This window comes from Schistocerca cancellata, chromosome 5 (genome assembly GCF_023864275.1).
Source record: "Schistocerca cancellata isolate TAMUIC-IGC-003103 chromosome 5, iqSchCanc2.1, whole genome shotgun sequence".
In the NCBI taxonomy this organism is placed as follows: domain Eukaryota; kingdom Metazoa; phylum Arthropoda; class Insecta; order Orthoptera; family Acrididae; genus Schistocerca; species Schistocerca cancellata.
The window spans coordinates 77,055,808-77,127,896 of NC_064630.1; the positions used below are offsets into that span (position 1 = coordinate 77,055,808).

Here is a 72,089-nt window from a genome sequence, read left to right on the forward strand (position 1 = left end):
TTTTGAAATCAGCTAAACTATTTTCAGTTTTATTAGTGAATATTAGTTTCATTGTATTATAAAGATGAGTAGAAAATTAATTCGACCAATTATAACTACTGAGCCACAGCAACACATGGCCAGGTCAGCTAATGTGTGTGGGATATGTCTCCCCCCTTCTTTTCTGCTTTCCTCTTAGTTCTTCACTGCACTTATCATCCTCTCAACCTGTCTTTAGTTATCGCTCTGTCCTCCAATTATCCCTGGAAAGCACCTGGCATGGTGCTTACTAAAATATGTCCTTTGATCTCCTTCCTCATTCTTCTTGGCCGCACACCAGAAGGGGCCTCTCATCCTGCAGTACGGAGAGTCATGCTTCCCTTCCGGAAGCTATAAATACACACGCACAGAGTGAGGAGTGAGTGAGAGAGAGAGAGAGAGAGAGAGAGAGAGAGAGAGAGGGAGGTGGGGGGGGGGGAGGGTTCTGGTTCTGTCAGAAGTATAGAAGTAGGGATGGGATGGGGGAAGTTTCTGTCAGAAGGATTTGATGTAGTGTCTGCAAACAACATTTTTTTAATGCACATTTGTGCTTCAGAGTGATTAGAAGGATAAATATGTTTTGTTTATTTCTATATTTTAAAGTCATTTTAATAGAACCTCCAAATACATAATACTGAAATTTACAAAATACATTGTGTAAGATACTGACACGACCACAAATGTGTGGTAATGTTTACTGTCCAATTACAAATGAAATAATAATATCAGACAAAGCACTTGTGCAAGAAGAATTTATAAATTGCTGTATACATCAACATACCTGCTCTTCTGTATGACACTAAGTATACCTGCACAATAGAAGTCATCAAATGACCACCTCATTCATTTACTATTTGTCTTTTATGGCAACATTGTAAATAAACTGACTCAAACTCCAATTTGTTACCTGCATTTGCTGATGAGCTATCTCCAATGAAATGACACCCTCCTCCAGCCCTAATCAGCTTTGATTGGCACTTCCTACAATAACATTGGGTAGATCTGGAGAATAGAAGCTTTCGAAATGTGGTACTACAGAAGAATGCTGAAGATTAGATGGGTAGATCACATAACTAATGAGGAGGTATTGAATAGAATTGGGGAGAAGAGGAGCTTGTGGCACAACTTGACTAGAAGAAGGGATCGGTTGGTAGGACATGTTCTGAGACATCAAGGGATCACCAATTTAGTATTGGATGGCAGCGTGGAGGGTAAAAATCGTAGGGGGAGACCAAGAGATGAATACACTAAGCAGATTCAGAAGGATGTAGGTTGCAGTAGTTACTGGGAGATGAAGAAGCTTGCACAGGATAGAGTAGCATGGAGAGCTGCATCAAACCAGTCTCAGGATTGAAGACCACAACAACAACAGATTTGGAGGGAATGCGTTAGTCATAAACTAAGATTTATTCAACATTTAACCAGCTTTGTTGATCAAACATAATTACAGTTGGATGATAGGCCTCTTTCTAACTCAGTATTATAGAAAAAGTAAGCAACTCCTTTTTTATTATTTTTATTATAAAATGAAAACAATACGTTTCCCATACAAAAGTTTGGAATGTCAACACCAAAATTACTATGTTACTAAAGTTTGTCCTTTATTTAATAAATATTCATTCACCCATGCTAAAAAATACTCAACTTTCTTTTTTAAAAGAAAGAGTTGTTCCTTTGTTATGTCATGGCCATCATACAGAGACTCCTTAAAGCATTTGCTAAATTCACCAGTTTTTCTCTTCGAACCTGAAATCAAATAAAAATAGTAAAGCATGTTAGAATTAGCTAAATGGAATTACAAGAATGACCATACCAACCTGATTTTTTCACTTTATAGGCAAGAGTGTACAGTTGATGGATATCACTCAAGCCAGCCTGTACATAGAAATAAGGTCTGCTTTCCTCAGGTCCACGGAGCACTTTCATTACGTCATCATAAATAGTTTCTTCAGTATGTCCAAAGCACTGTAATGCACACATGAAATAATACAGTGACAGCATAATCCACTGTAGACAATATGAATTAATGACAACTATTAAGGTTCTCCTTGAAGATCCTATAACATCAATGACATCGGAGATAGAGTGCTGGCTAATTTGAACATGCTTGTGGAAAGAAATCAGCTGTGACCATGCTGAATGATCTGTCATGCAAATTGAATCCCATTCTTCACAAATACAAAGCCTATGTCTTAAACTGTTGCACTGCATCACCTGGAGGATACCATAATCTTGTCATTTCTGTTGCCCCTGTACAATGAGACACAAGGTTTTCCACTCAGCAGCCCTTGAGTGATACAGCTAACTCCAAACAACTGAAACTTACCTGATGAACTCAAATTCTGCAGCTTCCAATACATCTAAATTTTAAAGAATATATAGCTCAAAATGTAAACCACACAAGGCACAGGCAAGATATGGTCAAAGAACAGAAGTGGAAGCTATGAAAGTGGCATGTGGAGCACAGTAAGGTAGGAGGACAGATTAGAGGGAGAGCACTGGGAAAATAATGTGAGGAGGTAAGCCATCCCTGGCTGAAACTGAGGTCCATGAAGGATAGGGAGATGAGGAGGAAAAGGAGGGGAGGGGGTTGGGAGAAGAGTCTGCAATTGCTACAATGCTTATTATATACAAATTTTTAAGAGCTTTTTGAATATGTACATAATTTCAAGTGAAAATACTATACAACAAAGAAACAGAACTGCGATGAAGTAGTCAGTTTCATAATTAACCATGACAGTGGTTGTGCTTGGTATGCTAGACATGGCAAAAGCAAGAGTGATAGTACTTTTTTTAATTATAACAAAAAGATGTTATCTTTTACTTAGCTTAAATGTGACACACAAAAGGGAACACAGCAATAATAAAAAAATAGTCTGCTTTGAAACCATGATAAGAATCCTTCAGAATTGTAAATAAACTAAGAAACATCTACTGCTTTTTTATGTCATCCACTGTACCTTCTTTGGGTTCAGCAAATCATGAGCCGAAACAGATCAATTTGTCTTTTGACTGGTATCATAAAAGCTTTACTCCATAAATGAGTTACATGCTGCCATATTTTAAAATGCAAAAGTAAACTACCCAGAACTCAAACCTAACTGTTACATTCAGTACAACATTCATCGACTTTTAAGCACTTTGATACTCTCACTTGACACAGAGTTTTCAATGATTCCTTTCTCTTTCCACAGTTTTCCCCTCTTTTTGTTTAGGTCTTCACCATCTGCCTAACTCTCCGCAGTTTCTCTCTCTTTCTATTTAACTCTTCACCATTTTTTCTTATCTTTCATTTGTAATGAAGAACTGGTTCTCTCAAACACTTACATAACTTTTCTCCTCTTTTCTGACTGTACCTTCTTTGAACATCACAAATGGATTAAGCACACAGAGGTCACCCACGCCATTATTCCTTCCTCATCTGCATTGACTTAAAAACTAATTTCACATTTTGTCTTATGTTGTTTACAGAAATCTGATTATTTTTAAATTGTCAGTACAGACCCTCTTCCGTAATACATAACTGAACAGTAAAAAAGAAACCAGCAGACAAAATACAAAAAAAATCTCAATTAAATGTAACATAAGACTGAGGGGTGTGTTCAGGAATGAATATGTTAACAAAGAACAGTACCATATAACACTATGTGGTACAAACAACTGGACATCGTTTTATTTATGAAAGCCTGTCCACTATACTCTAAAATTGAAGGCACACGGACTGGCACTTATTTACATATCCGTACATTTCTTTAAAGACCACAGCACTTATATGGATCTCTTTACTTACAGAAAGAATATCCTGAACTACAGCGTCAAGTGCTATTTCTGTCGACTTGTAACTAAAGTTTGCACGTAGAACACCAGAGAGCCGTTCCAGTAGACAAACAGCCTGGAGAGGCTGTTCTTTATGATCTCCGTTGAAGTACCTTGCTACATAACAATATGCTGCCAGAACGTTTATAATGTTCCATTTCACATCAGGAGCTGGAGGATGTTTCTGGAAAAAAAAAAAAAAAAAAAATGTAAATATAAAACACCTGGAGCTATAGGCAAATCGAAGAGTTTTTAGTGTTATAAAATAAAACAAACTTATGAAACAATAACCTAAGTCCTACAATTAGCTTGCTGCCAATGTGAGGCTCAGTGTTGTGTTTAATAGCCAGAGAGGATGAGTATCTAATAACCATCAGTGTGAGGTCGTACTCATGCAGTTTTGATAGTCATACTTCTGAATCAAGTTGCTGGAAAATTTGACCATCCGCTGCTGACAGAGAGGTTTGTAACTACAATGTATAAGCAAAGATGCACTCATTGCTGTGTGTAGGAAATGAGTCTTTTACTCAAAGCAAGCTTGCACATGTCAATCCAACATAAGGCACTGATGACTGTATTATCCATTAGAAAGATGATGTACTTAACAAGTTCCAAGTTCGTTCCCTGTAGCCATGCAATAAACAATAAATTGTATCTAACCTTTTAATATGTTAGCATAAGAAGATTGCTGAACTGTAAGAAGACTAATTTGGGGATGTCACAGAATGAAGAAGCATTGACTCTTGGATCACTTCCTTACCTGGAAAACATCACACAAATGTTGTGCCCCACCAAAACTATTGTCACAACATAAAAGTCTTCTTATTCTTGATATTTAAAAGTAAACTGAAAGAATATCATTTTCAAAGCATTGATGAGATCCAAAAAATTGTATGTGATAATTTAATGCCTTTAATGGAATGCATTTCAGTATACATCCTCTGAAAGAAAACATCTTTCAGACCAATTTGTCAAAATAGTAAGGGACTACTTTGAAGGGCACAGTACTAAAATACTGTACAATAAACAATAAAAGGAAGATTAGGGTCTAATGTCCCACTGATGGAAACGTCATTTGTAATGGTCCAAAGGATCAAATTGGGAAAGTATGGCAAAGGAAATTGGCTGTGCACATTTCAAAGTAACTATGCCATCATTTGCCCTAAGTGGTTTTGGAAAACTATAGAAAATATGAAATTGGTTGGCCAGGTGGGGATTCAAACTGCCGTCTTCCTGAAATGGGTCCAGTGTTCAGACAATAAAATGTTTATGGCATAATTTCAGTCCCTTTATCTAAAGCTTATTGGCAGATTAAAACTAAATGCCAGACCAGGATCTGAACCCAGAACAACAACAAGGCTCTGGCTAAGGTGTTTCTCTGTAGTATTCTTTCTTCCCTGAGTAAGGTATGAAGGAGTGCTTTTGTAGGGTTTGGAGAGGAGGAGAGAGATTTCCTGCAAAAGGCAAGGTTCTGTACTCAAGTTCCTGATCAAAATACAGTTTTACCTGGCAGGAAGTTTCAAAAACAGTACACAATCCTCTGCAGAGTAAAAGATTCATTGCGGGTTCCTTCTATTTATCTGTTCATAAATACGTTTCTTTATACATTTATTTTCCAAGGTAGGAGATGAGGTACTGGCAGAATTAAAGCTGTGAGGATGGGGTGTGCGTCATGCTTGGGTAGCTCAGTTGGTAGAGCACTTGCCCGCGAAAGGCAAAGGTCCAGAGTTCGAGTCTCAGTCCGGCACACAGTTCTAATCTGCCAGGAAGTTTCGTATCAGGGCACACTCCGCTGTAGAGTGAAAATTTCATTCTATTTCATTTTTATTCTGTCAAAGAAAGAAAGGAGAGACATATAATGTATTCTATACATTCTGCAAGAGGAGAGACACAATCACTATATATTGTTGATTGCCAAAAGTAAATGAGGTATTACCTAAACTTTCAACAGGTGTGGCAGCATATTATTCCTATCAACTAAAGCTGAACCATTTTGCAACTGTTACAGGCAGTTGAAAGAGTACTAGGCCCAGGTGCAAAGTATAAGTGCATATCTGAGCAGAGAAGCAATGACTAAAAATAAAATGAAATGATATCTGCTACGTATTATGACCCAGTAACACTAAGTCTACATGGATAAATTTAATAAAAATCTTTCTTAATTAATACTCTGGCCAATATAAAAATTTTGCCCTGCAGATTAAATGACTTTGTAGTGCTCCTTCTCACAAATATAAAGTTTTGCTGTCCTGTGACTTGCCACTCATTTGGCACTCTGACATAAGTTTTGATGATCAGAAGGAGTTGAAAAGAATGGATACTGTTCTTCAACTGGCTGACATTTACAATGTGTTCTTTAGTTGTGGAAATGTGAAGAACTGAATCACACATAATAGTGAAGCAGAAAGGAACAGTGGGCCTATTCTGAAACCAACATATTCACATCTCTTTGGGATTTGAAATTGTAAAAGGCTGCTCTGTAGTAAGATAAGTAAATACAATATTTTCGTTAGGAGAGAACTATTCCACAGTAACGATGTAGGAATAGAGAACACAACTGTGAAGAAAGCAAAGAAATATTTTGTGTAAGCAATCGCTGACTGCTGTAAGGTAGTCTAAGAGTTTCATTACATGTATAACAACTGCACTTGCTGCCCCCACCACCACCACACTGTTGAGTGGCATTTTCAAGTGTATAATTCAGTACTAAGCTATCATTGGCACATAGACATTTTGGCTTCATTACTGTGTTGCAGTGCTTTATTTTAAGATTTTTAGATAAGCACTCTTTGTTGTAGGTATTCTTAGATACAATGTAAGCTTTGTCCACCTAGTGTGCCCTTTCTTCCATAAACAATATTTCTAAGCCATTTTCCTGGACTGTTTCCACGAAATATTGGAACTTTTTCATATGTTTTATCGGATGAACATAAGTTCTAAAAAACTTTGGAAGTTAGATAAAGGCTACTGGAAGTTAGGGAAGTTAGCTAATAGTGGTAGAAAGCAAAACAGAATTTGTGACCAGGTAAGTGCAGAAATATCAATATAAATTAAATAGGGTAATGTTTAATAATGAACTAGACAATGTTATGGCAGATGAACTACAATGAATAGCACAGTAAATAAAATATCATAGCTGAGATAGAGACAAAGCAACAACTTACCATGGTAGTACAAGTATATGCCCACTAGCTGTGTAATGACCAAGAGAGTAAAAGAATGTATAATGAGATAAAATGAATTATTCAGTACATTAAGGGAGAGAGAAGAGAGAGAGAGAGAGAGAGAGAGAGAGAGAGAGAGAGAGAGAGAGAGAGAGAGAGAGAGAGAGCGAGAGAGAGACTGAATTTTGATTGTGAGAAAAAAAAAAAAAAGAGAAGAAGAAAAGTAGTAAGCAAATGCGAACTAGGTGAAAAGAAATGTAAGAATGATGAAAAAAAGTTTGTATTTTGGAAAATACATGGGGGAATCAGAAGATTTCAAATGGGTTATATATTGGTACGACAGATTTAGAAAGAAGGTTTTAAACTGCAAAACATTTCCATGAGCAGATGTGGACTCTACCATAATTTACTGGTTATGAGGTGCAGACTAAAGATGAAGAAATTGCATAAAGGTAAGAAATTAAGGAGATGGCACCTGGGCATGTTGAGACAAACAGAAATTGCTAAGAGTTTCAAAGAGAGCATCAGGCAACAACTGTAGCTTCGAGAGATGAAGCGGTGAAGCCAGCAGAGGGAAAAAGCAAAGCTCAGTAAAAAAAACCTTGAATAACATAGGAAATATAAAATTTTATTGATATTAAAAGAAAGTATAAAAATGCAGCAAATGGAAGAGGCAGAAGAGACAGCTAATAAAGAAACTAACAGGAAGTGCAAATCGGCAAAGTAAGAATGGATAGTGGATAAATGCAAAGCTGTAGATGCATGCATGATTATAGCAAAAGCAAATGTCACTTATTAGAAAATTAAAAACTTTTGGGGAAAAAACCAGCTTTGTAAACATAAGGAGCCTGTACTAAGTAAAAGAGAAATGACTGAAAGGTACATGAAATACATAGAAGGACTACATAAAGAGATAGAAAAAGCTTGATAAAACATTATGGAAAGAGAAGAGGAAATGTATAAAGATAGTTGAGTGATGCAACACTGAATTTGACAAAATACTTGGAGACTTAAGAGAAACATGGCACTTGGGATAGACACAATTTCCTCAGTATTATTAAGACCCTTGGGAGAACCGACACAACAAAACAATTCCACCAGGTAATGTGAGACAGTTGAAATAGCTTCAGGTTTCAAGAAAAATGTAATAATCCCCGTACCAAAGAGGTTGGGTGCTGACATGTGCGAGTATTTCTGAACTATCTGTTTAATTAGTCACACTCATAAAAAACCTTAATAATAATTATCTATAAAAGGATGAAATGACTGACAGAATACAACCTGGGGGAAAGAGCTTTATGGCAGAACTTGACTAAGACTGTCGATTGATAGAACACATCCCGAGGCATCAAGGGATAGTTCATTTGAAAATAGAGAGAAGTGTGGAGGTTAAAACTGTTGAGAGATATCAAGATTTGAATAATGTGAACAGGTTCAAAAGGACGTAGGATGCAATAGTTACATGGATATAAAAAAATTTACGCAGTGTAGACTAGCACACACAGCAATATCAAATTGTTTTTGGACCGACAACTGCGAAAATAATTAGTGTTCACACTTTTATTTTATAAATTATTCTTGCTGCTCATGTAACTAACTTATTATGTAACTTATATATAATTTGAGTAACATAGTAATTAATGGATTCAGCCTTTGTATTAAGCAAATGTGCAATTCAGAACCTGCAGCACCAGAACTGATTTATAATGGGCCAAAGAGATTGTGTTTGCAAAATATATTGTTGCAATAAAATCATGGTGTAATGTTATTCAACACCTTTGTTACAAATTGAAGTTAAAAAGAAATGACCAGTAAAAAGTATAAACTGAATTACCACAAAATATTCAGAAAGAGAAGTATCTATAATTCACCGATAAATGTGAAAAATGAGGGATGCCAGTCTTTAGTGGGGGGCAAGTTTTTATGTATGGCTCCTCTTCAGTACAGCATGCTTCATCTAGTTCCTGCACAAGAGCTTTCTCTTTTCTGTAACAAACAAACAGATTACCTGGAGTTTCCATTGTTTGATTTTGACAGATAAATAGATTATGTATATAAACATGTATACCATATTTGAAAAAAAAAAAAAAATATTCAGGAAACATTTGAAAGTTAAAAAAGGTGATGTTAGAGTCATCATAAGTTTTGTACAAATATGAAGAGTAAACAGAATTACAATCATTTAATTTTAATTATGTTTATCATGATACATGACACACATAATTGAAGTAGCAATTGAGGAAAAATGGCTACTAAAGTTAACAATGAACATATTTCATTTAAAAAGAACATGACAGGGAGGAAATTCAGATGTAGGCTTTATTGTTAACAAGAAAATTAAAAACAAAATTACAGTACAGAATATAGGACTCGTTTGAGAAAAAAAAATCATTCAAACCTACTCACCAATGTGATCACATTCTGATACAGAGGCAGAAATTCCTACAGAGACTTAAAGAAACTGATAAATGACAAAGAAACTCACTTCAAGATGAAAACAGAATATTTTAATTCAAAAGTTCAGTAAAAACAAGAACGATTCTTCAGAGGGAAACTGGGTATGACAACACAGAATGTAACAATTATGTAAGCATTATAGGAACAAATTCAATGCTTAGTGTAGTTAAAGAAAGCAATCATATACACACTATTAATCATGAAAATAAAATTTCGGAAGTGTACATTCCTGGTAGAGTCACCCAAGATTCAGTCCTCCTACATATAGCTCACAAAAAAGCCCATGAAAGTAAAATTAGAGAGATTTAACCTCATAAAGACGCTTACAAACAATTGTGCTTCCTGTGGACGATACATGACAGGAAAAGGAAAATGGGAGGGGTGGGTGGGGGAGAGTGACAATGGTACACGAAGTTACTCTCTGCCATGCACCATAAGGTGACTTGGGCATCACAGATGTAGATGTAGCTGTAGAAATTAAATTCCAGAAGTAGTGCCACATGAAATTTTTACAGCCATTCAAGGTTTGAGCAACGGAAAGGCACCAGGAGGTCACAGTGTTTCAACAAAAAGGTTAATGCTAGATGCAAAGCAATACAAAAGTAACTGACAAAACTAACTTACAGAACTTCTGCAGAGGAAGAGAACTATATGCAAAACATTTGTTTTTAATCAATGAAAGGAACAAGCTGGTTTTGGAACTGGGTACAGACAAAAGTCATGGACAAAATTGCAAAACAGAGCAATATGTGTGAATTAATATTTTTTTACATCAGTTCAAATATTTTGAGAAAGCTTTTGAATGAATTTCGATAATAACTGAAGTAAAAGCCCTTCAAAAACTATACATTCACTCAACCTATATTATTACTGAATGTTGAAAAATGTTTTGATCACCAAAATAATTTTATTTATCAACACAATGCATTTTGGGAGAACCCTTCAGATCTGAGGCATGAAACATCGCGCAATGCAAGACAATACATTTTCAAGAACACAGTGAACCTGGGAAACTGCCTTTTAAAATAAATATTTCCATAACACTAACAGAACCCAAGTGACATCTGGACAATTCAAAATGGCTCAAGATAAGAATTTTACCAGTAGGAGGAATTAGTGACAGTGATGCCTCTGACAACAGGCATAATTGTTATACAAAATACACTTATTAAAAAGTACAAACACACACACACACACACACACACACACACGAAACTAGCTCAATAATTGCTGAAGTATTGACCGGTGTTATGTCTCCTGTCTAAATTCTGAAGACAAACTAATCATCACTGTATTACTGGAGTCAAAAAATGTGGAAAGATCACATCTTCTATGTGTTGCATTCATTATTTGAAATTTGTCACTAAATCAAGTTGTAGCAGGAAGCCATACAACAAATACTGGTAACAAGTGTAAACTGTGCATAAAAAGAGTAGTGAAAGGCATTCGGTGCTCAGTGTGTAACTTTTGGTTCCATGAGAAGTGCTCAAAGGTATCTGTAAAATTTGTAACAAATGATTTCGTGTGGACATGTCAGGAGTGCATTACGGAAACGTGCCAACGAGATATTAATAAAGTTTTACGGGACAAAGACGCGTTAATAAAAGGACTCCAAAGTGAACTAGACACTTTAAAAACGAAATATAACGCGCTGAGTGAAAAATGTGCAAATCTAGAGACGCAAATGTGTCCGAAAACCAGCAGCCTTGTGAGCATTTCGGATGTAAACAAAGACACATGGCGCCGACCTAAAAACAGTGTTCCATGGAATGTTGTGCGAAACAAAATTAAAAGTGCGAACATATTAAGTGTTACAAACAAATTCGGTGCTCTCGAGTGTCAGGAAAAACGCAGTGCAATGAACAATGACAAAAATGCTTTCCCACCCCTAGATGTGAGCACACAACAAACTCACGGTACCGTTACTACAGTTCTCGTGACGAAAAATCAACCAAAAAGACCGATAATAAGTACAAACAATACCGTTAGTATAAATCTATCTACGAAAAATGACCCAAAAAGACCCTTAAAAAGTGTAAACAAAAATGAAGTACGTACTGTGAAAAAGTGCGAATCAAAAATCGATGTATATGGGGACAGCCACGCCAAGGGACTCTCTCAAGAACTTAAAAGCATCAGTACTTAAAAGCATCAGTAAGTCATTGGCAGTAACAGGTATGATCAAGCCAGGCGCCGATTTCAAGGAAGCGACGAAAAACATCGTGAAAAATAACTATACTGGACAAGACAGTGTAGTTATCTGTGCTGGAGCTAATGACATATACAAAAACAGAGCTATGTACATGTTTAAACAGCTTGTGAGACTTCTATTACTCCTAACAAACACAAATATCATACTCGTGAACTTCAGCCACAGATACGACCTGCCTGAATACTCACCCATAAACAAAGAAATTCGTAGAATAAATAATAAACTTAAGAGCACGTGTAAGAGGTTCAGTAATGTGGAACTAATGGATGTCAGCTCACTTGACAGAACATGCTACACCAGACATGGACTTCACTTGAATCGTAAAGGAAAGTGCACATTAGGAAAACTGATAAGTGACCTAAATAAAAGTAAGTCCCAAAAGACAGTCAGAGAACTATGGTGGTATGAACCATATGTGAGACCAACAACAGCAGCCCCTTCAACAGAGGACAACAGCAGTGCACCAGCTAGAACTGTGGATACAGCCACATCTACAGCCACGAGGAACGATAGAGCTGCCATTTGCTTATCTACCAGCAGTAAGAGTGTGAGTAGCTGCAGTGAAGATTTTTTATGGACTATCATCCCCCAGCCAGTGCCACAAAAACTGTAAATATAGATGCGTCTAATTCTTTGCCTATCCTTCTCAAAAACAGAACTTTAATTATGCACCTAAATGTACAATCAATCAAAAACAAAATAGATGAAATTGATATGTTCCTAAGTTCAAACCCATGTCATGTTTTCTGTGTAAATGAACACTGGCTCACACCAGCTGAAATTGCCCTGTATACCCCAGAAGGATTTGAATTAGTAAGCTCATATTGTAGAACCAAAAGTAGTCATGGAGGAGTCGCTATTTTTATAAAGAGAAACTCTAACATTGAATATGTAGCACAAAAAGTCGACCATTTTTGCAAAGAGCAACTTTTTGAAATTGCTGCATTATTGCTTCCCAAACTTAAATTAGTGATCATCTCTATTTATCGCACTCCTAGCTCTGATATTCATCAGTTTATTGACCAAATGGAGACTTTAAATAAGTACCTGCTGGTAAAATACAGACACCACAAGATAGCATACATTGGTGACATTAATATAGACATTCGACTAAAAACACCAACTGTCACACACTTTCAAAACATGCTAAGGTCTAACAACTTGTACTGTATGAATAACAAGCCAACCAGATTAGATGCCTGCCTAGATAACATAATCACCAATTTGACAAAAGACGAGTGTCAGTACGGAGTGATAAATCCAGTTTTATCTGACCATGACAGCCTATGGCTAATGGTCAACTGTGAAAACTATCCTACTCAGCAACCTGAACACATTAAGAGGATCAGACTATTATATCCTGACAACATTACGAAGTTAAGGCAAAAATTATCAGAAGTTGAGTGGGACAGAGTATATAATTGTAATAACAACGGTAATGCTTTTAACTTATTCATGAACATACTAACAAGCTTAGTTCAAAACTGTTGCCCACAAATAATCAAAAAGATGAAAACAGATGGTGCACCAAATAGAAAAAAGAAGCACAACTGGTTCACTCCTGAACTGCATGACCTGAGAAACACACTTATTGCCCTACATAAAATGGCTAAAACTGGTAACCTAGAATCGAAGCAGAGGTATAAAGAAGCCAGGAAGAATTATAGAACTGAAATACAGATGGCAAAGCAGAGAGCCAATGATGCTTTCATTGAAAACTCCAGCAACAAATGCAAAGCAGCCTGGCAGGTAATAAACAAAATAGCAGGGAAGCATAAAAACAGACAAGAAATTCCAATAGTGCCAGGAAAATTAAATGAATTTTTTGTTAACAGTACTAAGTTGGAAGCTACTGCTACCTCTGCACCAGATGATGCAACTTCTGAAAGTTTTACCCACAACATTCCTGACCTAAATAACTTATCCTTTAAATGGAAACAGGTGTCCTGCCAAACTGTATACAAAGTCGTCACAAACCTACATGGCTCATACAGTGAAGATCTCTATGGCATCTCCAACACCATCTTGAAACAAATAATTGACATTATTGTTGCCCCTCTTACCTTTCTGATCAATAGTACTTTTACAGCTGGAAAATTTCCTGAGGTCCTGAAGGCTACTATTGTTATCCCAATCTATAAAAAAGGAGAAAAAAACAAACCTGAAAGTTACCGTCCAATATCCCTCATACCTATATTATCCAAGATAATAGAATGCTGCATTAAAACACAACTTTGCAACTACTTTGCTGAACAAAATCTTTTTTCCTCCTCGCTCTTTGGTTTTAGGCCAGGATTGTCTACAATAAATGCAGTAGAAACTCTTGTGACAGACATACTTGATGGCTTTGAGAACAATTCTATCACTTGTGCTGTACTACTAGATCTGAGTAAAGCATTTGATACTGTATCACACGAAATACTAATAAATAAACTAGAGTGCTATGGTGTAAAAAATAACGAACTGGCATTAATCAGATCATACCTGACAAACAGAACTCAGGTAGTTATAGTAAATAGCCAGCAATCAAATGCCCTACCAGTTGTAAGAGGCGTGCCACAAGGCTCAGTGCTTGGACCTTTTCTCTTCCTGGTATACATGAATGACTTGCCTACTTTCATGCTTCACAAGTCAATAATATATGCTGACGACACAACCCTGATTACCTCAGATAACAAATTGGAGGAAGTGAAGAAACAAACAAAAGCAATGCTTGAAAAGTCTGCCATATGGCTCCACAGTAACAAGCTGATACTCAACAGTAGCAAGACAGAAACTATGTATTTCTTCTTGCACAATCTACAGGAAAAATTAAATGAGTCTGACTCTGTAAGACTTCTAGGAATCCACCTGGACCCGAAATTAACATGGAACACCCACACGGAACTGTTATGTACCAGACTTTCTAGAGTAGTCTTTTTGTTAAGGAAACTAAAAACATTAGTTAGCAGAAAACAACTTTTATCTTCTTATTATGCGTTCTTTGAATCTCACTTACAGTACGGAATAAAATTATGGGGCAACTCAACTGGTGCTCAGACAGTGTTCATGTGGCAGAAGAAAGCAATTAGAGCAATTACAGGTATTAAAAGCCAAGAATCATGTAGAAAGCACTTTAAGGAACTTAACATCTTAACATTACCTTCTCTGTATATAAAAGCGTGTCTTCTTTCCATAAAAAAACAAATACATACCTTAACGTCCAGAACAGATGTTCATTCACATGATACCAGATATAAAAACAATCTTAATGTAGACTTTACTAGGCTATCTAAGGTCCAAAGTAGCTTTCAGCAAACAGGATTAAAATTATATAACAAGTTACCACAATCACTGAAAGACCTACAAGGAGATGCCTGCAAGAAGCAGCAGCACAAATTGTTAGCTGATAAGTGTATCTATGATGTAAAGGAATTAGAATGTAGTAGAGAGTGAGAGTAACTATGATGTCAAGGAAGTGGAATGTAGTAGAGTGTAACTATGATGTTATGGAATTATAATGTAGAGAATAACTCTTTATCCTCATGTAAGGTAATCTGAATGTACATAGTTTCCCAATTTTAGATTCACTATCAAATGTAATGTCAAAACTGTCTATTTCAACAAATGTTGGCTAATGACAAGTAATAAATAAATAAATAAATAAATAAATAAAAAAGAGAAGCAGCAGCACTACTACTGAGGTAAAATCTAGGTCAGTACCTTGCAATTGGTGCCTGTCAGTTGAGAATGAGTTTCCACCTTGGCACCACAAAAAGAACTGATGACTGTAGGACTATCTGGACTGACTGTGGCAGTGAAAAATGTATTGACAGTGATATTAAGCTTTTACAAAGATTTAACGGCAGATGCCAAAGTGAGGAGCAGTTACTTATGGTTGTATCACACAATCAGTGAAAACAAGTCAAGATTTTGAAGCTTGCAAGTGTTTGATATACAAAGTGGGTGTATTTGTGATAAGACTGAACAGTGCACTGACGAATATAACAGAGGAAACAAGCGTAAATTTGATGCCTCACAGATAAGCTGTACACAGATTTTCAACTGACAAGCAGAAGGAATTTACCACCAACCAAAGGAAAGCCACCATATTGTAAGGGGCTCCAGCCAACAGCAAGACAAGGAGAATACCACCATATCTAGAGAGCAGCAACTAACAGAGAGATGATTTCATGTCAAAAATAAGCTTGGCAGGGGGAGAAAATATATTTTGTCAACAACCAACACAGAGAAAAGTATAAAGCAAAAGTGTTTGATTTTTTGTTAAGCGTACATTAGCTATTCCCAAAATGAGTGACAAAGTTCAGAATAATGCAACAATTTGAATCATATTGGCAGGATACATACAGTTGATTGCCATGCTGTCCAGACAGTTGCCATAGTTGCTGGTGCCAGGCTCCCCTGTGTTTGTTTGAAATAGGCCTGACTGCCACACATTTATTTTACCACAATCATTTGCTCACCCCTGACGATGAAGCTTTATGTTACCAGCAGTAAATGTATTCAGAATTTCTGACTGTACAGAAGGCAACTTTCAATGCATATGTGACGTTTAATGGAATGGTATTGTGAAATCTGAAATATTCGAAGACTTCTATGTGTTCGTATTACACTTAGATGTAGATTATTAATAAATGTAGAGTTCACCCATTGCTTTAAAACTAGGCTGGGGAGCAGGGGCTGATGAATTTTGAGCAAATGAATAGTATGAGGTTCGCTGATCTTTAGGGAATAAACTATATGGTAAATAGTGCCTTCTGAGCTGGGTGAAGTCATTCTTCCTTTTTTGGTTCACTCTCTTCTTCTACTATTCGTCAGCTGATCATAAGAGAATGTACTGTAGTAATATTTTCAATCAGAATAAGTACTAGAATATAAATGTAATGTTTGTGTGTTGATAAGCAACAAAAGTTTCCAACAGGTAGAAGTAAAAAATATTTAAATGTTATGTCAGTTAAATTTTGTGAAAAATGTTTTATTTTATTTCGTCTTTGGGTCAAATAATAATGAAATAATGAGTCTCTTTCAGGCAAAAAGTATAGTAAAATATGAGGTAAGTCACAATATAAAAGAATGAGAAATTTAACAAAATATAATATGGGAGAATTGAACAGAATTTTGAGTGTACAAAATTGTCTGAAAGTATTATTAGAAAATTAAAGAAAATGGTATTGCACAGCATGTAAGGATTTGCATATGTGCTTGGTGATAAATGAGAATTGGTGATATGCATCCTTACTACTGAATTGAGACTGCGACATCGTGTGTGTGTGTGTGTGTGTGTGTGTGTGTGTGTGTGTGTGTGTGTGTGTGTGTGTGTGTGTGTGTTCACAGAAATCTATGTAAGGCTGAGAGTTGAACTGCGAAATACCATGTTTAAGTAATAATAGTTATAGGCAAAAGGAAATTATCTTCTGTTTGGATTGGTGTGGTGATTTTATGTGGGAGATATTGTTGGGGCACTGGACAGCTGCACTTGGTGTTAGAGTGCGCAGGGGCTCAGAGTCTGCAGAGCAGGGCAGTGTGCCATGGTTCTCCATCCATGGAGAAGCTCCACGATCATGGGACTTGGTAATTGGGGAGACATATGTATAACACACAAATAATCCGACTCAGAACCATAAGGAGAGTTTGTTCTTGTTATTAGCTGGTTGTACAAAGTTACTATCAATAGACTGGAATAATAAACCCTATCTATGAACCTACCAGTCCCTCTTACTATGTACTAGTAGTGATTTCACAGGAAAAGTCTAATAGAAGGTGGGGTCCATCCAAAATGAGTAAGATCACTTCAAGAAGAAGAGAACCCTCACAAGCAGCACTAGAGGAAAAGATTTCAAACATTAAATTAAGTTCTATTTGTGTCGGCATTTAAGAGTAATGTTACAGCCATGTGTTCTTCAGTTTAAAGCGAAACTTATTTCAGTTGCCTATATGAAAATGTATTTTGAGTAACATGCCCTTCAGGCAAGAGTGAAGAAAAATATATTGTTTACAGTGAAATAATGGTTGGGTTTCATTCTATTTTGTCTGTTGTGTAAAGAAATGTGAGGTTTATCAGTAATATTCTTTTTTGTTGCTGTGCAGTTATTTTTGTGAGCAAAGCAAAGCAAAGCAGCAATTTGAAGTTCAATGATGAAGTAAATGATGTAGTAAAGCAGCTTCTGAAATAGTAAAGTACATAAAGCAACAAGATATAATTGAGTATCTGAAGTAACAAAGCATATGAATTATGCAGAGTAATGATGTGTTGTGCCATGGCCTTGTCTGGAGAACTGAACTGCCTGGCACCAATGCAGCAAAACGACATCATAGTGGGTGATGTGCCATCACTATGGTGACTGTGAAGTAAAAACCCAATGCAGCAAAATGATGCCATAGTGGGTGAGGTGCTATCATTATGGTGACTGTGTACTGTGAAGTAAAAAGAGATACTCAGAATATGATAAGTACACCAAAGTTACAAAATATGCCCACCACAACCACTGAAAAGCGAAGTTGAACCACCTTCCAGCTACAACAGGGCACCTGGCAAAGCTGACCGGCCAAGAAAAGCATGCCAAGTGAAGTCACTATTGCTTCATGGTGGCAAGTGACTGTTCTAACTTGTTACGGTTTCTTGGCTAAAGCACAGGCAAGAGGAAAGCACTAGCTGGTCTGGTTTGCATAAATAGTACTTGAATCTGATCCTCCCACTCTCTGACTGTTCCCAAAGGTTCTCAGATAGTATCCAGGTGTGTATGTGATGCTGACCTATGCTGCTAGCACCAGCCTCTAACTTTGAGACGAAGACTGTTAACAGTACACGGTGCTGCGGCCACTCACCAACTATGGACTTACACTCTGGAAGTTGCCAGCATTCACCTGAACAAAAGAGTGTACACTAGCTGCTTGTCATCTTCTCACTGCCGAGTCACCTACTGGATGACTACCTCCTGAGGACACCCCCCACACCTCACACCTGTGGGATGTGTGTTCGAGTCCGGATTGGTGGCTGCCTTGCTAACTTGGCACTGCACACCAGTCCTTGTGGACCACCTCATTGCTGACTGCAAACCAGTGCGGGCGCACGTCTTCGATGTTGATCACGCTGTGGGTGATGGTTTGAATACCTATGCTGTAGACCATGGTTTGAAGTGGGCAAGCAGTCTGGATGTGGCTGACACTATCGGCTGCAGTGCACACTACCTGTCACTTCTGCTGACATCAGTGGGTGATACCTATGCACATCACCACCACACAGGTAGATCTGCGGATGGTGGCTCACCGAGCTTCTGTGTCTCATTGTATTATCCCCAGGCCTAAAGCCTCTGAACACATGCAAAGTATACCAGCAGAAGACACAATCAATATCTTCCCCGCATCATAAAAATGGTGATGTCACTGATGACGAGCGCTACTAAAGCAGAGTAACTAAATACAGTTTTACAAAACGCCTTTACCAAAGAATACGAAGCAAATATTCCAAAATTAGAGTCTAGATTAATGGACAACATGAGTAACTTAGCAACAGATATCCTCAGCATAGTGAAGCTGCTTAAATCACTTAATAAAGGCAAGGCCTCCAGTGTGCACTGTACACCAGTCAGGTGCCTTTCAAAGTATGCTGATACAACAGCTCAATACTTAACGATAATAAACAACTGCTTGCTCATCGAAAGTTTTGTACCTAAAGATTGGAAAGCTGCACAAGTCATACCAATGCCCAAGGAAGGAAATAGGAGTAATCCACTGAATTACAGAACCACATGACTAATGCTGATTTGCAGTATGGTTTTGAATGTATACTGTGTTCACACATTATGAATTATCTCGAAGATAACAATTTATTGACAAACAGTCAGCACAGACTCAGAAAATATTCTTGTGAGACACAAGCAGCTCTTTGTTCTAATGAAGTAATGAGTGCTATTGATGGGGGATGTCAAATTGAGTCCATATTTTTAGATTTTGAACCCATTACTCACAAACATCTTCTAATCAAATTGCATGAGTACGGAGCATGGCCTCAATTGTGCAACTGGATTTATGAGTTCCTATCAGAAAGGCCACAGTTTGGAGTATTTGATGGAAAGTCTTTGAGTAAAACAAAAGTAATATACAGCATTCCCCTTGGAAGTGTTATAAGACCTCTGCTGTTCCTGATCCATATAAATGACATAGGAGACAATCTGAGCAGCCATGATGCTGTCATTTACCATATTGTAAAATCATCAGATGATCAAAACCAGTTGCAAAAGGATTTAGACAAGGTATCTGTATGATATGGAAACTGCAATTGACTCTAAATGATGAAAAGTGTGAAGCTGTCTGCATGAGTACTACAAGAAATCCACTAAATTTCTGTTACACGATAACCATAAAGGCTGTAAATTCAATTAAGAACTTACAGATTACAATTACGAATAACTTAAATTGGAAAAAATCACATTATGTTGTGTGTAAAGCAAACCAAAAACTGTGATTTGTTGGCAGAACACTTAGAAAGTGCAACATGTCTACTAAAGAGACTGCTTACACAACACTTGTCTGTCCTCTTTCAGGGTACTGCTATGCATTGTGCGATCTGCATCAGATAGGATTGATGGAAGACACTGAAAAAGTTCAAAGAAGGGCAGCTCATTTTGTATTATTGTTGAAATAGGGCAGAGAGTGCCACAAACATGAGGCGTGAATTGGAGTGGCAGTCATTAAAAAATAGCATTTTTTGTTGCAACAAGATGATCTCGTGAAATTTCAATCACCAACTTTCTCCTCTGATCGCATAAATATTCTGATGGCATCCACTTACACACGGAGAAATGATCATTGTGATAAAATAAGAGAAATCAGAGCTCACACAGGAAGATTTAAGTGCTCATTTTTTCTGTGCGCCATTCGAGAGTGGAACGGTTGAGAAAGAGCTTGAAGATGGTTTGATGAACTCTCTGCCAGGCACTTAACTGTGAATTACAGAGTCATCATGTAGTTGTAGATATTCTTAGAGTTTAATGCCAGTTCATGAAACTTTGTAACAAGACTTTCTCAGGATGGTTTCAGGACAAACAAATTTGTGATCATCCATGCTGACCTTCTTTGTATATGTTCAATATTCCCTGCTAATCTATTTGGTATGGGTGCAACACACTTGAGCAATATTCTAGAATGTGCTGCACGACTGATTTTTAAGCAATCTTTTTTGTAGACTGGCTGCATCTTCTCACTATTCTCCCAATAAACAGAAGTATACCACCTGCTTTACACGACTGAGCCTATGTGATTATTCCATTTCATATCCCTATAAAGTGTAAGACTCATGTATTTGTATGAGCTGGTCTGTTCCAACTGTGACTCACTGATATTATAGTCATAGTATACCATGTTTTTTTGGTTTTTGTTTTGTGAAGTGTACAATTTTACATTTCTGAAAATTTAAAACAAGTTGCCAATCTTTGCAGCACTTTCAAATCTTATCAAGATCTGACTGAATATTTATGGAGCTTCTTTCAGACAGTTCTTCATTATAGATAGCTGCATCATATGTAAAAAGTCTGAGGTTACTATTAATATTGTTCACAAGGTCATTAATGTACAACATGAACAGCAAATGTCCCAACACACTTCCCTGGAGCACACCCGAAGTTACTTCTACATCTGACAAAGACTCTCCATCCAAAATAACCTGCTGTGTCCTCCCCAACCAAAAAATACTCACTCCAGTCAAAAGTTTTGCTTGATACACCATATGATCATACTTTTGATAATAAGCAGAGATGTGGTGCCAAGTCAAATGTTTCTCAGAAATCAAGAAATACTGCATATAACTTGCTGGGCTCTGTGAATCTTTATGGAAGTAGAAATAATTTACCTACAATAATACCCACAATTTAGCGCTTTTTCTGGTAATACATGTCATAATTAGAAAGACACACTTGTTATGATTTTGTTTCTTTAGATTTGGCTCTCTTTTATGTTAATTTAAAATGTGTAAGACCAAATTTGGATTTTTGTTCTTATGTGTGTCTAGAAGTTACTGTGTAGGAAAATAATTCAGTCAGTTGGAGGATATCATTTTTTACATCAACATCATGTGGTTGGTTTCAAGTTAAAGTGTATACAGACAGCCTGTGGTTCACTGTCGAAATGTAAGCTTTCTTGTGGATCAGACATGTGTTCGCATGAATATATAATCAGTACTAATGTCAGCCTGCACCCTATAACCCCATAATAAACATCTCTGTGTCACTATCAGTCATCAAAACGTGCAGTTACTAAATTTAGTCAATAATACAAATTGAATAGTACTACATGCAGTGATTATACAGGGTGATCCCAACAATCTTTCATGGATGATGCAGAAGCTTAAATGTATTAATTTGAGGTAAGACTGTAGGGTAAGTAACTTTTAGAAGTAGGTCTTAAAGGTATGCATTTAGAGCACATATTTACTGGACTTTTTTCTTGTTTTGGTCCATACCACCTCCTCCAAAAATATGAATATGGAAATCAAAGATCTTGTTCATTATTTAAAAACATATAAAAATCAAATTATAACAGGAAGCCAGACAAGAAAGAGAAGCTGCTCTACTACCAAGGGAAAATCCACAAATGCAACCTTACAAATCCATGCTGAAAAGCTGGTACATTGGAATAGAGCATATTTTTATCAATTTTCTTGCTTCTTCTTTCATTGATAAAGACTATTTGCCCTCATTTATCATATCACTATCAAAGTTTCTCACTCTTTAAAAATATCTGTTTACTCACAGTCATCTCTTCCCTTCTCTTTTCTATTCGAGTAGCCTTTTCCTATTTCATTCACAATGTTGATTTCATTTCACAATAACTTGCAGCACTGACTCATCTTGTTTCATATTTTATTCACTTATTTGTTATCCTACTTGTGATTTTTAAGATGTCACTCTCTATAGTATCAGTAATTATTTCAATGACTACAGATCTTCTCATCTTTGGTGAACTCTCATGCTGAGCATCATTTTATGCTGTTGCCCAATCTACTGCTTGCAGTCTTTGAGAACTTCAAACTTTCACCACTGCACACTTCACTGATCAGTGCTCTATATCTCTGTGCCATGTATTCTATTTAGTCTTTTACATTAAATATACCTCCAAATGACTAGTAGATTATAATCTGATTCCATATCTGAATGTGAACATCTCTGGAAGTGTAGCATGATCATGCCACAGCTTAGATTATTATTACATGTTTAGTCTGTATTTTCTTTATTAACCCTAGCACCACTGGGAGGCAGGGAACTTGCCTGCAGTATTTCTTTTATTTGTGTAATATATCTATTTGTTGGAGTGAAGAAGCAAGAATTTAGGTAGTTGTAGAAAAAAATCTAGAGTATGAGTTGTCATGGTTTTATAATTTTTGTGAATTATTTAAATCTGCCTATTATATTTCATTTAAGTGCGGGCAGTTTTTTTCCCAAAATGCAGTTTCTTACTGTTGGTACCGTTGTATTGTGTTGCCATTGTTGTTTTGAAATAAATCTCCTTCGTTGTTCAAGCAGTTGTACATTACTCGCAGTTCTAATAAAATGTCTCGTCATTATCAGAGGTTTCTCACAGATGAAGAGGTGACAGCTATAACAAATGAAGCAAGTGAAAGTGATGAAAGTGATCCAGAAGAAGATGATACAGTTGTGACATACGACAGTGACACAGCAATTGAAAATGAGTCAAGTTCATGGAGTTCATCCCCTGATGAACAGCATGCAGCTGCTGCCAGCATCACTGTTACAGCAAAAAGCGGTAGGGAATATATTACTGCACCTCCAAGGCAAGTATGCAGTTCAGTACAAAATATAGTGAATTTTCGTGAAGGTTTGACTCATGAAGGCTTGACCTCTAGTGTGTCAGAATCTTTCAAAAAGTTTATAACTTCCGAAATAATGAAGATTATCATGGACTATGCAAACCAAGAAGCTCGTAATAAACTTATAACCATAGAAGAAATGTATGCCTTCATTTGTGTTTTGATACTCACGGGCACAAATAATGACGCTAGACTGCCTCTTGAGGACTTATGGGGGAAAGTGCTGGGAAAGAACATCTACACAGCTACAATGAGTTGTATTCGATGTGGAGAACTTCTGTCCCTGATTAGATTTGATGATAAAGAAATGAGAACCACAAGATGAAAGCAGGATAAGTTTTGCCCCCTTCATGAAGTTTTCAACAAAATTGATGAAATGTTTGAAATACTACATACCAAATGCATATCTAACGATCAATGAAATGCTCTTCCTATTTCGAGGAATATGTCCCTTTAAGATCTTTGTGAAAGACAAGCCTGGGAAGTATGCCATATTAATTAGGATGTTATCAGGTGCACACACCTGGTATGTTCTAAGAATGGGGGTCTACGTAGGGATGGATGAAAGACCTGCCGAGGAACAGAGTGCAATGGCAGTTGTTAGATGTCTAGTGAATCCACTGTCAGGAAGTGGAAGAAATATAACAACAGATTGTTATTACACATCCATAGGCCTAGACGAGGAGCTTTACAATGATGACAAGTTAACTTTGGTGGGAACATTGAAGAGTAACAGAAAACACATACCAGAACAGCTAAAGAAAACACAGGGTCAAGAGCTATATTCCTCTAAGTCCTTATTCACACATCCGAAAACAGGCAACGCACCAGATACCTTGGTTTCATACATCTCCAAAATGAAGCCTACTAAGAACCTACTTCTTTCCACACAACACAGTGATAACAAGGTGGATGAGTCGACACAGAAAGAAAAAGAGAAACATCAATCCCTACTACAATGAAACCAAAGGGGTCATAGACAGCATTGATCAAATGATGTGACATCATTCAGTAAAATGAGGGATGAGAAGGTGGCCATTATCTCTCTTTTTCACCTTGATAGATATTGCCTGTCTCAATGCTGTAACAAGTTTCATGATAAACAACCCAAACTGGAATAAGAAGAATTATAATGCAAGAAGGCTGCATCTGCTAGAATCAGGTCAACAACTCATTAGGCCAACTGTGGAAGAGAGAGCAAAGAATATCATGGGTTTACAAAAGCCTATCATCTCTGCAATGAAAAGTGTTCTAGGGAAAACACTACCCAGCATTACTGCAACTGTTCAATCTATTGAATTTTATTCAAGAGGAAGATGTCACATCTGTTTGAAGAGTAAAAACTCTAAGGAGGAAAAAAATAAGATGACAAAAGTGCCTATGGTTTGTTGCAGGTGTTCCTGTATTCCACTCATTCTGCAAAAACAATCATATGCAAAGGTTGTGAAATTGACAGTGAGTAGGAAAGAAAAACTCAATTGTAATTTCTGACTTTGATTTTCTGTTTTTTTATTAGTGGTTTGTTATTGTATGTTCTCTTATGATTTCTTAATATAAGTCTGATGTATGCGAAAGTGTTTGTTTCATGATAAAAATATAATAATATTTCTCATATTCATTACTTTTTTTATTGTATTTGTATATGTTATAATGTTCCTGATAACTATGGAAAGTGTGTTGCAACCTAGTAAAGAAATTCCTAGTTCATTAAATAATGAAAACAAAACAAACAAAGTTAAAAAGTGAAAAGAACGTGAGGGCAATTTTTGCTCCCCTTAGACATCTATATGACAGATCCAAGCTTAGTGGTGCTAGAGTTAATAACAGTATTTGTGCCAATTTTTGCACAAAATTTCAGGTCTGTAACCGATTTCATTTTTCTGCCCTCCATAGGCGACATGCCTTGACAATCCAGCTTTCATTTCCCTTCTCCAGTACAGTATTCCACTCTCTCATAATACAATATTCCTCCCTTTCACACATATTGCTGATCTATGCATATCACTTCTGCCTAAGTGTGTTAACCCATAAACTTGTAAAATGGTTATTAATGTAACTTCAGTTTCAATTTTGAGAAAAATAGCCTTTCATAACTGACTCTGCTTATATAATATTATATTACTCACTTCTTATTACTGTTAAAGATTAGCATCTTTTATATACTTAATAAAAAAATATTTCTCCTGCTTTCATTTACCTGCGCTATGCTCAGTCGGAGATATGATACTGCGTGAAGAGTTTGACAGAGCACTGAAGGACCTGAACTGAAACAAGACCCTGGGAGTAGACAACATTCCATTAGAACTAGCGAGAGCCTTGGGAGAGCCAGTCCTGACAAAACTCTACCATCTGGTGAGCAAGATTTATGAGACAGGTGAAATACCCTCAGACTTCAAGAAGAATATAATCATTCCAATCCCAAAGAAAGCAGGCGTTGACAGATGTGAAAATTACCGAACTATCAGTTTAATAAGCCACAGCTGCAAAATACTAATGCGCATTCTTTACAGACGAATGGAAAAACTGATAGAAGCCGACCTCGGGGGAGATCAGTTTGGATTCCGTAGAAATGTTGGAACACGTGAGGCAATACTGACCCTACGACTTACCTTAGAAGAAAGATTGAGGAAAGGCAAACCTATGTTTCTAGCATTTGTAGACTTAGAGAAAGCTTTTGACAATGTTGATTGGAATACTCTCTTTCAAATTCTGAAGGTGGCAGGGGTAAAATACAGGGAGCGAAAGGCTATTTACAATTTGTACAGAAAGCAGATGGCAGTTATTAGAATCGAGGGGTATGAAAGGGATGCAGTGTTTGGGAAGGGAGTGAGACAGGGTTGTAGCCTATCCCCGATGTTATTCAATCTGTATATTGTGCAAGCAGTAAAGGAAACAAAAGAAAAGATCAGAGTAGGTATTAAAATCCATGGAGAAGAAATAAAAACTTTGAGGTTCGCCGATGACATTGTAATTCTGTCAGAGACAGCAAAGGATTTGGAAGAGCAGTTGAACGGAATGGACAGTGTCTTGAAAGGAGGATATAAGATGAACATCAACAAAAGCAAAACGAGGATAATGGAATGTAGTCAAATTAAGTCGGGTGATGCTGAGGGAATTAGATTAGGAAACGAGACACTTAAAGTAGTAAAGGAGTTTTGATATTTGGGGAGCAAAATAACTGATGATGATCGAAGTAGAGAGGATATAAAATGTAGACTGGCAATGGCAAGGAAAGCGTTTCTGAAGAAAAATTTTTTAACATCGAGTATAGATTTAAATGTCAGGAAGTCGTTTCTGAAAGTATTTGTATGGAGTGTAGCCATGTATTGAAGTGAAACATGGACGATAAATAGTTTAGACAAAAAGAGAATAGAAACTTTTGAAATGTGGTGCTACAGAAGAATGCTGAATATTAGATGGGTAGATCACATAACTAATGAGGAGGTATTGAATAGCATTGGGGATAAGAGGAGCTTGTGGCACAACTTGACTAGGAGAAGGGATTGGTTGGTAGGACATGTTCTGAGACATCGAGGGGTCACCAATATAGTATTGGAGGGCAGCGTGGAGGGTAAAAATCGTAGAGGGAGACCAAGAGATGAATACACTAAGCAGATTCAGAAGGATGTAGGCTGCAGTAGGTACTGGGAGATGAAGAAACTTGCACAGGATAGAGTAGCATGGAGAGCTGCATCAAACCAGTCTCAGAACTGAAGACCACAACAACAACAACAACAACAACAACAACATGCTCAGTCTTAAAATCTGTCACAACAGATTTTCTGACAACATCACAGGATAGAGGTTATGGTATTACTTACATGTTTTACGGAGTGACATTGGTAAAGGTTGTCACGAGGTATGACAGGAATGCCACAAAGTGCATCAAATGATGGTTGCACCTACCCAAAAAAGAGCAACAGCCAGATAATGTATTTCATAGCAAACAGCTGAAGTAATTGTGAAAAATCCTGATGTGAATATGACCAAAAGAACAGCAACTGTAATTGCTAATAGTCATAAGAGTTCTGCCATAACAATAAAAACAGAATTATGAGCACATGATATGTAGCCAAACTCAATATTTCAGCTGTTCTGTAACTGTGATTGATTGTCTGCTACAGACAGAATCTGTAGATGAGCTGCTTCTCCTGGCATCAGTAACTATAGCAGAGTTTTTCTCATGAAATCAGTAACTGTAACCAAGCTCTTTATTATGAGGTCACATTCTTTGGCTCTGCCAATGAGCAACCGAACTAGCATCTTCCAACCTAAAGTATACATTAAGATACACACTACAGATTAGGCTGTCACCACAACTTTCATTTCAAAGAAGTAGAAGAAAATATGAAATTTGTGGGAGCAGCAATTTAAGGCAATATTTTATGACTAAATGCAGCCACAAATGATCTGCAAAAAATACAGAATGGTTTCAGTTTTGTGACTCAACATATGCTGTCTTTGTTTTCCCTTTATCAAGTGTCAGGCTGAGTTGGGACAGTTATAGTACTTCTCCATTTTCCCCTATCTTTCCATCAGTCTTCTTCTTAAACTTGTCTTTACTGAATCAATCCAACTTCGCCTCTGTCATTCATTTTGGTATTCTTCCATTCTCTTTACACATCCAAACCATTATAACCTGTTGTTCTCAATTCTCTCATTCAGATTTTCTACCCACATTTCATTCATAACATCTTCATTTCTCGCTCTGTCTCTCCTTGTATTCCATAACATATTTCTTAGGAATTTCATTTCACCTGCTTGGTTTCTACTGTCCTCTCTTCTTGTCACTGTTCAGGTCTCCAATGAATATGTCAGCATGGTTATAAAGTATGTCTTGTACAGATATTCCTTACACTTCATTGGCATCTCCCTTCACCAGACTAAGCCCCTCACACATTGGCAAAATGGATTGCTCTGCTGTATCCTTTTCCTAACTTCTGCCACTGTTCTTGCAGTCTCCATTATCACATTTCTCATCCACAATTTCAATATCCTGTCCTTAAATATTAATTCACCCCTTGCCTTCTTTCTCTCCTGTGGTTACCACCACCTTGCTTTTTCCACTGTATTTAATTCCCTGTTTCTTGATTTTTTTTCATTTAAGATGTCTATTTGCTCTTTCACATCCTTACTGTTGGTTCTCCACACCACAATGACATCAGCAAATAGCAATAATTTCATCTGCCTTCCTCTATGTGCTTCATTTGTCCCTCTCATGATTTCATTCATCACCATTATACATAATAATGGTGACACCGTACTTCCTTGTCTCAACCCCATAACATTCCCAAATCAATTAGTTCTCTGAACTTGCATCTGGGTACAGCTGAAGCTTTTGTCATACACTGATTCAAGAATTTCAATTGTTTGTTTTCCAGCTCAAGGTTCCCCACATCTTTTCTCTTGAGACATAGTGGTATGCCTTCAACAAGTCAGAAAATGTTATCACCAGGTCTTTTCTATACTCCCTATGACTTTCCATCAACTGTCTCATGCCAAAGCTTGGGTCCACTGTTTATCTTTGTTGAAAGTCACACTGCTCCTCTACTAACTGCTCTTCAACTTTTTCCATCTATCTTTTTTTCTGCTGCTTGTGATATGAGTGCAATCCCTCAGTAATTACCACATACTTTTCTGTCTCCATTCTTGAACACTGGAATTATTATTCCCATTCCATATTCTTCAGGCACACATTTGTGAATCCATATGCATCTTAGCAGTCTTCTTAACCATTGTAGCCTGGTAGGTACAACTGCCTTTTATCATCTCTGCACCAACTTCATCTATCCCAGGTGTTTTCCCATTTTTATTCTTCTCCGTGCCAGTTCTACTTCTAACACTGTAATATCATATTTCTCTCTTCTTCCAACTGCGGGTTTCCCTGCCATATTCTATTCCAATTCTCTGCTGTTTCTCACATTTAGTAATTTGTCAAAGTACTCTTTCCATCTTTTCCTTCCAGTTGCATTATTAGCTGTTCATCTAGTAACATACTTTTTCAATTTACATGTGAATTCCTCCCAGCATTTCCTCTTTTCTTCCACTACCACTTTCTTACACTTCTTTTTACTTTCCTGGTATTTCAATTTTCTTTCTTCCTTTTTATCTCTGTTCCATTTATACCATGCTTTCCCCTCATCTTTTATTGCTTCCTTCACCTACTCATTCTATCAACGTGTCTCCTTGCCCTTCCAGACATTCTGCCACTACTGTTCTCCGCAGCGCTTACAAATACATCTTTGAACCTACCACACTCTTCTCCTGCATTCAGTGCTTTGGATTTTAAGCTTAATTAACCCTTGAACTTTTCTTGTACCTTCCTATATTTCAGTTTCCACAATTTTATTTTCTTCTGCCTTCCTGCTTTTATTCCTTCTATTTTCCCCACCCTCATCTTTGAACCATTACCTGATAGTCTCCACCTAAAGCTTCTCCCAGAAGTACAGTTACATCTATCAGCTGTCTACGATTTTGCTTTTCCGTCAGGAAGTAGTCAATGAGCATCTTCATGCTTCTCTTTTCCCACCCATACCCTGTTATCTTTTAGCTGTTTTTTTGCCTAAATCACATGCTGCCCTGAATCAAACCTGGTTTTTCACAAAAACCAACCAATTTCTCTCCTTCCTCATTTTCCCTTGTCTTTCCTTTCCCAACTGGGCATTTACGCCATTCGTCACTATCGTTTCCACATTTGTAATTTCAGTCTTTAATTTTTTTTAGGAATTTCTCGACGGTCTCCACTTTATTTCCTTTCCATGGTGCACATACTTGGATGAAGTCCTTTGCCCCACTACTTGTGCTCATCTGTATCATCACCATCCTGCCACTTGTAAATTCCACATCTTCCACGTATTCTTCTAAAGAAGGTATTTCTATTAAACTCATTCCATTTTTGGCCTCTCATCTGCCACGTCAAGAAAGTGTGTATCCTTTCCTCATTTTCCTCCTTCCTCTTCCCTTCCATTTGACTTCACTAAGTCCCAAATTTCTACACTCCCCAAAGTTGATCTGCTCCTCTGCTTTCCCATGGAGCATCGTAACATTAATGATGCCAACTTTCAATTTGTTGGTGACTAGTCACCCACTTCTCACAGGTCTCTCGGAATCCCAAAAACTGTGTGTCGCCGGCAGAGACACCCTGACTGGAATGGTACTCAACTCAAAATCCATCACCTTTATTTTCATCTCTATTTAAAACTATATCTCCATTACCTACGCAAAACTGATGAGATGCCAATCCATGTACTGTAGAGGAAAAGACCCTAGCTGGCACAACCCTTTACTCCACTTTCTGACTTGAACCCATAATAAACACGTGTAAAAATTTGTCATATCTAGTTAGTAATACTTTAGCTTTACGTGTCTTTCTTTTCATATTGAATTCTCAAAAAGCCACTGATCTGCACCTGAAAACTAGTTTATAACTGGACTCCATTTGTGGAGAGAAATCACTATGTCCCACTAATTCTAGTCCCATTTTGTGTCTTTAGGTGTACTAATTAGATTTGATTCTGTGTTTTCAATGAAGCAGTTCCATTGGGAAAAGAAATGAAGATAATGGCTTAATGTCCAATCAACTATAAGGTCATTAGAGATGAAGCATAATCTCAGATAGGGCAAAGATGGCAAGGATATCAGCTATCTCCTCCTCAAAATAACCACCCTGAATGAACTTTCATTAATTCAGCTGACAATGTTTATTGTGAATATGATCTATGAAACATTAGCTAATGAACTATATAATCTGATCCATGGTACAAGCATAGGTAATTGCAGAGCATCCTCACCTTCATAGCCACACAAAATCATAAACCTGTCATCTGGTTCAGATTAACTGATAATATATTCCTGGTTTGGACCAAGAGCCTAGACACACTAACCTCATTTCACAATGTCAAGATTATCTCTCCTACCTGTTTCACCTGGTTCTATGTGGTGGCCTCCTTCATTCTGGTGTTTCCGTAACAGCCATGTCACATATCAACTTCTGTAATAACTGCATACATTTTTACATGAGTACGACCGTGACACACTAACCACCTGTCTACTCTCATGAATCACCACTACAAAACTGTGGTCAGGAGCAATGTGATATACCCAGTCACAGCTTACTACTCAATACAAACGGGCTGATTTCAATAGCTGTTTTGCAACCAAAGCTGCCTGGGTCATACTACCCATCAGCTTTTCTGAAACACTCAACAGGACAGACAGAAAACTCGACATTTCTTGCTTGCTGTTTTTTTAAGAAAAAAAGCTGAGGTACAGCATTCAACTACATTTTATATGTGACTAGCCACTACTCATCACCTCTTCTATATCACAGGTATTTGGCTTTACTCAAGATTTTACATTAGAGACTTAAGAATTTCTTTTATACACAGAGGTTACCATTTTCCCCAACTATAAAAGACTTACCTGTAAGTCCACCAAGGTTCCCAGAGTGGCAAGACATCTGTAATATCACCTTCTCTTACAAGAGCTTCAAATTCTTGTCGCTCGCATTCTGTGAGACACTTCCACACAGAATCGGCATCATCTAAGTCCACACCTTCAAGTCGTTCACTGAGATCGCGTTCATCATCCGAGTCTGTACACACACCCAGAACAGATTATGAGAAATGCATAGCCTCACTCAATAAAGTAAATTAGCTGTTATGTACAGGATGTAAATCAAATATATACTTTATTAGCCCGCCAGCAAGTTTCCATGCAGTTGGCTACATCAGTGGAAGTTTTACACTTATGTAAACGCATTTGCACACAAATACACACACAAGTAACTCTAAATATATGTCTACTTACATATATGAACAAATACTCCACAGCCCTTTCCAGTTTCACATTAGGCTACATATATGCATATTGTATTAGTAAGTACATTATGTATGTACATGTTACATGACTAAGAAATCAGTGTAGACTACACATATCTGCTACTAACTGTAGCCCTTTATTCAATGTTTGTATCTTTTCAATTACATCTAGCTTGCAGTTGTTTCTCGCATTTAGCAAATATATGGTCAATCTCAAGGTAAATTTTTCTGCCCACCACATTCAAAGCCTGATCCTGACGAATTTTCTCATAACAGAAACCAATATTGCAACTGAAAAACAAAGGACACAATAGAAAGTCAGAAACAATAATTTTTTTCTACCAGAGTTTCTTATTTCAAAGGATAGAAAATGTGTGTGCAAGTGTACTACTTGGATATCTTGTACTTCATCCCATTGTGGTCTATTACGATATCTAGTACTTTTAGACTTTGGTATTTTGTTTTTATATGTTTGTGCAATTAAATAAAATAAATTCCCTCTGTTTTTGACTCATTTACACATAGCTTGTTAGGTTTACAGCTGCTGCTACTACTCTCAACAAGTCTCTGTTTTTATATCATCAGTATAAAAGGCCATACTCTTTAAGTAGATTAGATTAGATTAATACTTGTTCCATAGATCATGAATACTACACTTCGTAATGATGTGGAACGTGTCAGGTTAATAAAAGATGTCTGTACAAGATATTACATTACACAAAATATCGCATGACACTAATGTTTAAGTTGGTTTTTTCTTCCCTTAATTTATATCTAAAAATTCAGCCAATGAGTAGAAGGAGTTGTCATCTAGAAATTCTTTTAATTTATTTTTAAATGTTGGTTGGCTATCTGTCAGGCTTTTGATGCTGTTTGGTAGGTGACAAAAGACTTTTGTGGCAGCTTAATTTACCCCTTTCTGTGCCAAAGTCAGATTTAACCCTGCATAGTGAAGATTATCTTTTCTCCTGGTGTTATAGCTATGCACACTGCTATTACTTTTGAACTGGGTTGGATTATTAACAACAAATTTCATAAGTGAATATATATACTGTGAGGTTACTGTGAGGATCCCTAGATCCTTAAATAGATGTCTGCAGGATGACCGTGGGTGGGCTCCAGCAATTATTCTGATTACACGTTTTTGAGCAATGAATACTTTTCTACTCAACGATGAATTACCCCAGAATATGATGCCATACGAAAGCAGTGAATGAAAGTATGCATAGTAAGCTAATTTACTGAGATTCTTGTCACCAAAATTTGCAATAACCCTAATAGCATACGTAGCTGAACTCAGACGTTTCAGCAGACCATCAATGTGTTGCTTCCAGTTTAACCTCTCATCAATGACACACCTAAAAATTTTGAAAATTCTACCTTAGCTACAGACTTCTGTTCAAAGTCTATATTTATTACTGGAGTTATGCCATTTACTGTACGGAACTGTATATACTGTGTTTTATCAAAATTTAAAGACAGTCCGTTTGCTGAGAACCACTTAATAATTTTGCGAAAAACATCATTTACAATTACATCACTTAGTTCTTGGTTTTTGGATGTTTTTACTATACTTGTAACATCAGCAAAAAGAACTAACTTTGCATCTTCATCAGTGTGGAATGGTAAATCATTAATGTATAACAAGAACAGTAAAGGACCTAAGACCGAACCCTGTGGGACACCGTACTTGATAGCCCCCCAGTTTGACGAATCAGCTGTTGTTTTAACATTACATGAACCACTTATTTCAACTTTCTGCATTCTTCCAGTTAAGTATGAATTAAACCATTTGTGCACTGCCCCCTCAAACCATAATGATTTAGCTTATCTAAAAGAATTCCACGATTTACACAATCAAAGGCCTTTGAGAGATCACAAAAAATACCAATGGGTGATGCCCGGTTATTCAGAGCATTTAATACTTGATCAGTGAAAGCGTATATAGCATTTTCTGTTGAAAAGCCTTTCTGAAAACCAAACTGACATTTTGTTAGTACTTTATTTTTACAAATATGGGAGGCTACTCTTGATAACATTACTTTCTCAAAAATTTTTGATAGAGCTGTCAGAAGAGAGATTGTGCGGTAGTGGTTGACATCCAACGTATCCCCCTTTTTATGGAATGGTTTTACAATGGCATATTTCAGTCTATCGGGAAAAACACCCTGCTCCAAAGAGCTATTACATACGTGGCTGAGAATCCTACTTATCTGTGGGGAACAGGCTTTAAGTACCTTGCTGTAAATGCCATCAATTCCGTAAGAGCTTTTACTTTTCAGTGAGTTTATTATTTTACTGATTTCAGAGGGAGAGGTTGGTGGAAATACAGTTGTTTCAAACTGCACAGGTATGGCCTCTTCTATTAGTAGCCTTGCCTCTTCTAGTAAAGATCTAGATCCTATTTTCTCCACAACATTTAAAAAATGATTATTGAAAATATTTTCAATTTCTGATTGTTTGTTACTACACTTGTCATTCAGTTTTATGGCACTAAAGTCTTCCTGTGCTCTTGGTTGCCCTGTTTCCCTTTCAATAATATTCCAAATTGCTTTAATTTTATTATCAGAGTTACTGATCTCAGACATGATACACATGCTTCTGGACTTTTTAATAACTTTTCTTAGTATCGCACAAAAGTTTTTATAATATTGAACAATTTCGGGGTCAGTAGTCCCTCTTGCTGTTAGATACAGTTCTCTTTTACGGTTGCAAGATATTCTTATTCCTTTATTTAGCCAAGGTTTTTTATAAGTTTTCTTGGAATTATGTTTAACTATTTTCTTGGGAAAACAATTTTTAAATACCCTCAAAAATGTATCGTGAAATAAGTTATACTTCAAGTCTGCATCGGGTTCCTTATACACTTCATCCCAGTCTAGCTGCTGTAGGCTTTCCCTTAAGTTTGCAATATTTATATTGTTAATTGAACGCACTGCTTTGAAATTCTGATTTGATATACTGCATAGAGTTATGTCATGTACTGTAACTAGCTGTGCACCATGATCTGAAAGACCATTCTCAACAGGATAAGCATTTATGTCCTTAAACTTATCTTGGTCTATAAAAAAGTTATCTATCGATGTCCTACTGTTCTTTGTTATCCGAGTAGGAAAATCAATGACGGAGCTCAAATTGAAAGAACTGAGTAATACTACAAGGTCATTCTTCCTATTACACTCTTTCTGAGAATCAACATTGAAATCCCCACAAATGATGATTTGTAAGCCATTAACTTGTAAAATAAAGAGGACAAGCCCGAGAACAGAACCCTGTTGGATTCTTCTCTTTATTTGGGCCTCTTCTTAATCACTAACTGTTACTTGTTGTTTAGATAAGAACTAATTAAATGTAGCAACTTACCTGCAGTACAATAATACATATCTTCTTTGTAACAATATCATGTGACACAGTGTCAAATATTCTACTTATGTCTGTTAAAAGTAGCACAAGTAGTTGATCTCCTTTCGCAAGCATTATGGATTGTAGTTAGCAGGCTTCCAATTGTGTTAATAACTAATAATTTTATTTGAAAACCACACTGGTTTCATTTAGTAACTTGTTATTTTCAAAATGGCTGTAAATCTGCTGATGAACACAATTCAACACTATTTTTGATGTGATTGGGAAAACTGATAGGCTTGTAGTTATCTGGTATGTCACTATGACCCATTTTGTGTAATCCTACTGTAAGTGTAAATGTAATTTTAAGACATTGTGGGAAAGTGTTATCATCAAGATGGACTACAAGCTTTCTAATTTACTTACTTATGCAGTTTTGAACATAGCTGGCGAAATAATAATAGTCCTCTAATCTGGAGTTGCTCCAATTATTCAGAGATTTAGTAATAACTCTTGGAGGGATTCTTGTCCAAATACATCTTTCTTTTGTTGCACATCATGCTTGTGAAAACAGAGCTTCACCATCAGTTATACCATTACTGTGTGGTACAAAAGAGTTTGTAAAGTTTATAAAATACTCATTTAGAGCATTACAGTCAATTGCAATAGTGGTTTGTACCTTACTCATGTTTGTTTCATTTTTTACAAAGTTTCAAGCTACAATGCATTTATTTTTGGAATTTAAGATGCAGTTCTCATTTGCTTCACATTTTGCTAATTTAATTTCAGACAAATAAAGTTTTTTTACGGTCAAATTATTCTTATTTTCACCCCAATTAACTTTTCTACCCCTGATCACAAGTAAAAGTATTCGAATTTGATACGAGTCATGGGGAGTACCATTTTTTGCATGTGGTGGTTTGTGTATACTGCTATGGTTGCACATTTTAATAACAAGAGGGCAGTTATTATTAAAGTTAAGTGTCATGGTAGATATGAATGCAGAGAAGCGTTAATTAAACTTCTACCAATGGCCAATATATTGGGCCAGTCTATTACAGGGCTATTACAAATGATTGAAGCGATTTCATAAATTCCCTGTAGCTCCATTCATTGACATATGGTCACGACACAATACAGATACGTAGAAAAACTCAAAGTTTTGTTCGGCTGAAGCCGCACTTCAGGTTTCTGCCGTCAGAGCGCTCGAGAGCGCAGTGAGACAAAATGGCGACAGGAGCCGAGAAAGCGTATGTCGTGCTTGAAATGCACTCACATCAGTCAGTCATAACAGTGCAACGACACTTCAGGACGAAGTTCAACAAAGATCCACCAACTGGTAACTCCATTGGGCAATGTTATGCACAGTTTAAAGCTTCTGGATGCCTCTGTAAGGGGAAATCAACAGGTCGGCCTGCAGTGAGCGAAGAAACGGTTGAACGCATGCGGGCAAGATTCACGCGTAGCCTGCGGAAAATTGGCTCATGCCACAACTGGAGACCGACAGCGCCGACTTCATCTTTCAACAGGATGGTGCTCCACCGCACTTCCATCATGATGTTCGGCATTTCTTAAACAGGAGATTGGAAAACCGATGGATCGGTCATGGTGGAGATCATGATCAGCAATTCATGTCATGGCCTCCACGCTCTCCCGACTTAACCCCATGTGATTTCTTTCTGTGGGGTTATGTGAAAGATTCAGTGTTTAAACCTCCTCTACCAAGAAATGTGCCAGAACTGCGAGCTTGCATCAACGATGGTTTCGAACTCATTGATGGGGACATGCTGCGCCGAGTGTGGGAGGAACTTGATTATTGGCTTGATGTCTGCCGAATCACTAAAGGGGCACATATCGAACATTTGTGAATGCCTAAAAAAACTTTTTGAGTTTTTGTATGTGTGTGCAAAGCATTTTGAAAATATCTCAGATAATAAAGTTATTGTAGAGCTGTGAAATCGCTTCAATCATTTGTAATAACCCTGTATTACCATTTCATTTCTCATCGTTTCAATGTTCACTTTGTTTAGAGCTCTTATACAGCTAGCCTTTTGAAATTCTCATTAGCTATGGTACGACTCTTCAGCTATATGCTATCATGGTCAGATATTCATAACTTAATGACATCATACTTCACTGCAGATTTCTCACCCTCTTCTATCAGGCTGAGAAATGTTGGATCCCTCTTAATGCATCAGGAGTGTGTTACATACCATTAATGGCTACTAGAAATCCACAGTAAGTAGTGCACTACACACAGCAAGTGGCCATTAGGATAACAGAATGTGTGTGGCAAGTAAATGTTCTTTAAAGTTTGCTTTAGGATAGAGGAATCCCTCCATAGGCCTGAAAAATTTTCTGAATTCAGAGAGGGAAGAACAGAAGCACGCCTAATTAGAGATGTACTCTTCATAGCAGACTGGAAGAAGTTAATGCGACTATAGTCTTACTTAATTGTGGAGTGTCCATGGAAAGGTCTCAGCATTTGTCTCACTTATAAAAGGTAATGCCTGTATAGTACTAGGAGCAGAAAGCTTGATGAAATCATGTGCTGAAAGCAAAGAAATTCTAAATTCTGATTGCATAGTATATCACAAAGATAGACAGCAGGTAGTGGAAGCATTTTTACAGCTGCATATAATATAGTAATATTTAGTGAAGTTTACTAACTTCACTTCCAAATATGAAATTCTGTGGGTGAAGATAATGATTACAGGTGAATCAAACATGGTAGGTGGTTGCTTTTATCGGCTTCTGCCCTCAAGAGCAATAGTCGTAGAACATATCAGAGAAAAAGTTGGAGAAGGTTGCACATAAATTTCCTGCCCATTTTATGTAATTAGTGGGAGATTTCAACTTACCAGCTATGCACTACAAGATTCAAGGGGTTATGGTGGGTACTCAGGACAGCGTGTCATGTGAAGACGTTCTAAATGCCTTATCCAAAAATTACCTTAAGCTGTTAATCATAGAACCCACTCTAGACAGTAACATCTTAGATCTTTAGGTTACAAATGGGTCTAAACTTCTTGACTCAGCATGGAGAAGAGAATCAGTCATCATTTGGCCATTATAGCACCACTCACTATATGTGTGAAGAGCAAAATAAAGAAAGGTATGATGATATTTCTACGTAATAAGTGCAACAAGAAACAAGTTTCAGATTATCTGAACGGTCAACACCAAACATTCACTCCTGAGACTGAAATGTTGAGTATAAATCATCAACATTTAAGAGTATTGTACAATACACCTTAAATACGCATGTGCTGGCCAAAGTTGTAAAGGATATGAATGACCTGCTGTGCATCAACAGCCATGTTAAAAAACTTTTTTAATCAAATAAAAAAAACTAACTTCTCTGCATATATAAACATAGCCAAAGTCTTGTTGACAAACAAAACTGATCAAAGGAAGTCAGTGTAAAGTGTTTACAAATTCAAAAGTAAAATTCTATCTAACAATATGACAGAAAATCTCAGTAAGTTTTGTTCCTATGTTAAATCACTAAACAGGTCAAAGCCAACTATCCACACACGTGGAGACCATAATGATATAAAAAAAAAAGGATATAAGAGAGATGGCTGTAACATGAAATTCCAGTTCCCAAAATTATTTCATTAAGGAAGATCATAGTGGGATTGCTCAAATTGTTGCATGAATGCCAAAACGACAGATGTTGATACATATGACTATAGTATAGAAAGACAACTAAAATCACTTCTCAAAAGAAAGCCAATTTGGTCTGATGAATTCCTATACAACTATACATAGAGAGTGTGAAAGAAATTGCACTTCCTTCAGCAGCCAAAGGTCACTGGAGGAGCTAAGCATCCCAAGTGATTGAAAAATTCATCTGTCATCCCAGTTTTGATGACACGTTATTGCACAAAATTATAGATGAATTTGCTGACATCAGTTAGTCAGTCAGTAAGTTCGTTAGTTTCATGTTCTATGAATCATTTTGCACAATAGATCGTAATGATGTGGAATGAGTCATTTTACATTCACACTGCAAATTAATTTGAACATATGGTTACATTTTTCAAAAAGAAAAAAAAGAGATACATAGATGATGTGATTTAGCAAGGCCTATGCACCACCTTTCACACATTGCAGTAAAAGAAATTCTACAGAATACAAGGTTTTGTCAAAGAAAAACTTTCTCAGTTTGTTTTCAAACTGTACTTCACTGTCTGTCAGACTTTTTATATTACTGGGTAAGTGATAAAAAATTTTTGTAGCAGTATTGTGCACCCCTTTATGTGCTAAAGACAATCTCAATGTGGAGTTGGGGTTGGGTTGTTTGGGGAAGGAGACCAGACAGCGAGGTCATCGGTCTCATCGGATTAGGGAAGGATGGGGAAGGAAGTCGGCCGTGCCCTTTCAGAGGAACCATCCCGGCATTTGCCTGGAGTGATTTAGGGATATCACAGAAAACCTAAATCAGGATGGCCAGACGTGGGACTGAACCGTCGTCCTCCCAAATGCGAGTCCAGTGTCTAACCACTGCACCACCTCGCTCGGTCAATGTGGAGTAATGAAGGTCATTTCTCCTTCCATATAGCAGAGATGCTGAGTCGCAGTGAGGAGCAACAAAAAAACTGTCACAAATAATAGCTTTTGGCCGGTAAGGCCTTTATCAGAAGTAGACAGCAAACACACACATACACACTCAAGCAAACGCAACTCACACACACACATGACCAGTTGCTTGAGACTATGGTCACGTATGTGTGAGTTGCGTTTGCGTGATTGTGTATATGTGTGTTTGCCGTCTAATTCTGACGAAGACTTACTGGCGAAAGCTAATATTTATGACAGTCTCTTTGTTGTGCCTATCTGTGACTCAGCATCTCCGCTATATGGCGATTCCACCCTGGACTTTCCATCATTTCATTTCTCCTTCCAGTATTGCAATTATGTACATCACAGTTCCTTTTGAACTGTATCGGATTGTTTACAACAAACTTCATAGCGGATATAAGTATAGTGTGAAGCAGTAGTCAGAATGCCAAACTCCTTGAACACATGTCTACAAGATGATCACTGGTGAGCACCACATAATTTTCTTACAGAACATTTTTGCACAATGAAAACTTACTTTCTTAAAGATGAGTTACCCGAGAAAATTACTTCATACGACATTACTGAATGAAAATATTTCAACTTACCCTCCAAGATTTGCAATGATTCTAAGTGCAAATGTGGCTGAACTAAGTTGTTTTAGAAGTTCCAAAATGTGCATTTTTCAATTTAAGTTCTCATAAATACGGATCTAAATGATTTTGAAGTTTCCATCCTATTTATTATTTCCTTGGTATTTGTTAAACTTATCATTGGTGGATCACCCCTAGATGTGCATAACTGAATACATTGTGTCTTTTTAAAATTAAAGATGACATCAATTGCAGAAAACAAGTCAGTGATACTTTTGAGGACTCTGTTTACTATTTCTTCTTTTTCTGTATTTATGCTTGGATTGATAACAGTACTAGATACAGGAAACCCTGCAGAGGATCAACATTTGGTGCAGAGATCAGCAGTTGACCTTCAACATAAACAAATGTAATATACTGCACATAAATAAATAATAAGACCCATTACTGTATGACTATAAAGTATTTAGTGAAAAAAAGTAACATGAGGCTGTGGTTGTATTGACGACGACTTAAAGAGATATCTACAAGATGCAAGGTGTGTGAACCCTATACATCATTCCAGCATTCATTTTGAACAGTGAAAGCTTTTTGTCTAAGGGAGGAGTTACCTCAAAATACCCTGGTGTGTAAAACTTAAGGACAAAAACAACATTTGCATGATGTGTCACTGCTAAGTAATTCAGTTCAATGAAACTTGGACTATGCGTAGAAAGAATCACTACAACGTAGTACAGGAGGTAAATGACAGAAATATGTAATGAGACAAACAGAAATGACACTTTTATTCAGAGACAATAATTACACTGAAGTCAATGTGATTCATGACGGTTCCCTTGGTACTGCAAAGAGAGGACATCATTCTTAATAGTGTGTGTGATCACCATGGACAGCAGTGCATGCTTTGCAACGTGCTTTCATGCTGGCCACAAGGTTGACAACTGCTGGATAGTTGTTGGGGCACGTGGATGTGCTGTATTACATCTCCTCAATGCATCCCTCATGTGTTTGATACGATTTAAGTCAGCGGAATGATAAGGCTAGACCATTCGAAGGATATCATCTCGTTCCAACAGCTGCTCCACCTGCACTGTTTGATGCAGTTGCACATTGTTATTCATTAAAATAAAGTCAGGGCCGAATGCACATCTGCAAAGAAGCACATGGGGAGTGACTACAGTGTCGCAATATTAATATCATTGATGGGTGAATGTACCACATTCAGAGGTCTTGAGGTCAGTATGCCCATGCAGCATTATGCCTCCCCATTTGTCACCGGGGCCAAAAAATGATTGTGCTCCTGGGTGCAATACATTATCCCATCTCTTTCCATATGAGGGTATATAATGTACCCAGGAACATTGTCAAGCATAACTGTTTTGGTGATCCAGGTGTTACAGTGTGCGGACACATAATGCTGCACGGGCATACTGACGTCCAAATCTTTGAACACAATATACTCACCAGTCAACATTATTGTGACGCTGTAGTCCTTCCCCATGTACATCTTTTCAGGGATACATTTAGTCCTGACTTCATTTTAATGGATCACAATGTGCAAATACATCCAACAGTGCAGGTGGAAAAGCTCTTGGAACAAGAGGATATTCAGCAATTGGACTGACCTGCTGCCCATTTCCCCAGCTTAAATCCCATCAAGCAAAATTTGGATGCGTTGGGAAGATGTACTGCATGTCCTCATGCAACAACAACAACAACGCAGAAGTTGTCAATCGTGCTGATCAACAAATGGAACACCCTGTCACCAAAACTCCTTACCAAACATGTGGCCAGCTTGAAAACATGTCGTAGAGAATTCATTGGCATCCTTGGTGGTTACACACCTTATTAAGAATGATGTCCTGCCTTTTGTTATGTCCAAGGGACCATCTGAATTACACTGACTTCAGTGTAATTACTGCCTTTGAATAAAAATGTTATTTCTGTTCCTCTCACTCCACGTTTCTTTCAGTTACCTTCTGTACCATACTTTAGCAGTATGTATAGTAGAGATGCCGAGTTCATTATTCCATCCTGGATTTTCAATTGTTTAAAGATGGCCATAACTCAGATCTAGGGAACAATGCATGCCACTGGTATATTCTTAGAAGTTTATGTCATATGTTATGTATATGAAGTCTGGGATGTTTTTATTTATATGTTTCAGTAGTGAATGCCTATATACATTTTGTTTGTAATGTGTCATCTATTTCTTGTGGATGGTGACTTAGATCACATTGTTAGCTAGAATTACTAGTGGAGATGGTGATCCATTGAGGAGGAGAGTGTTTTGGATTGTGTTGTACACAAGACCTAGAGGTAGATTTTTTATGTGACTGCAGTCACGCAAATGAACTGTAGCATAACCTGAGAACTAGGTTACGATGGAACATGACAGTTGGATGATAGTTAATGATGCTAACATGTATCACAACAATGATAGGAAGCTATTTTTGTTATTTAAGATTGTGGTGAGTGATCTGTAGTGTGTAGCCCAAGGCCTGAGTTATGCTGGAAGATGACAATTTGGTTCTTAGTTGGCGAAGCTAACAAATGTGTCATGACAATTTTTTATTTACACTACCATGATCAAACCCATATTATGCTAATAATAAGTGAAAAGTGCTAGTTTGCTTTTGTTCTGCAGTATTTCTTTTATTGTGTTAACTTGCTTTTGGCTTACAAGGCCATCTTCAGACATTTACTGACTATTGTCACTAAAGAAGTTAAAATGACATAGAAAAAGAAGCTACACATCTAGATTGAAGCAGAAATGTACAGTAAATAACATCTAGCAGTGAGGTGGCAATGCAATGTAGCTGATTTAGGTTTTCTGTGATTTAGGGAAATCACTCCAGGCAAATGCTGAGATGGTTCCTTTGAAAGGGCACAGCCGACATCGTTCCCTAATCTGATGAGACCAATGACCTCGTTGTCTGGTCTCCTCCCCCAAACAACCCACCTCCATTTTCAATTATTTATTGCACAAGAACAAAACATTGTACAGATATCATACATATGTCATTTTGAAGAGAAACTCTGAAAGCTATTTTTCATGTATACCGCCACAGCGTAGTTTGGTAATTTGCCGATAGAAAAAAAGGTGAATTCAGGTGCAGAGCGAGCTTTGTTTCATGAAATGGCCTCCCTGATCACCAGATCTCACTCCGTGTGACTTTTTTCTGTGGGGACACATTAAAAGATCTGATGTATGTACCACCTCTACCACGTGATGTAGCAGAACTCCGGGAGAGAATACGGGAAGCTACTGCCACAGTCGATGATGCCATGCTGGGATGGCTATGGCAAGAATTCGATTACCGCACTGACGTTTGTCGGGTCACTCATGGTACGCATATCGAATGTTTGTATAAAAAACTTTCAGAGTTTCTCTTCAAAATGTGATATGTATGACATCTGTACAATGTTTAGTTCTTGTGCAATAAATAATTGAAAGTGTTCCAGCACTTTATGTACACCCTGTATTAATAAGCATAACCAATAAAATAATATAAAATTAGTACCTGTTAAGGCTACTTCAGGAGGTATAAAATATGAAGAGTGATACAAAAACCAATTAAAAGAAAGAAATATCAATGTGACTACAGATTATATCAGGAACTTATGCAATATCAATAAGATAGACAGAAATGAATAAATGCAGGAAAATGGAGCAGTGTGAAGGAACATAAAGTAAATGCCATCTTTGAGAGTGTGGTGACACTGCATTTTAAAAAGTAAAATATTGAACAATACACAAATTAAAACAGGGCAAGAGGAAAACATAAAAACTATACTCAAAATTGTGCCATCATAACAGTTTGCATTAAATAAAGGAAAGAAGTAAAATAAATGAAGCAAGTAAAATAAAAATAGTACTTGGTAAGACAACTTCAAGAGGTATTAAACATGGAAAGTTATACAAGTACCAGTTAAGGGAAGACAACAATTGTAACTACAGTCGATATGGATTACATAGAGCATTTCAATAAAATAAAAGAACTCGATGAATAAACGGAAATGGGGGAATATGTAGCAACAGACAGTGTGGGAAATAATGAAAAATTAAGAGGATTATGTGAAGTTTAGGAAAGGGGAAGTGTTAAGCTGTGTCTGGTTATTCAAGATTAGTTCTGGACTGTGAGCTAGATGATTTCCAGGGCTTCCAGCAGACTGAGTTTTTGGCCTTTGTTTGCTAAGTGAAGGGCTTGGGACTCTGGCTGGCAGTTGTGGCCCTCACTCAGTACATTCTCAGCAAATGTGGAGTCAGAATTCTGCAACCTCTAGCTGTGTTCATGCTCAGAAGCATAGATACTATGTCTGTGCCAGACTGGCCAATGTAAAACTTGTCACAATCAGAACATGTAATTTTGTATACCCCACTGTTGGCTCATAACAGGATCTTATCTTCACTATTGAAAATATACTGGGCTCCAGTGCTCTTAACATTGTGGGAAAGCCTATCCTACTATGGTTTGCTATTTTCAAGTTTTTAACAAGTCTGAAACTGTTAAGAACACAAACATTCCTGTTCAAAAATCCTTATTCCCTTGGAGGTCCCATTAGTTTGGCAGATTTTATTTTTCTAATGTTTTGTGTTGATAGTGACATCCATTTAGTTGTTTTGTAAGGCTCATAACTCTGCCAAGTAAACAAAGCTATCAATCTACCATGGTGACATACGCAGTAATTAACCCCTGTTATTCTTGCATCAAAAATAATTGAACCCAAAAATTTTAGCAGGGCTATATTTCTCTTTCAATAGAAGTTTCTGTCTTTCTATACTTTACATCAAAAATTATATTCACTGAAAATGCAGTACTTTCAAGGATATAAAAGTGGACAAGCTGTTTTCTTTAAAGTTTAAAGATAACTCATTTGCACAAAACTAGTCAATTTCTTTCACAAATAATTATTCAGTTCTGCTGATGCTTTGTTACTCAGTTAGACAACAATAACTGCATCACCTGCAAAAAGCAGCACATATTACTGCATTATGACTCACATTAAACATCAATAACTGAGCATAAAAAGATGCCTGCATCACATTTTTCACATAATTAAAAAAAAAGTAGGACTTAGTTATTGAAAATACTTGTTCCACATTAAATCTTCCACAATGCTCTCATTACCTCTAAAAGACATAGTTTTATCCACTAAGTATTTTCTCTTGCCTTTTATTGGCAGTGCCTATACTACAAAAGGCACAAATATACTTTTGAAGCTTTTTTTTTTACAGCTTTTTGCATTACTTTAAAATAGTGACATTAATGATAAACATAACATCTGTGCTATGTTGTAATTTCAGTCTTGGACCAAATCACCAAAACCCTGAAAATGTAGTCAGAATATTGTCCACCTAGTCTTAAATTAGATACAGTGGTGTACTCATAACATGGTGTATTTGTTTCTAGCTGCAATGCAAGCACCATGATTTACATTTTTACCAGTTTCCACAATGCAACATACTTAAGAGTGGATTGACAATGCATGACATTGGTGCTTTCTTCGAAGTGTGATGGCATACATCACACACCTGATGTCAGCAGTTTTATTTACTGTTTGTGTTCTACATCATGAGGTTCACTTTTGAGTGGTACCTTAAATTGTGTTATATACTAGAACAGTTTAGGTCTAGTGGACATCTTAAAGTGTACTGAAGATAGTGATATTGCCATTATGTTTTGCACACTTTTTTGTCTAGGTTATAGTGGAAGGTAATATTTTGATTGAGAATTGGCAAAGCAAATTAATATTGGATGACAAACTTATGTTTTACATTCTCTGTATCCTACAGTTACAATTACATCTCTGGTGGAAATATCTATTTTTCCACACTCATTTGGCATTTTCAAATTTTTAATATAACTCAAAGCATTAATAACAGGAACATCCCCTTTCAAAGCCACTATTACCATTGAGATCTCCTTATTTTTTTTCCCCATGTGTTTTTGAACTGATAGTAACAGTGTCACCATTGGTTGTTCCTTGAAGCATGTATCCACACCGCATTAATGACATCATCAGCCGGTCAGCGCAGTTTTGCATTGTTTAACAATCCCATTAATCTTTATTCAATTCTTTTAGAGTATCTTTCCAAAAATTTTAATGAGGGCAGCAAAAATAGAAAGTTATTGGGTCAGTTCTCCTTATGTAAATACAGAATGGGAAAAAATAGATCAGTAGCTCAATTTGCATCCATTGCTAGGAAGCATTATTTTGCAAGCTAGCATGCTATTACATATCAAATGACATGTCAATGTAACCTTACTCACAGTAATAACAGCACCCGAGGAAGCAGCACATTACAGCAGAAATGGTAACACGTAAGTAGATAATACAATAGCCAATATAATATAAACTAATGAACAATAATTTGGACATGGCACTGGTTCAGTGTAATGAGATTAGATAACGGAAAAGGGGTGGGGAAGGGCAATGAAGTAAAAAAGCAGCAAGTGTGTAAAGCACAAAAAAGAAACAACGCTGTGAGGTTTTGGGTTTAAACAACCGATTGAAACCAAGTATCTCTAAACTATTCATAACAATTATAGACTGACAATCAGAAAAGATAACTGTTACAAACATGGTAGGCCATAGGTGCAGTTCAGAACTTGAGGTTTGTGAGAAACTATATAAACTGGCAATTAATACACTTGATTTCGAAATAATAGAAGAATGATTAACATTCACTTCAAGAGTCAACATGCATCATACAACAAAAACTGTTCTTTACTTGGGCTTTTCAGTATCACAAGGAAACATGATCCTTGGATGCCAAGGCGCCGTAATAGTTAATTTAAATAAATCGACGCTCGCCACAAAATTCAAAACACTTCGCTTTACATGTATTTCTGTCTTTTACGATTGCTATGACACCTTTTCTTCCATCTGATAATAAAAACATATTAACTGCACAAAAACCTACCCAACTCATCCTGTTCTTCCGTTCGGATCCTAGAAAGTATTTCCAGCATTTTCCTTTGCCCTTCAGGATCATCATTTTCCAGTTTTAGTTCACGTAGAACACTTTCCTTATAAAATGTTTCAGAGCACACACTATGCGTTTCTGACTGATAACATTGGACAGAGCAAAACGAAATATTGCACCGCGGACACATGTACTTCCCTGCACAGCGATTACATCTAGAAATGGAAAGCTTTTTTAACATGTGATATAATTAGTTACTTTTTTAAAGACGAAGTTGGAAACGAATTTCACCAGTAACACTGATGTTCCGATCCATTTATTTACTTTAAACAGGGCATTTCAGTAGTAATATTAATTTTCTAGACTTAACATGCTTACATCTGACATGAATTTTGAACGGTTTCCTCCATGACAAGCAATAATTAAATTACAGTTTCGAAGCAAACCCCGTTAACACTGCAGGACTACCTACAACTTGCTGCCCATAAACACTCAACAACGTAGTGTCGAACTGCACTCGTATTCAAGGACTTTCACAAATGAAATTAAGGTTGAGGTGGCATTATATTGGGTGTCTGAACTTTTATTTACATCTCTAATGTACATTATAATTCGATGGAATACAAAACAACATTGCAAAGATTACAATTCTATACATCTTTTCTCGAACAGTGTTGCCAAAACAATTCAGCCAAGTTTTCAATTCGTGTAGCCTCCTCACACATTGGAAGCTTGCACCAGCTCAGCTGCTAGTGATTTTGGTCACTGTCACGTTACGTCATCAACGTAGAGTCTAGAGTGTGCCCGCGAAGGTTGAGAGTCACTAAAATGTTTTGAAATCCAAGCGTAATTGTTGATATGGACTTTGACGACACGGTCAATATTTGAGAACTCATTAGACGTAAAAGCAAATATCGTAAGAAAGAATAGTAGCTTCATTCCACATAGAGCGACAAACTAATAAGTGGAAACTTTTACACTGTTTCATAAATTTTGACAACATCCAAAGAATTTATTTAAAGTTTTCATATTATTGTTGAACATTCAGACGAATTACTTTGCATTGTACCTGCAGTAACATAAAAAAAATCGAACTTTAAATTGTCTGTCTCAGCTGAACATAAGTTTTCCCAAGCACTTCAAAATATTATGCGACCTATTTCTGGTCCTCCTGTAATTTACATATTCAAATCTTTGTCGAGAAATGCTGGCCTTTTTTCACTTCTTCTACATGAATAACATTATCGCTATCGCCTTAGTCACGCTTGCAAAGTCGTTGATGCCATGTTTGCATAAAAAAAAACAAAGAGAAATGGGGCCCCTCCAAGCCCGCACCAACGTGGTGACCAAACTAAAAGTCACCTCCTTCAACATGTTAGTTGTCTAATCAGTGGATCTCAGGATGCTGGGCTGTGATGTTATCCGAGCATCTGGGTAAGATTACGCATTAACATGGTCCATCAGAATGTGGACGAAACGCGAATGAGGGTAGCGATTTGAAAACCAGAGGGAAAAAAGTGCCAAGGCTCGTGCCGAGGGAAAAAAACCTCTGCGACAGTGGGATGGGTAGTAAGAACAGTAGTGACTTACTAGCTGCGATAGTTCATGCAAGGTTGGGTTTGTTAGTGTGGGTATCATTACTATGACAGGCGATGGCGATGAATCCCAGTTTGCTGCAGCCGCTGCATTCCTGGAACAGTCAAGATCGTTATATATTAGTGAGAGATCGGCCATAGATCGTCTCACTGTGTAGTGTACGGTATGGCTTCCGTGCATGGTGCCGGTTTTTCGACAGGTGTGTTCCAACTGGATATCCAGTAATGGTGGTGGATAAACAGGGGCTTACCTGTACCGTTTTGTTTGCGTGTACTTGGTCATAGATTTTAGGTCCTTGCAAGTATGTTTTTTGGTCTATTATGTTTCCATCTATGGTTGTGGTCGTAGTTCCCCAGATACAGAATGAATGGGTTCTGCGAATGTCTAGAGTTTCTGTATAGTCTTGTGGTGAGTTTGTGGATTACCTCCGTGAGAGTCTCAAGTCTGTATTCCCGGTGAAGATCCGCGATGCATATGTATCGTGGAACATTGCTTACGATTTTGAGTACTTTGTTTTGTATGATCTGCAGACGGCGCAGGCATGTGGGTGCAGCGTATCCCCAGACAGGGGCTGCGTATGTCATCAGGGATGGAATAAGTGTCATGTACATGGACCTCGACACCCATCTGTTCCGTGTGCTATGCCTGTTGAGCATAGGGTAGAGCTGTTTGAGCCTCGCACTTGCTCTGTTGGTCATGTGTCGTATGTGGTCCCCCCAGAATAATTTCCGGTCCAGCCAGACACCAAGGTATTTGACTTTCTCACGGGAAATGTATTGGGCGTGCATGTAGTGTTATTGGTCTGCAGTCTCGATGTTTCCACAGTTGCTTCGGTCTTCGAGTGAACAGAACGGCTTCGCACTTGTTGACATTTACTCTAACACGCCATTTCCCTAACAAAGGCTCAGCCACTCTGAGTGCGGTCTGTAATCGTGATGAAATGTTTGATGGTTTCCAATCTTGTGCGAGGATGGCAGTGTCATCCGTGTAGATTGCTATCGTTGTGTTTTGTGTGGTCGGGAGATCGTTTATGTAGAGGTTAAACAGTAGGGGCCCTAGGATGCTTCCTTGGGGTACTCCCACATGTATACCATGCCGTGTTGATTGTTTTCCCTGCACATCAGTGTTGAAACTCCTGTCTGTGAGGTATGTGTGTATGAGACGCACCAGCCCGTCGGGGCACCCTGCGTCGCTGAGTCTGCGAATGAGGATGTTGTGCCACAGACGGTCGAAAGCTTTTTCTATGTCCAGGAACACCGCCCCTGTTACTTTGTTTGTGTTGAAGCCATGTGTTATATGTTCAACGACCCGTAAGAGTTGTTGTGTTGTGGAGTGGTGATTCCTGAAGCCGAATTGATCCGGCTTCAGGATGTCATTTGTTATGAAATGCCTAGTGATGTGTTTGAGGCTCGCCTTCTCAACAATCTTGCTGAGCGAACTCAGAAGACTGATGTGTGTGGGGCCAAAGAGATTTACGGGCCCTGCAAGGAACTTGTGATGTCACACTAGTTGGCTTGTTCTGCCACACTTCGTGAACGCTCGGCTCCGTGCAGTACCCATGGGAAATAAATTTCTAACTGAAAACATATCCACTAAAGGTCTTCCTTTTGTCATGTGCTGTCGAGAAGCTGCACGAATTGAAACATGCAGTCAAGAGTTATTAAACTCGTCTAAAATAGTTACGTGCTCCCTGCCAGTCACGGCTGACGGCACTCGTAAGACCTGCAGTGTCACGTGCTGTGACATACGCGCCGTGGCCTATCTTTCTCGTGGCTTCCTTTGCACGTGACTGAGTCGATAGTCGGAAAGCAAATGGGGAGTGGAGAATATACGAAGAGCAACAATTTTGTCACCAATGTGCACACAATTATCAAAACCTAGCAACATAGGGAAAGTTTTGTCACGGGCTTGTTCGCAAGTTGGCAAACGAAAGTGTCACCCAGTTGTCAAACTATAACATGCATGCATCTACGTATCTATCCACAGACTGGTGGAAAAATGTGAGGAAACAGTCATGATGACAAAAATTACTTGTGTTAGTCACAAGTACCAAGTTGTGTGTCCACAAGCAAAGTAAATTCGCCCATGCATCCCCCACAACCACACCTACCACTCAATTGAACTGAGGAAGCAATGAAGCACCCCACGTGTTCCCTATCAAGCAAGATAAAGTGACACTAAGGATAAAAGCCGCTTAATTTAAGGCCATTCCACACTGAACGTCAACAGAACTGAAGACGACGTAAATGTAAAAGTTTGGCTTATTCACAACCTATGGAGTTAAAATTTTAAATCGTAGCTCATACCAGAAATAACTTCAACACAAACGTCACTTCACTTAGTCAAGTACTGAGAGGAGAAAAATAATCTTACAAGATACCGTCACTGATATAAAAAGCTGGAATATACAATTAAGCTATTATCATTGTGAAAGTATTGCTTATTCACAACCTAGGAGTTCAAATTTTAAATCGTTACTCACACCAGAAATTATTTCAACACAAACATCACTTCGCTTAGTCAAGTACTGAGCTGAAAAAAAATGAGCTTGCCAGATACCATCAATGATACAAAAAGTCAGAACACAGAATTGAGCTACGATCAATGATAAGTATATTCAAAGGCAAAGCAAAATCATAATGGATGGCTTGACGAAGTTTTATGGCAGTCTACTGAGAGGTGAAGCGATGGAAAAAACGTTGTCCAGACGTTTCAAAAATAGACAGACATTTGCATCAGAAAATACATATATACAAACACATCAAACAATATTTAGACGAGACACATGTTACATCTATTTTTCTACTTCAATAGCGATAAATTTTTCGCAGTTAAAGAAGTTTGTAAATGAAAACTGTTTCATTCATTCCTACTTTTATTTATGTACAGAGTAGGCTTTTTCTTTGTTCGAGTGTCATAAAGCATAAACAGATTTTTTCGATTTTTGGTATGTGACCGTTTTTGTGGAAGAACACTCATAGGAAGAAATATCTAAAACTCCGTAGAACTTTCGCAAAGTGATTCAAAAACAAAGCAAACAAAAATAAAGACCAAGAAGAAACAAAACCATAAAATCCACTGTATAACTTGAATGGGCTTAACGAGAACAGTTTAACTTTCGACGTTAGCAAACGACGATACTGCCCCCTTGACCAACGTCAAAACCTTCTTCTCGTGGAATATTGACACTGATACCTATTCCGTTGACAGCCTGTGTGGTTGCCGTCTTTTGAAATTATTTGTGGAATGTTTTGACGTTATATTTCGTCAAAGAGCCACATCCACCTTCTGTCGTCAACATCACACACCTTCAGAAACTCCTGTTAGGTGGAGTTGCTTTTAATCTATTTTCGTTCGTTCGAGACAGGGAGGTTACAACAAAGGGAGATGGCATTACCATTGCTGAGAACAGGCATTGGCAGAATTCAGGGAACAGGGCAGTCGACCATTTTTGTGAGACCAAAAGAGCGTCTCTCCATTTAAATCCTATGTGTATCTTACCATCTCTAATTAACGCTACAGAATTGGTAGTCGCATCAGAGTATCTAGTTACATACGACTTACTTTAATGGAGGATCGCTAATACATACAATAAAAAAGTTTTAGCATGATCCCAGTTCCCAGAACTCCTGAAGATAGACGTTGACTGTAGATATTGTATCACAGAAACAGTCCCTTCGACTGTTCAGAGATGTCACTAAGCCCGCCTAAAGATGTAAACAATCATGCATGAGCACCGCCAATTAGATGCAGGGGGTCCGACAGCTGATCAGTTCCAGTCATTCCACCAGGAAGGAGGTACACGGCTCGTGTTGTCTGTAGTTCAACCATGCCTAAGATGGTCAATACCGCGGTTCGATCGCGTCCACATTGTTACTTTGTGACAGGAAGGACTCTCAACAAGGGAAGTGTCCAGGTGTCTCGGAGTGAAATAAAGCGATGTTGTTTGGACATGGAGGAGATAAAGAGAGACAGGAACTGTCGATGACATGCCTTGCTCAGGCCGCCCAAGGGCTACTACTGCAGTGGATCATCGCTGCCTATGGATTATAGTTCGGAGAAACCCTGACAGCGACACCACTATATTGAATAATACTATTTGTGCAGCCACAGAACGTCGTCTTACGACTCAAACTGTGCGCAATAGGCTACATGAGGCGCAACTTCACTCCCGACGTCCATGGCGAGGTCCATTTTTGCAACCATGACACCATGCAGCGTGGTACAGATGGGCCCAACAACATGTCGAATGGACTGCTTCGAATTGGCATTACGTTCTCTTCACTCTTGAGTTTTGAATTTGCCATCAACCAGACAATCGTCAGAGACGTGCTTGGAGTCGACCCAGTCAGGCTCACCGCCTTAGACACACTGTCCAGCGAGTGCAGCAAGGTGGAGGTTCCCTGCTGTTTTGGGGTGGCATTATGTGGGGCTGACGTACACCGCTGGTGGTCATGCAAGGCCCTGTAAAGGCTGTATGATACGTGAATGCCATCATCTGACCGATAGTGCAACCATATCAGCACCATACTGGCGAGGTATTCGTCTTCAAGGACGACACCTCGCGTCCCCATCGTGCACATCTTGTGAATGACTTCCTTCAGGATAACGACATCGCTCGACTAGAGTGGCCAGCATGTTCTCCAGACATGAACCCTGTCGAACATGCCTGGGATAGATTAACAAGGTCTGTTTATGGACGACATGACCCACCAACCACTCTGAGGGATCTACACCGAATCGCCGTTGAGGAGTGGAACAATCTGGACCAACAGTGCCTTGAAGAACTTATGGATAGTATGGCACGACAAATACAGGTATGCATCAATGCAAGAGGACGTGCTACTGGGTATTAGAGGTACCAGTGTGTACAGCAATCTGGACCACCACCTCTGCAGGCCTCGCTGTAATGTGGTACAACATGCAATGTGTGGTTTTCATGAGCAATAAAAAGAGCGGAAATGATGTTTATGTTGATCTCTATTCCAATTTTCTGTATGGGTTCTGGAACTCTCGGAACCGAGGTGATGAAAAACATTTTATGATGTGTGTAATCACAGAGCTGAAAACTTAATTTGTTGATGAGAAATTTCATTCAATGAGCATTAGATTAGATTAGATTCAGTTTTCGTTCCATAGGTCAAAAAATTAGATGACTGTCATGGGTGTGGAGCAAGTCATAAATTATAACATAAAAACACAGAATATTTTAATATAATTCTCACTTCCCTGTTCATTTGTCAGGGGATTGTCAAAATAGGTGAATACATTACAGTAAAGTGTCAGAAAAACAGTTTTGACTCCACTTGGTCACAACAGTTAAGATTAAGTACTTTGTGTATGATAAATTTATTAAAAATGCATAGCTATGTTTCATTCTGACAATGTATATTAATTCTATACACTGTGGAGTCGAAACTGAAATATAGCAGACATTTTTACTTAAGCTGGTCTAACAGATCCTGTTAATATATCCATCTACAGAGTAGAAGGCATTACCCATCAAAAAGTCTTTCAAACTCTGTATAAAGTGTGCTTTATCAGAAACAAAGTTTTTAATGATTGCTGGCAGTTTATTGAAAATGTGTACTCCTGGATATTGGACCCCTTTTTGGACCAAGGTAAATGATTTTAAGTGTTTATGTAGATTGTTTTTATTCCTAGTATTCATACTATGTACTGAGCTATCGGTGGAGACAGAGACATATTATTTGCAATAAATTTCATGAAGGAACAAATATACTGAGAAGCAGTGGCTAGAATACCCAGTTTCTCCAACAGCTTTTTACAGGATGTTGTTGAATTTAGACCATAAATGAGTCTTTTTAGCTATTTAGTTGACTGCATCCCGCCGAAGCAGCTGATCGTTTCAGTTAAATCGAACTATTCACTTTAAATGCTGTCAGTACAAATTGTACAAAATCCTTCCCATCATTGCACTACCAAAATGTACGATAATCAGAATATAAACACTGACACGACACTTTTTACTCAGGGAGTAGACAATGATAGTATTATAGGAAAATTATTGATTGAGCCCACCACTTAATTTAAAAACTTACACTACATATCAAATACAGCTTATCATTGTTTCTCTCACACATTTTCCCATTCTAAGAAAGTCTAGGTCATTCTACACAGTACCAATGTCGTTTGACAATTTTGCGTAATTGGGAATACATATTTCAGTCATGATTTTAGATTGCCGTGTGTGAAGGAATCATTGATGTCAATGCTGAAGTTTAATCTGCATCCACAGAAGACTGCTGGACCATCCAGTAGTGAGTGTGCAGCGACAGATTTTATAGTATTCTTTTTCTTGTCTGCAGCAGATGTTGTCATTTCGACGTCTTCTATAGTTTTATATATTGTATGTCTTGAACGTCGGCGATATCTCAGTCATGATTTTAGATTACCATTACAGTCATTAGAGCACCTATATTCAATTATGAGGTCTGTAAAAAGGAATTTCAACAACAAATGTGTTAACACTTAAATGATCACAAAACAATACTCCAGTGCTGTGTGAAATTAAATAATTTATTTCACTTTCACAAACAAAACGAACTAGTAGCTTATTAAACAGCATACTTTATCACAAATCTAGTTTAATTTCCTTCAAAGATAGTTAGATTACTGTATTCCCATTCACTTTTGTTTTTGTGAGAAAGACTTTCAGCGTTGTCACTGCATGAACCATATGGACTGTAATACCATATCATTATCAAGTGATGATTCACGTCTCACATGAGCTCTCAGGTTAAGAAAGAAAGTCTTATATAAACACTAGCTCAAACCTTTACTAACCATTACCCTAATGGAATAATGTAGGTACACGTATATTATTTCTTGTGAAGCGAGGTGCCCCACATTGGTGCTACTGATTGTTTTAGGATGCAAGAAGAAAGTATCAAATATAACCTTCACTTAATAATAAGCTCCTGTAAAATAAAAGTTCAGCTTTTGTGCAAAATACCTCAAAGTTGAGCCACATTTCGCAAGAAGAACAGAACATGTTGTCTTGGCAAGCTGATGAGACAACTCTTCATTTTCACAGGATACTCTGTTACGCACTGAAATAATTTCTTCAATATGTAGTATGCAAGGCTTTTATCACACGAATCAAATTATTATTTCGTTGCTTCAGCGACAGTTGGAGTGCTGAGGAAGCTTAATTTTCTTCCTGTTATCCGTGTTTACTTCACACACAATGTACAACTTTCTCTTGAAATGAAAAACAGTTTCATCACATGGTACTCGAATTGTGGATGCATAAAATTAGCATTATATGTCAAAGGTTCTGATGCACATAAATTATTATTACTGCCTGGAGCAGCAGTTCCCAAAATAAAGAAAAATCTTCCAACATAACTATTAACACAGACCAGAATAATCATTTGTATGCACAAAAAATTTTTATGTTGAAAATTTTAAATGAATGGTTTGTTACCTAGTTGCAACATTCACGCACTGTGTAGCATAGCAACCGCATGACGTAGTACTATATAAATATATGCTCATCAATTTTTCTTTTTACTTACATTTGATAATAAGAGTAATAACGAAAGAATTCACCTAAACGCAGAGAGAAGAATTTCATTCACCTATTAGATGATGTGCAATAAATTTACTATGTACTCCAACTAAAGTAATAGGGAGCACTTGGAATGACACTAGGCAGGTAGATGACTGTATATTATATACGGAAGGCAGAGAGCTGCTTAGAGTGCAAAGATGCAAGAGCCAAGTAGCCGTAAGTTATATCTGTGTGGCGTTTGCATGGGAATGCAGAAAATTCTCGAATGTTCTACAAGACTTTTCGTGTAGATAGCTTTGTCACCTTAAAGGTGCGCAGAATGGCTATGCTGAAGGGGGACCCCAGTACTAGTCTGCTATACAATAGATCGACATGTCACAAATAGTTCCAGGAGTTTTTAACCCTTCAGGATAAGAATTATTTATTTTAATTGTAATCTAAAGAAGGTAATAGAAGATGATATCTACTGGGTCAGATTCATCTGTTTGAATGTATGTCATTATTAATATTCCAAAGTAGATAATCTGCTGAGACTCACAAGTACAGGAGCATATGTTCAATGGAGGGGCACCAGCTAAGGTGTCAGAGCGCTCGTAACATCAAGTGCTAGTTGGCTTACTGAGAGGCAGCTCACACAGCTGAATGCTTGACAAAAATGTTCATTTTGGAAGTAGTATAGTACTTTTGAGTACTGTTGCTTTTCAGACACTTCTCTAATATGTTAAACAGCATCTGAGTAGAGACAGGTTATTCCTAAAACATTACGCACAATATCATGCACGTGTAGGAATGACTTTGAATGTATGTGCAAGTATCACTTCCAACTGTGACTATTACTAGAACGACAGTAGGATAGAGTTCTCAAGTCAATATGCTGTCTCAAACAGCAGGTAAGTGATATTGGCACATTAGTTGGCGCTTGTGAGATTTCTGTTGGTTGTATCTTTGAGGTTTAACCACAAAGATGGTCGACTGCTTGTGTGACGAAAGTTTTTAACCTGATCCTTTCCATTTATTATGCGCAGACGAGGAAGAGTATAGTTCAGACCACTACTGAAAGACCTTTGTGCCAGTGCAAAATTAATTATTGCAAGTGACAGTATTATTACATATTATTTTTCCATGTTCATAAATTACCAAATGCTTAAGACAGATGTCTGGAGTTCTAGAAACTGCTAATGTGAATAAAGATTCTCTTCATAGTGAATACTTTATTTCGGAGGAGAATTATATTTAACATGAGTGATGGAAGTGCTGTCTCTCATACACTCTCTTCTTAAACAATAGATGACAAACAAAACTGTAACTATCAATTCCTTGCTACTGTAAATGCTGTTTATTAGAGGACAATGCACCTCTCATTTACATTTGAAGGTTTATTGCAGTTCTGTCTTATTTATTCGTGGCTAACCAGTCCTCCTTCCCAGGCCACCATAGTTTAATTATGATTCATATAATTGAAGTGTGTACCTACAAGAAGGGCTTATCAGGGCCATCCATTAGTACCTTCTCAATAAGATAGTGAAATAGTGCAGTTTTTGGCGCTCATGGCATTTCACAAACGTGAAAAAACTTTGCATTCAAGTTACTGGTCACTGGGATCCAACTAATGTAATTGAAACACAGTTATGTTTAGGTTTCGAAATTAAAATAGCATTTTTCCAGTTACTGAGATAGTCAGGTGAAACCTTCTATGGTCCTTCACTGTAAATGCTAGGTTCCAAAATGATGCGGTCGGCCGTAAAATACGTTGCTAAATTGTGCAATGGGGTCGAGATAACAATTTCCAGAAGGAGTGAGACTATGTAATACAGGGTGTTTCACTATTCATATTACACATTTCTAGAAATTGCAGAGAGGACTTAGTAGATGAAGTTTTGCATAGGAACCCATGTCTGGAAACTCCATCCACTACAGAGTGCCAAAGTTCTAGGTGATGGTGCCTGTAAATTTATATAGATACAGGGTCATTACATTATGATATTACAAGGTTTCAAGAATGATGAAGAAAGATAAACGTATCAGTTTGAGGTAAGGGTCCCTGTACCATTAACGAACGAGTCGAAAATTGTAAACAAAAACTGTTCTGATAACTCTGACAATGGAATACACGTACTGGTACTATTGTTGCTAAGATTGTGGGTAGGCAACTTTCAGAGGTCGTAATGTGAAGCAAAACAAGAAAAAATGTCTAGTAAGCATGGTCTCTAAAATGCATGCTTTACGCAGCTATGAGCACTTTTTCAATAGAGAAGATGTGTTTCACAGAAGAGAAAATGAACAAGGGCTCATAGCTCCCAAGGTATGCGCTTTAGAGCCTACGTTTGCTAGACATTTTTTCCTTTTGTTGGTCCATACTACTACCTCTGAAAGTTGCCTACCCTACAATCTCAACAACAACAGTACCAGTACGTGTATTCCGCTGACAGAGGTGTCAGAAAGGTTTTTGCTTATAACTTTCGACTCGTTTGTTTCTGGTAGAGGAACCCTTACCTCCAATTGATACATTTATCCTTCTCCATCATCCTAGAAAGTTTGTAACGTCATCATTGAATCACCATGTATACAGATACATTTAAAGGCGCTGGCGCCTGTATCTTCGACACTCTGTGGCATTGTTGGATGAGGTTCCCAGACATGGGTCACTATGTGAAACTTGATCTACTAGGTCCTCTCTACAACCTGTAGAAATGCATAACATGAATTTTGAAACACACTGCAGAATCAACTATAAAAAGATAGGTTAATGTCAGCTAAGAAAATGTAATTAGTAATTATCAGGAATTAGTTATACAGCATCAGAATTCCAATGCATGGAATCATTGTCCCACAGCGTGACAGAACACTGAGCAGCAGCCACCAGCATAAAAATACCGATCACGCGCTTGGAATAGAGCCCACCAGAAACAACAAGGCTGAACAGAGGGCCACAGAAGTCTGGCGCGGAACAGGGTGTCCCGCAGTGCTTGGCTTGATCATCACAGATGGAGAGGTGCAGCGAAGCATCTAGCTGGACGAACCGCAGAATACGTCGAGTGGGGCGAGCTACACATGCCGACCGAGCGAGGTGGCGCAGTGGTTAGACACTGGACTCGCATTCGGGAGGACGACGGTTCAATCCCGCGTCCGGCCATCCTGATTTAGGTTTTCCGTGATTTCCCTAAAATCACTCCAGGCAAATGCCGGGATGGTTCCCCTGAAAGGGCACGGCCGACTTCCTTCCCCATCCTTCCCTAATTCGATGAGACCGATGACCACGCTGTCTGGTCTCCTTCCCCAAACAACCAACCAACTACACATGCCGACTATGACGACCGACTCGCCGTTTTAGTGCATTGTAGCAAGTCAACACAACAAAAAGTTATAGAAAATTATTTTGTTTGTTGAGAAATGTCTTAATAATGTGTACAAAAATGGATGTGCGTGCAGACAAGGATAGGTGGCCAACTCAATGAGCCAGATGAACCCTCCAGTAGTTATAGTAACATTAATATAAAACAATAGCTGCATGGTAGCAGCATAGTGAGCGTCACAAACAATGACTTGGAGAGTACATATGAGATGGTAATCTGCAGTACTAATTTTGACGTGATTTACTGGCATTACATCATCAGTGACATCATTAATGAGTCGTGGGATTTCCCCACAACCTCTCCCTCCCCTTCTGATGTAAAAAGAAGGGAAATTCAAGTTTGGGCAGGAAATTCAAATTCTGGCAAGAAATTAAAAAACAGCGCAACTGTGCTAGTGTGTTTCATATGGAAGGAGGGATGTTCTCCTAAGTATAAATTAGAGGAAAACTCAAACATGCAAAATGGCACCAGGGCATACTGGTACAAGCTCTGTGGCATCAGAATCCAAGTCTTGGAATATGTGGAACTGGCTCTATGATTATACAATCCAGCTGAGACCTGTTGGGCTATTTATAACAGCGAAAAATTCTGGTACATCCTCCTGAGCTGGAATACTGGCATTGGCTCAAGGACATCATGATCTGGCTCACACCAGTCAGGCTACTTGTAACAAAGCAGAACTCTGTCATATTGGCCCACACTTGAGATACTGGGGTAGATTCTATGACAGCAGAATCCAAGTTCTGGGATACCGGCACTATGACGTCAGAATACGAGATGTTAGGATAAAGGGGAGTGGCTTGCCTGTAGAAACCTGCAGGGTTATATATAGCAGTGAGGTCATTGTGGCTTCCATTTTGCCAGTCGAAGTTAAGCAATTCCCCCTGCTTTTAAAATACCGGTAGTTCATGATTGGCCAGCACAAATGTAATATAGCACTGTAAGTAGAAGTCCAAACTGAATGCTGTGTAGTAGTCACAAATATGATTTATTTAAACAAACACTGAGGGAGGGAAAGACCTCTTAACTCATCACCAACCTCACCATTTGTGAGTGTCTGCACCACTCCATACAAAGCTGGGTCCAATTCCTGCAAGTCCATTTGTGCTATGCTTAAACATCCTCTATCCTCCCTGACATTAGAGTTTAAGCAATTCACCCATCCACAGCAGCTATTGTAACTTCAAAATTTTGAGAAAATCTATTTACCCACTCTTTAAAATGACGAGAAATCTGCTGACTGTCGAACTACAGATCATCATTCTAATTGTAAACTGCTTACCCCATGATTACCCTACTGATGCAGTCTACGTGGTTGTCGCTATCACGTTTGGTGGGAATAGAAAAGGTATCCACTTGCGCCTTTATTAAATAAACAGCTCACTGGCGAATGTTTCTTCCATAGTTGATCTGCCAGGCAGTGCTGGCCTGCCACTATTACGATAGCCAGAAATTGCACAGTCCTGTATAACACTCCAACACCGTCTTCAAACTGTTGACAAACCCTGGCACCGAATTCTCCTCAGCATGTGATGAACTGCTACAGACTTAATTGCTTTCACCTACAAGTATAGAGCAGCAGATGCCACATCATAAAGAGAGGAATGCTAGAGAGCATCTCTCGCCTACATGGTCCTGCAGACTGCTCGCTCAGAGCTCACTGTGCTCTACATGACGTTAATCAGTTCCACGTATAGCACTATACTTCAACAGAACAAATAGTCCTGCTAATGGAAAAACCACAAATAACAATATCGGCTGCTATTGTATTAGGACTATTCCGATAATGTCACACCTGCGAAAAGATTTTTCCTGTGTAAGACGCTAATGAACGTCCTGCTAATCAAAATGCCACATATGACACTATTATACAGCGAATTGTGCATATTTGACCATGATGTATGATAAATGGATATGGGAATTGGACTATTAGTTACTTTTCCTAAGAGTTTTCTAGCTGTTAGAAAGAAATGCAGTAAAAATGGAATGATACTGACTCTAGGACCTTTCTGTACCAAGTTCATTAAGTGGTTTGTCTAATGGATTTACGATCGCTTGCCTGTCTAGGCAAAGAAATGGTTAAGTTTCAAAAAAGGAGAAGAAGTAAATTTGGTCTACTTTCTTACTGTTCCCTAATATAACTTCACAAATAAATTTAATTTTGAGGATATAATTCTGAGAAGGACACAAGAATCTTTTAGTTACAACACCCACATACACATATAGTTTTGATCTAGAATGACCATGAATTATTAATCATTACTATATGCAAAAAATTTGGCCAGGGGTGACTTCTATGTTTACATTCTGTGTAACCGACAAATTAAATACTTAAATCAAACAGTGGAGAATCCAGGATGGACTGTGACAATATTATGAAAAGGAAAGTTCTTAGTCACCATATAGTGGAGATGCTGAGTCGCAGACAGGCACAACAAAAAGACTCTCACAATTAAAGCTTTCGGCCATTGAGGCGTCCGTCAACAATAGACGACAGACACACATACACACTCACACACACTCACACAAACGCAACTTGCACACATGACTGCAGTCTCAGGCAACTGAAGCCACACTGTGAGCAGCAGCACCAGTGCATGATGGGATTGGCGAATGGGTGGGGATATGGAGGAGGCAGGGGCAGGGAGAGGGAGGGATAGTATGGTGGGGTTGGAGCACATTGAAGTGCTGCAAGTTGGATGGAGCGTAGGGGAGTGCTGGGGAGGGGGTGGGGGGGGGATGAAGTAGCGGAAAAGGAGAGAAATAAGAAGACTGGGTGTGATTGTGGGGTGACGGCTGTGTAGTGCTGTAATGAGAACAGGGAAGTGGATGGATGGATGAGGACAGTGACTAATGAAGGTTGAGGTCAGGAGGGTTATGGGAACGTAGGATGTACTGCAGGGAAAGTTCCCACCTGCATAATCCAGAAAAGCAGGTGTTGGTGGGAAGGATCCATATGGCACAGGCTGTAAAGCAGTCATTGAAATGAAGGATATCATCTTTGGCAGCATGTTCAGCAACAGGGTGGTCAACTTGTTTCTTGGTCACTGTTTATTGTGCCAATCTGCCACTCAGCATCTCTGCTATAGTAGAAACTTTCCTTTTCATAAAATTAAATACTTAAATATTCTAACAGCATCAGCAATTTTCTGTTCATCACTCTTTGTGCTTCTTCATTCAATATTTATATGCAACCATACCTCAGTGTTACTGAGCCATATTACTGAATTTCATTTATAACTGAAATAATTTTACCTGTTTTTTGCGCCCAAAATTTTTCACTCATTTTCACTTTAAAAAACTAATTCGCAACAATTGTTTTCAGAGATTTATTCACAGATGAAAATTGGTGCTTGTAGACACTCAATAAAGCACTTACAATGTATTTAAAATGGGTTTACTCAGAATAATCAAACGCCAGGGAAAAACTATATAGATGAATGATTAGAAATAAATAACAGGGTGAAATAAGTTTCATGTTTTAACAGAATAATTATTTAAAAATGTGTTTTGAATTATTTGTTCCAATTATAACGTTCATAGCCTTTTGGCTATAGGCGTTGGTTATTTACGGTAGCAGTGGTGGCTACACTGCCCATGGTAGGCGTACAAGTTTCTTCAAGTGTGAGCTAATTGATTATTCTTGGCGTCGTTTTAATGTCCGTTACCCAGATCAGCAACGTGTACCGAAGCTGTAATAATTCAGCAGTCGTCATTTGCGGCTATTGTGCTACAATGTCCAAGCAAAGGCATGTACTGCTCTATCTGAGTGTTGCCTCTTTTACTGCTGCCTACCGACTGTGTCCTCTCGTTCCCGCTCGCTCTACAGGTAGCGCCCTAGAAACTCAAGCCATCTTTTACCCTTCCCACAGTAACTTCCATACAGAGCAAAAATACTCCACCTTTTACATAACACGTATCCTACACATTATCCCTAAGTGTGTACCATTTTATACAAATGACAACTTGAGAAATATATAAATTTACACAGACAAACATTTTCATTTCATTAATACATGATAAAATATTATTTAGTAAATTATACATTTCACATATTTATTTACGTAAGTTACAAATATACATTAGCAAAGCACTCTAACATCACATATATCACATTTTACAAATATTCTTTGCATATCACAGTTTTGTTACGAGTTATGTCACGATAAAATTTAAAGGCAAACATAAATTTAGATGACAGACTGAAGAATACTGTTATAAACGTAAGCAGCAAACAATGTGTCTACTATCATCTCCTGCCATGACTGTCCACTTACTCCCACATGATTAGGTCTAAACTGGCCGGCACTATCACATACAGGCTGTGCGCCCAACCACAATTGGTGAGCTCTGTTTACCATTGCCAGGACCTAACATACATTAGCAAGTTAGCAAGTTTCTCTTGTACAAAGCTCCAAATACAATGCTCACAAACCTTAAGAGGATGAGGCGATTACTTTGTATATCAAATATAAAACAGATTCATTCTGGCACAAACCATTTATATGTTTTTGGAGGGACACATCATTCCAATACCGCTTGTGCATTGAAGAGCCAAAGAAACTGTACACCTGCTTGAAATCATGTAGGGCACCCACAAGCACGCAGAAGTGCCGCAACATAACGTGACATGGACTCGACTAATGTCTGAAGTAGTGCTGGAGGGAATTGACACCATGAATCCTGTAGGGCTGTCCATAAATCCGTAAGACTACGAGGGGGTGGAGATCTCTTCTAAATGGCACGTTGCAAGGCATCCCAGATATACTAAATAATGTTCATGTCTGGGGAGTTTGGTGGCCAACAGAAGTGTTTAAGCTCAGAAGAGTATTCTTGGAGCCACTCTGTAGCAATTCTGGATGTGTGGGGTGTCACGTTGTCGTGCTGGAATTGCCCAAGTCCGTCGGTATGCACAATCAACATGAATGGATGCAGATGATCACACAGGTTTCTTACATATGTGTCACCTCTCAGAGTCGTATCTAGATGTGTCAGGGTCCCATATCACTCCAACTGCACACGCCCCATACTGTTACAGAGCCTCCACCAGCTTGAACAGTGCCCTGCTGACATGCAGGGTCCATGGATTCATGAGGTTGTCTTCATACCCATACACGTCCATTTGCTCAATACAATTTGAAACGATTCTCGTCCGACCAGGCAACATGCTTCCAGTCATCAACAGTTCAATGTCGGTGTTGGCAGGGCCAGGCGAGGTGTAAAGCTTTGTGTCACGCAGTCATCAAGCGTACACGAGTGGGGCTTCAGCTTTGAAAACCCGTGTCGATGATGTTTCGTTGAATGGTTCGCACGTTGACACTTGTTGGTGGCCCAGCACTGAAATCTGCAGCAATTTGCGGAAGGGTTACACTTCTATCACTTTGAACGATTCTCTTTAGTCGTTGTTGGTCTCAGTCTAGCGGGATCTTTTTACGGCCGCAGCGATGTCAGAGATTTGAGGTTTTACTAGATTCCTGACATTCACAATACACCCATGAAATGGTCGTACGGGAAAATCCGCACGTCATCACTACCTCGGAGATGCTGTGTCCCATCGCTCGGCATTGTAGCAGCAGCCACCGATCTAACAACTGCGCCAGACACTTGTAGTCTTATGTAGGCGTTGCCGACCGCAGCGCCGTATTCTGCCTGTTTACATATCTCTGTATTTGAACACGCATGCCGATACCAGTTTCTTTGGCGCTTCAGTGTGTTTACAACATTGAGCATTAAACTAACGTTTGTGATGGTGCTATGCCCACAGTCCAATGTGACCTAAGTTAAAACGATGGGAAACGTGAAACCTACAACCCACACAAACGTTCTGCTTGTAAACCGAAAATCGAATAGACGCACATCCATCCTCTTTGCTGTAGATCCTTATGCCAGGCTCCAAGTCCAAAAAACAAATTGAGGTGCTATGCTTGTAAAGTGCGCCTCAGATTTGTGTGGAATGGGTAGTGCTGTTTCATCGGCTATAACATAACACACCACTAGAGATTTTCCATGAACTCCTCATTCTTATATGCAGTCATGTATCAAACACATTTGAGAATGAAACGCGTTTATACTTATTTAGAATTCGAATCGTAACCATCAAAAATACGGTAAACATATATGACAGGAAAGTATAACTTTTTATGACAGTGATGGCCTCTATCGTTTTTATCCACGGTAATTCAAATGTAAAAAGAGTCGCCAGTGTCAGACACCAGACCACAGTGTCTCACAATGCGAAAAATAGTCATCAGTGTCAAATACCAGACCACAGCACTCCATGTATTTAATCTGATTACAAGCGAATAACGTTAAACTTATATTCCAACATCTATTTGACAACGTAATCGAAGAGTAGTTTAAGATATGTCTACCATATAGAGAGTCTCTCCACAGTGATCCATATTGCAGAATACAAGTCATACAGGTTCACCATAATTGAGTGCTTGCTGTTACTTTACAGAGACAAATATGTGTTCTCCCAGTGCTCCAAATGCCGATGGAATAGCAAAAGGGGTCAAACCACTCCTCTCTGTCTCAATGAGCATGCCAAAAAATCAAGAGATGCGCATTCATCCTCCTGAAGTTGGACCATTCCCTTCTTATACATGACACTTCAGCACAAAAACAGTCACCAGTGCTAGATGATAGACCACATCGCTCCCTGTATTTAATGCTGACCAGAAGTTTGGAACGTTAACTTTGTGTTCCAGCAAACACTTGACAACATAATCAAAGAGCAGTTAAGATATGTCCGCCATTGATTGAATCTCTACATAGCCATCCTTAGAGTACAAGTCGCGCAGGTTCTCCACACTAGAACGCTTGAAGTTACTTGTCAGAGACATATACTCATTCTCCTGTTGTTCCACATGCAAGTGGAATAGCAAAAGGGACTAACTAACAGTGGTTCAAGACATTTATAATATAGCAGTGCCTGAGTTGTTAATAAGAACGATGCAATATTCCTTTGGCCAGGTATGCATGTCTGAAGAAACAAGCACTGTGGCGACTACAGCCGTTTTGAAATACGTGAAATGTATTTGCAGTTGTGCATGTGCACAATCATCAGCTGTACAAGGAAATAATAACAGTGAAAATTTATTCCGGACTGGAACTCAAACCCAAATTCCATGCTTAACTGCTTCGGTTATCCATGCACAGCTCAGGGCCAGATCCAAACTTCCATATGTCACCGTTCCTCCGTCACAACCTGCACCTGTACGCTTACTGTAAGTCCTGTTCTGTAATTTCTGTTAACTAAAAGTCGCTGCCCAGTATTGGCTGATAAATTCGACACTGCAGCGCCTGTGTTGTTAAGAAGAATTATGCAAGATTCCTTCAGACCTCAATGCATGTCCAGAGGTACATTGTGCCGTTTTTTTAACAACAAGGCCCGGCAATATAGTATCAGAATGTGATTTAATGTCCAAGCTGGCACTGCATCTTTAAGTGATTCCACACATAAATTATAAGTGTTTCATGTTGTACATAGGCGTCTAAGGATTCCAGCGGATTTCTATTGACTACTCAGGTGTAGTGTCAGAGCTGGCTACCCATCAAGAATGAAGTTTCTGTTATTACTGTAATTTTTAGCATGTTATTGACGCATGAGTTTTCTGTCTGTTATGGCTGTTTTTCTGACTATAGGGGCAGCATCTGTAGGAGTGTCATATCCGGATAACATAGTTCTGACATTCCAGGTGACAAATCGTGTTATTGAATAGTTGGTTTTCCTCATATGAGCTACTTTATTGTTGTTTTTTCCAGTATCCTGCCATTAAATGCAGTGCAGTGCTGTGCACCAAACAGTCACACCCCACCCAAAGTTTCCTCTGCCGTTGTCCAGAAAAAACACGTCATTTGTAGGTAATGCTGTTGGTAATGGCGTTGAAGAGACATGTCTTCATTATCTTTGGGAGAAAAATGCTATGATAAGACAGAGCACATCAATCACCAAGTGGTTTCGTGAATCCATCTTGAGAGCTCTACTGGGTTGGTTTTCCGAGACAGAGGACCAGCCAAAGCATTCAGCTGAATACTACACCTGGACAGCCATAAACGTGTCTATGATCCAGTAAATGCAGGATCTAGCTGTATCGAGTTACCTAGAGATATAGCAAATAGGAGGACATGCATTAATGTTAAAAATGAAAAGGATCAGGCCTGCTTTGCATGGTCAAACTTTGCTTGTGACAGAAATTACATAAAAGGTCAGCAGTGTAAGGTACATACCATGCATATAAAAATGGTATCCCTAGAGTGTATAACTTTGACGATATCGAGTTCCTCGTCTAGATCCAGCATACATACCTAAATTTGAGATGCAGAATACCGGAATATCGGTTCATGTTTATGGCCTGGAGAAGGGGGGATGGACGGCACACGAGGGGAGCCCGGAAACTGGATCCTGAGTGACCAGTGCTGGGTAGAAACGACCTGCTTCCGGAACAGGACGAGAGACCGGCGCGGTAGACACAGGCGGTGCTGTGGGAGCGGCAGGCGGTTAAGCGACCGGAAACGAGGACCCCGCATGTGAGGGGGGGGGGGAGGCGAGGGGGGGGGGTGAGAACGCCACCCGCGTGGAAACTATCTGATGCATAACATGCCTGCAGTGCATGAGGCGGGCCACTGAGGCGAGGTGAGGGGTCCATGTCACGCTAAACACTGAACTGTGCATGTAAATTGGACACAAGTGGAACACCACACGCACGGAACGGATCCGGCGCTACAGTCTGGAACCGAGCGACTGCTACGGTCGCAGATTCGAATCCTGCCTCGGGCATGGATGTGTGTGATGTCCTTACGTTAGTTAGGTTTAATTAGTTCTAAGTTCTAGCTGACTGATGACCTCAGAAGTTAAGTCGCATAGTGCTCAGAGCCATTTGAATCATTCGATTAAGACACCCAGAGTACAGTGCCGAATATTAGATTATGCAATATGTTTGCTCCATGTAACTGCTTCTTGTAAGACCTTGATGTATCCAAACAGGAGAGAATGATGAGCAAGAGAAATCCAACCTCCACAACTGAATTTCTTATAAATAAACAATATACCCTTTACATATATTCCATAGATTGTCTAAATTGTTTAAACAATATTCCCTACAGAGCAATCGATTTCCCTCCAAATGACCGATCAACTGAGTCTTTGGTTCAAATGGTTCTGAGCACTATGGGACTTAAATTCTGAGGTCATCAGTCCCCTATAACTTAGAACTACTTAAACCTAACTAACCTAAGGACATCACATACATCCATGCCCGAGGCAGGATTCGAACCTGCGACCATAGCGGTGACGCGGTTCCAGACTGAAGCGCCTAGAACCGCACAGCCACAGCGGCCGGCTAACTGAATCTTTTTCCCGCCATTTTCCGGGAGGGAGGAAAGGGTGGGAGGGGAGGGGTTTATTAGTGATTGGGAACTGCAACGTTAGGCTGGTGATGGAGCCTCTTAGGGAAATAGTGGAAAGGTCGGGGAAGAAGGCCAGTGTTCACTCTGTCTGCTTGCCGGGGGGTCTCATCTGAGATGTGGAGGAGGCTCTGCCGGCGGCGATAGAGAGCACTGGGTGCACCCGACTGCAAATTGTTGCTCATGTCGGCACCAATGACTCCTGCCGTCTGGGTTCAGAGGTCATCCTCAGTTCATACAGGCGGTTGGCGGAGTTGGTGAAGGCGGAAAGCCTCGCTCGTGGAGTGGAATCTAACTATTTGTAGTATCGTTCCCAGAACCGAACGCGGTCCTTCTGGTTTGGAGCCGAGTGGATGGCTTAAACCAGAGGCTCAGACGATTCTGCGGAGATGTGGGGTGCAAATTTCTTGACCTTCGCTATCGGGTGGAGAAATGTAGGGTCCCCCTGAATAGGTCAGGCGTGCACTACACACAGGAAGCGGCTACAAGGGTAGCGGAGTACGTGTGGAGTGCACATGTGGGTTTTTTAGATTAGAGCATTCCCTCCCTAGGCCCGACAAGACACCTCTTGAGACGCGGCAAGGTAGGAGTAGGCAAAATGCAACAGGGAATAAAAATATTAATGTGCTAATAGTAAACTGCAGGAGCGTCTATAGAAAGGTCCCAGAACTGCTCTCATTAATAAACGGTCACAATGCCCACATAGTACTAGGGATAGAAAGGTGGGTGAAACCAGATGTGAACAGTAATGAAATTCTAAACTCAGATTGGAATGTATACCGCAGAGACAGGCTGGACAGTGAAGGGGGAGGCGTGTTTATAGCGATAAGAAGTGCAATAGTATCGAAGGAAATTGACGGAGATCCGAAATGTGAAATAATTTGGGTGAAGGTCACGGTTAAAGCAGGCTCAGACATGGTAATTGGATGTCTCTATAGGCCCCCTGGCTCAGCAGCTGTTGTGGCTGAGCACCTGAAAGATAATTTGGAAAATATTTCGAGTAGATTTCACCACCATGTTATAGTTCTGGGTTTAAGATTTTAATTTGCCGGATATAGACTGGGAGACTCAAACGTTCATAACGGGTGGCAGGGTCAAAGAGTCCAGTGAAATTTTTTTAAGTGCTTTATCTGAAAACTACCTTGAGCAGGGAACCGACTCGTGGCGATAACATATTAGACCTTCTGGTGACAAACAGACCCGAACTATTTGAAACAGAACAGGGAATCAGCGATCATAAAGCGGTTACTGCATCGATGATTTCAGCCGTAAATAAAATATTAAAAAAGGTAGGAAGATTTTTCTGTTTAGCAAAAGTGACAAAAAGCAGATTTCAGAGTACCTGACGGCTCAACACAAAAGTTTTATCTCAAGTTCAGATAATGTTAAGGATCAGTGGACAAAGTTCAAAATCATCGTACAATATGCGTTGGATGAGTATGTGCCAAGCAAGATCGCAAGAGATGGAAAAGAGCCACCATGGTACAACAACCGAGTTAGAAAACTGCTGCGGAAGCAAAGGGAACTTCACAGCAAACATAAACGTAGCCAAAGCCTTGCAGACAAACAAAAATTACGCGAAGTGAAATGTAGTGTGAGGAGGGCTATGCGAGAGGCGTTCAATGAATTCGAAAGTTAAGTTCTATGTACTGACTTGACAGAAAATCCTAAGAAATTTAGGTCTTATGTCAAAGTGGTAGGTGGATCAAAACAAAATGCCCAGACACTCTGTGACCAAAATGGTACTGAAACAGAGGATGACAAACTAAAGGCCGAAATACTAAAAGTCTTTTTCCAAAGCTGTTTCACAGAGGAAGGCTCACTGTAGTTCCTTCTCTAGATTGTCGCACAGATAACAAAATGGTAGATATCGAAATAGATGACAGAGGGATAGAGAAACAATTAAAATCGCTCAAAAGAGGAAAGGCCGCTGGACCTGATGGGATACCATTTCGATATTACACAGAGTACGCAAAGGAACTTGTCCCCCTTCTTGCAGCGGTGTACTGTACGTCTCTAGAAGAGCGTAGCGTTCCAAAGGATTGGAAAAGGACACAGGTCATCCTCGTTTTCAAGAAGGGACGTCGAACAGATGTGCAGAACTATAGACCTATATCTCTAACGTCGATCAGTTGTAGAATTTTGGAACACGTATTATGTTCGAGTATAATGACTTTTCTGGAGACTAGAAATCTACTCTGTAGGAATCAGCATGGGTTTCGAAAAAGACGATCGTGTGAAACCCAGCTCGCACTATTCGTCCACAAGACTCAGAGGGCCATAGACACGGGTTCCCAGGTAGATGCCGTGTTTCTTGACTTCCGCAAGGCGTTCGATACAGTTCCCCACAGACGTTTAATGAACAAAGTAACAGCATATGGACTATCAGACCAATTGTGTGATTTGATTGAAGAGTTCCTAGATAACAGAACGCAGCATGTCGTTCTCAATGGAGA

At 38.5% G+C, this 72,089-nt stretch overlaps 1 protein-coding gene across 1 annotated transcript; it reads right to left on the reverse strand.

Moving 5' to 3' along the window:
- Window positions 1-632: 632 nt before the first annotated feature.
- On the reverse strand, window positions 633-48,404 carry LOC126188148 (zinc finger HIT domain-containing protein 2). The gene is made up of 7 exons (XM_049929649.1): window positions 48,118-48,404; window positions 47,737-47,954; window positions 31,910-32,081; window positions 8,870-8,984; window positions 3,809-4,018; window positions 1,836-1,983; window positions 633-1,764 (listed from the first exon to the last, which is right to left on the reverse strand). Exons 1-7 carry the CDS (start codon window positions 48,147-48,149, stop codon window positions 1,598-1,600), a joined length of 1,062 nt encoding a protein of 353 aa, XP_049785606.1. The 5' UTR covers window positions 48,150-48,404; the 3' UTR covers window positions 633-1,597.
- Window positions 48,405-72,089: the final 23,685 nt, after the last annotated feature.

Bases quoted from the DNA above. Each gene is read 5' to 3' on its own strand.
- LOC126188148 (XM_049929649.1), bottom strand. From the start codon at position 48,149: ATGGAGGAAACCGTTCAAAATTCATGTCAGAT. The intron at 47,955-48,117 runs GTAAGCATGTTA...TTCCATTTCTAG, and splicing joins GTTCAAAATTCATGTCAGAT to ATGTAATCGCTGTGCAGGGA. The intron at 8,985-31,909 runs GTAAGTCTTTTA...TGTTTGTTACAG, and splicing joins GAACCTTGGTGGACTTACAG to AAAAGAGAAAGCTCTTGTGC.